The following is a 57,822-nucleotide window of genomic DNA, read 5'->3' on the forward strand; positions in this document are numbered from 1 at the left end:
TTATCAGCTACAAATCTTATAACTGATATTTGACACACTTTTACCTGTCTAATTGATCTGAAATTTTGCACACTTGTGTGAAGTCAGAGGCAATGCATGAATCAATTAATAGAATAAATAATTTTGAAAAAAAATTTATATATTAAAAAAATTGCAAAATTAAGTTTTTTAATATTCGAAAAGTAAATGAGAAATTAAAGGTAAATCTTTAAGATTGGAGACACTGGATTCTTTGGAAGTGTTGCCTTTAAAAAGTAATTTTTAAACGTATATTATGATCCTAATTTCAGTTGGTTCGTTGTGCACCAGTCAAGAGGTCATTCCTTGATTTTTTCTTATTTCCCTTCTTCAGATTGTTGATCCTTGATCATCGATTACCATGTCGTGAATTCCCTTTATGAGCCTGTATTCAGACATGAGAATTGATGGCGATAAATCATGTAAAATATAATTGTAAATTTATTTTTAGCTACATTATTACAAACTTCATTTGATTGCCGTGTGCTTTTGGTCACCAACATTCATTGGTTGATTTTTCATGTATTTATTCCCGATTGATAACAAAAAAATTTATTCCGACAGATTTTTTATACATGCAAGTTCATTTTGCGTACTGCTCCTCAGACTTAGTTACTTATTTTCATTGTCTCCGATCTCAATATATCCGCTTGTCCAGAATCTTATAATATTTAAAATTTGTCCCCTGCTGTCTTCATAATTCCTCCAACTCCTAACATAGGACCATGTTTAACATGATGACTCACTCTCTCAGCTCACTCTCCCATGGGGTATCACTGATCACAGTACCGCAGCGTCAATTTGCTATAAAGATTATTGGTGATAACAATGTAGTACATAGACTACAATTTAGGATATTCATTTGTTTTTAATTTTGCTGTAAGGTCACCTTTAACATGACCTAGACCTAGAATATCATTTATTTCCATATGACATTGCGTTTCGTGATGCTATCAAAATCGTAGGCTCTTCTAGTATAAACTTGGTTGAAACAGTACCAATCAAGACTATAGTAGAATATAAGTTGAGACTAAGGGTACCATTAGTGATAAATTTAGGTTGTTTAAACGCATTCTCTTTTTCTGATAGAAAATGGATGAGCCGTAGAGAAATAGGTGCCATTTCCGGGGTCATTTGAGACTTAGCGATACGATATTCATCGTAATTCATTACTTGAAGGATCAACGACAGCGCAACTATTTTATGATCCTGCCCAAGACATACTGTAGCTGTGGACCATGCACAGCCGTCACACATTTCGTAGACTATTGCATTAAATAAAATCCTGCTTACAAATTATAATGTTTGTACGCCTTCCTGTCACAATGTCCCATAACGGTAAAAGCGTGCTCTTTAGCATGCGTCTCATGTTGTGTTATTATAGGTGTTGCGGCCATCTATAGAAACTTAAATTCTTCATTTATAATCTTCGATAGGCTAACATTTACTTTGCAACGATATAAGATTTTATTAAACGCCTACAGAAGGGAAATTCGGTCGTTGGAGAAATAACAAACGGTGACTGGATTGAACTTGACCGATATATCCGGGTAAAGAAATCTGACGTAATTTGAAGTCAATAGTTCCAGATTAGATGAACAATTCAGAACCTGTATCGCCACTTGGTGAATGTCGAAAATTAATCCATTTATTGTTCTTGACTCGTATATGTTAATTAGTTCCATCGAAGTAATATACGTAGGTTTAACGCGTTGCATGAAGTTCATTAGACTAACCAAACCTTCAGTGTCGTAAAGGCCCGTTTACACTACGGGACTGATTTGGAAGGATCGAGACTGGACTGAGACATTGCAAAGCAAAGTAAATTAACAGGTAATTGTGTGTATATAGGGTAGGAGCGACAGCAACGCACAACCTACACATACGGCAGTCAAAGCGACACTCCCGAGATGAGCGCCCTTGAGCGGCTCATCAAGAGATGAGCAGCTCAAAAGAATGAACACTGCTTCATTCGCCGATGAGCCCGTGTCGATGGTTCGGACTGCCTCAGTCTGGACTGAAAAAGCCAGTTTTTCAGTCGTCAGTCGCGCAGAGTCTCATAGTGTGAACGAGCCTTTAATGAAGTAACGCACGTTTTTCCAGGAACGATTGCAGACGGATTGTAGGAACAAGTGTGCAGGCAGTCAAGATGACCTAAATGTGTTTCATTCATTTTATCTTTGGAAAAATTTGCTTCGTTAATAATCTAATCAATAAAACAAGGGTTCCACGCAGTTATGAAATGAAAAAAAATTAGAATATTTTCGTGGTTCCCGAAACATTTTCGGTACATTTTGGGTTCGCCGAGGAGACTTCAAGAGAAAAATTTCTCGTCACAATAATGGAACAACAGGTGTGGCGATTATATTAAATGCATGAAATATAGCATACAATTTTTAAACATGCATTAAATTATGTGTTAGCGCCTTATCGCTGTAAATCCAAACAAGTCATGTGGACCAGACGGCTTCCAGGTTGCTCAGTGCCCGGGGTGCAACAGGGTGCTGTCGGTCGCCAATATGGCGAGGCACCAGAGGGCGTGCCTGGTGTGGGACCCTGGGGGGGGGGCAAGTCCCTGACGGGGATCGACGGCCCGAAAACGGAAACGGTTAATGATTAAAATCAGTCTCACCATCGGTAAGAATCACCACCAGAATATCGATCGGCCGCAGTTGTCGTTCACGTATTCTGGCCAGAATTTCGGTCCTTCTGTTCTCCTAATTTTAAAAATAGATTCGAGTTCACAATTGTGCGTTTAAAGACTGCATTTGATAGAAAACAATCTATACTAAAGCCTGGTAAAATTATTGCGGCGTATGTTAAGTGGAAGGCACCTAAAAAGTACTTTAAAAAACTTAAGGGCAGAAATCGTTGCACCCGTGGTTCTAGCGTGACGCTTCAACCCGTTGCGAATAGGGTTAATAGGATTGATTTATTGGAAGAAAACTTTCTGTTTTATGATCATCAGAAATTTTAAGTGTCAGATTATTATATTCTCTTTCATTCCCTCTATTTTTTCGTCTCGAATTAGGATATGGAATTGCTAATGAAAGAGTCCACATTCATTAACGAGTCGGCCTTTAATCGCTTTAGTGTTTCAAATAAAGTTTTTTGTTTCGTTATTCATCACACCGTAAAAATATAGCAACAATTTTGGTGTCGCTAGGAATTGTTCAGACTTGAACATTCCGTGGCGTTTGATTGCTGGAAAAGTAACGTGTGAACAAAGTCCATTTCCGCTCCCCGAGAATATCATTTCCCCAGCTGACACGGTTAAGAAAGCCATGTGAACAATTTCAGATTTGTGAAGTTTCACTATTTGCTTCACCGTGAAACTAAAACTATAGAACCAGGTTTGTTAGTATTTCGACCTTAAATGGTGAGGTCTGTTCTTTGTAAACTACCCAGCTGCAGAGACGACAGTGAAATTTTGTTGCGCTTAATGCCGGCACGAATGTGTAACGTCGCAACGAATGCTTAACGTTGCTACGAGCTCCTAACGCCGCTACAAATGCTGAACGCTGATACGAATGCTTGACGCTGCAACGAATGTTTAACGCTGCAACGAATGCTTAACGCTGCTACGAATGCGTTACGCCGCTACAAATGCTTAACGCTGCTACGAATGCTTGAACAGTGTCCAGTCGTACACGTGCGCGTTCCTGACGTCAAAAACCCACGTTTCTTCGAATGGCTTGGATCTTGCCGCTACAGACAGTGATTTTCTCCCACTTGGGGCACACTATTGGCACCGTGCCTGTTCTCTCAACCTTAAAGCTACGGTCTTCCAATTACTGAGATGGTATTGCTGCAAGGAATTGGTTTTCACTTTCCAGAGCAATGTAACATTACACAGTATACGGTAATTAGCGGTATAGGCCACTTTTGAGCAGGAGTAATAGGAGTACAGTAATATTTCTCGCGCCGCTCTATCTTTCCCGTTACATCACAGCAGCTTAGAGCGTAGGGTACAGGCAGAATTCAGGCCTCCATAGTTACAGTTGACGAGCTGTTAACTCGAGGGTGCTTCAACCTGACTGGACAATGCTACTTCGCGACCACCATGTACTGCTTCCCAGTTTTCAGAGCAGTCACTCCATGCCGTCTTGTACAGTTTTCTCTATTGGATCAATAATGTTCCCACGCCTGAGTAGCTAATAGTGACTTCCAATTGTGGGTTGAGACTGGAATGAGATTTGAATTGTGGTTCCAATCTCTTTGACAGACGTCGTGAGCATTACGAAATGTGAAACTTCCGGTTACGAACACTTAGCTGTAGGCTTGGTCGAGAAAGACGCACCTGGCGACTGAATCAGCTCTGAGATCCGTCTAAATTCTGGTTCGCGAGTACTCGTCTACAAATAGTCTTTCGGTACTTCGAGGGCGGTCATTAGGAGTGCTTATACACGAGGCGACTAGTTGCGTCGATTTGTGTCGACTAGTCTACTCAACTAGTATTTGTGATGATTGAAGCTTTCAGAGGCGACCAGCTGTAGCATAGCACGCAAAGCAGCTCAAGTTCTTTGAAGCCAGTCTTGTCACTACTCATAGTCACTAGTGGGCCCAGTACCGCCTCGGCTTTCGTAGTGGGTATAAGTGTGTTGCTCTCTCTTGCTCGTCTCTTAGCCGCTTTAGTACGCAAACCTGTGGAGTTCTCGCTTGCTTCACCATGTCAATCAGTAAGAGCTGAAGTGGCACTGGTATTCTCGCTCATGTAGTCTCTCATTCTTGCCAGAAAATATACACATGCACAGTTTCAATGTAACGGACCGGAAAGATCTCAGCAAAGGCGAGTAGAAGGGTAGGGTAGCAAAGTAGATCGTTAATTAGGTAATCACTGTCCAGTTGCTTTATCGCGTCAGTTGATTGATCAACGACCAGTTGTTGCTTAGTGTCAAGTTACTGATGAAAGTCCAATTGTTACAGCGCGTTAGTTAAGCGATCAAAGTTCAGTTGCTTCATCGCGTCCATCAACTGATCACATATGAGTTGTTTTAGCGCGTCAATTAACTGATGAAAGTTCAATTATTTAAGCGCATCAATTAACTTACGAAAGTCCAGTAATTCTAAAGGCCCGTTCACATTAGGGGCAACACACGAGAATCAAGTGCCTCAAAGCGCATGCAGAGGCGCTTTGCAGCCTCTGCATGCGCTTCTTGACCGATTGACGAGCTAGCGATTGACAGGGGCCATGCCTCATGCAACACAAGCGCGGCGCTTAGTAGATAGCTATTAAAGAATTGATATCACTTGTATGCTTAAATCGCATATTAACTAAGAATTTAAATTAAATTAAAAATCTAAATCAAATTAAAAGTCTAAATTAAGTAATTAAAGAAATTCAATTCGTTCTATGGTTTCAATGTATTAATTTGTGACTTCTGATTTGTGATTCTAGATTCTACGAACTGACGATGGAGCTGGTCTCCGAAACGTTTTCTATAAAGATATGAATTATTTTTTTAAATTCTTAAGTTAGTAAATAGCTGTCTGTGGTCTAGTAAGGTTGATTGTGTACGCTGGTCCGGCACACCAAATGTCGACTAATAAAACACCACTCTCGTTTGGAGTCACTCTCTAGTAGAGAGCTTAATTGATCTTTATAGAGAACACGAATGCCTATGGAATGTTCGATCGAAAGACTACAAAAATCGAAATGCAAATGATGTAAGTTATTTTTACATGACGTGTTTAGTTTATGTGATTGTAGCACTCCTGACAATTTATGCATTACCGTTTAGCGATTTCAAAGGATGATATAATATCGGTAAGAATATTGAAACTTTTTATTTAAGAATAGACTATATTTTTATAAACTATCTTTTTGAATGTGCTAGTTCTCTAATTATGATGCCTATGCTAAATTCTCGTTTACAACTGGCATAGTGCGAAGAATGACGGACCGCAGCACACCCGCGAACAATGGCCCACAGCTCAAATTCGGTTACATCCATCCTCATTGACGTCTAGGTGGCAACTGGCAACTAGTGTTCAAAGCGCGCGCCGCGCGGTCTCAAACTACAGAGTACAAAAGTAGTGTGAACGGTTGTGCGCGGTGAGGCACTGCAGCAAACGACTCAAAGCGCATGTCGTTGCCACTAGTGTAAACGGGCCTTAATGTGTCACCTAACTGATCAAAGTCCAAATGTTACAGCACGTCAATTGACTGATCACTGTTCAGTTTTTCTAGTACTCCAATTAACTGATCAGAATCCAGTTTTTCTAGTGCTTCAATTATCTGATCTGAGTCAGAGATTGATTGATCCAGCGCGTCAATCAATTCATCAGGTTCCAGGTTTTTTAGTGCGTCAATTAAGTGATCAGAGTCCAGTTGTACAAGTGCCTCAATTAACTGATCAGAGTACAGGTCAGTCTGCACATCAAAATTTTCCAAGTCCATTGACATTCTGATCAATTATTTTTTATTATTTGTGCTAGGTTGGAAATGAAATCACAAGTTGGTCACTTGTTAACACTCTCCAATAAATGGTTAACTACGTTAAAATAATTTAACGGACGATGAATGGCCTGAAAATTATCTGCCATCTGAATGACAGATTCCAAATCGCGTTGGAATATGTTGCGCTCCTTCAAGTATTCAGCCAAAAGACGCTTCGCAGCTCGTAGAATTTGGTCTTTCAGTAGAAGCTTCTCCAGTTTCTTCGCATCACTGCCAACTTCAGCGATCTGACACATTTTACTCAAGTTCTTTCTAAGATACAGGACAAACTGCCTGAACGAACCGGTCTTCTGTTTCGCATTCCGGAATATAGATTGATAATCATAAATAGTGAAACCGAAGGTCTTGGCAATTTGAAGTTTCATCTCCCCGTACAACTCCGTAGGTAAGGTGCTGAGGAAGTGGCTGACCTTTGTATTTACAAAACCATTCAGCAAGGCTGTGACTGCAATGCTGTCGCTTGGCTGGTTTGCTTCCTTCACCTTTTCAAACGTGTTGAGATAAATAGACACATCCTCTCCCTCCTTATAGGCGGTAAACTTGATGAATGACTAATTTGCAACGGGGCCGGTGGGAGCAGAGTTGGCTTGCAATCTAGCAAGCTCCAGCTGTGTTTCACGTGAACTAATCTCATCTTCGAGCTTCAGCTTCTCTAGTTCAAGCGCTCGGAGTTCACGTTCATGTGCCCGCTTCTCCCTCTCAACCTCCTGCTCTGCTCTCTCTCGTTAACTCCAACCTCCGCGCTTCGCGTTCCTCCTCCGATCTACGATATTCTGCCTTTCGTTCACCAATATAGTTGCGCAAATCCTGACCTTCATATCCCAAGTTTTTCCCATCGGTAATGAAAGTTGAATCTAGGGAAATTATAACTCAAAGTGATACTTACTTTAAACTATTGGCATTGGATACCCCCGTCCGTGACAAAATTGATATTACCAACAGTATTTAACAGTAGCACAAAATACAGATCACCTAGGCGACTGTCAGGTATTCCCCTAAGCGAGGCACCAGTACGCAAACCGGGAATGACACTACTATACTACCAGCCTCGGCCTACATCAGCGCCGGTATACTTCATCTCTGCGGTCTGAATGCAAGTAGGGAATTTGCAGCCTACATACAACATTAGTGTGACAGAGAGCGCATTTCAAAAATTAAATCAGTTCACTGCAGTGAGTACTGATCTAATTTTTTTTCGCCTTTCGCTGGCGTTGGCAAACTGAAATAGTGCTGGATGTTTGCGTTGTCCTGCAAAGCCACGACACTGATCGACTGGCGATAGCTGAAGCCCTTACCATAAGAAATAAATCTCCGTCTTTCAATTTCCAAACCATGACTTTGCAATTGTGTTCGTAGTGATTTTGAATTTTAATTCTCCTAGCAGTATCCTATTTACCTATTTCGTGTACTTCTGTTGATCAAAATCTCACAATTAAAATCTTTTGTAACTTAATAATCAATGTTATCACATTCAAATGGTCATTAATTTATAAAATATGTATTTCGAATTCCTTCTTTCCGATACAGCGATGAAAGCAAAAAATACCGTTTGACTGATTGCAGAAACGACCCAGAACATTGCCGATAAAATGCATTCTTTGGTTTTCACTCGAACTAGTGTATCGGAACGCATTTGGTTATGCTATATCAATAAAAATTAGACTCTAGGTGAAGAGCAAGCCGGGTGATCTTAATACATAACATAGTAATCTCGGCGCTGAAGTGTAGGTAGGCCTGATGTGGCCTGTCGCCATTCTTTTCCTTTTCGTGCCTTGTTCACAGATCTAAAATCGCGTCATTTGACCGGATCTTTTCATGACTGACGATAGTTTGAAATAGCTACTCAACTTCCACCGGGTTCGACATGGTGGTAGGCATTTCAAATCTGAACATATATTTTTTCATAGTTTTATCTAGTCTGTTCGTGAACGCGTTCATACTTGGAGCGCCAACGATGTCATCGGGGAGGCTGTTCCACATGTCGGTGATTCGAAGCGAGAAGAAATGTTGGCGCGTGGAGAAGTTGCAGCGCAGTTTTTTAGTTTATAGCCGTGGCCCCTGGTGTTGGTTCTTGTTTCAAATTCTAGTAATCCTTCGGGGACCTTGTATAAACCATGAGTATACTCATAGTTTATACAAGGTAAACACGTACGGGCGTCCTCGATCACGGCCAGAACTCAACTCTCCGACCACTTAAACTCCCAATTTGAATGAAAAATTTCTGGAACTCCGTATATTCATAGTCATACTTCCAGAAGGAAAGAGTGATGCAGATTTTCTGAAATTCCCTTAAATTTAACCTACTTTTTGTGTTAATGCCGGCTCATTCCTCAACACAAAAATAACAAAGAAAACACGTCAGCAGGGAAACGTAGAGCTCTACAAACATCTCGACTAAATTTGCATGTTAATCCCGTGTGGGAAATGCGTTGCTAAAAACCATGGCCCACAGGGCATGCCGCAAGAAGAGTGGCCAAGAGTGCATGCCGCACCCTTGCCCACCTCGTGCTTGCCCGCTCAACATTCTGTAATAATCATAATCGTTATACTTGAATACGTACTCCAATGGATCAGAGATTTTCTAGTAGGTAAATGACAACGTGTTAGTATTAACGAACCCGTGTCAGACTGAGCATCAATGCGCAGTGACGTGCCACAAGGAAGCGTTCTTGGGCCTATTTTGTTAGTTGCTTTTATAAACGATCTGCCAGAAGCAGTCTCCAGTGTGTGCGCCATGTATGCCGACGACACAAAAGTTTATAACTCAGTGAATGATGCGTCAAATAAAGCGCAATTGCAAGATGATCTTGACAGTTTAGTTAACTGGGCTGATACATGGCAGCTGCGGTTTAATGCTGACAAGCGTAAGGGTACGCTCACAGTGAAAGCAGGTTGCCAGCGTGCTGGTTACCTGCTCAGGCTGGCGCATGAAACTATAGAATACAGAAGCCTATTCGTACAGGTTTTCACTGTGAACACTTACATTATTATCCTATGTTCATTCTTGTGGCAGGTTGGAGCAGGTTGCCCGCGCGGGCAAACCTGCTTTCACTGTGTGCGTACCCTAAAGTACTTCACCTCGGGAAGAACAATGAACAGCAAGATTACAGTATGAGAAGACATGGTTGCAACGAGAGAGTAATGATTGAAAATTCTAGTGTGGAAAAAGATCTCGGAGTTGTCGACTAGGAGCTGAAATTTTCTAATCATGATGAAACGCAAGCTAACACATCCAACAAACTTCTAGGACTTATCAGACGCTCATACGAGTTCCTATATGCAGAAGCGATGAAGCAGTTGTTTGTTGCTGTCGTGCGCCCGAATCTAGAGTTTGGAAACGTTGTGTGGTCACCGAGATTTGAAAAGGACACAAATTTAATAGAGAATGTTCAAAGGCGTGCAACAAGGATAATTCCAGGCTTGAAGAGCAAGTCCTATGAAGAAAAATTAAAGATTATGAAGCTTCCAAGCCTCAGTTATCGACGTCTGCGTGGGGACCTCATTGTAGTTTACAAGTATACTCATGGTTTATACAAGGTCCTCGAAGGATTACTAGAATTTGAAACAAGAACCAACGCCAGGGGCGTTGGGGCAGAACAGTGACAGCCCTTGTTATCTACAAGACTTTTGTCCCTTGTTACCCTAGATTGCAGCCCCGGCTTGTCTTGCTGACCCCTGCTCTGCACCATCAACTGCTCCTCATCAAGCTCCAATGTTTTGCTGCAACTGTAAGGACTTCGGCTGTGGATGACAAAACTTTAATGGAAAGTATACTTATAAACTTATATTGAAACTATTGAATTGAAAGTATTAAACAACCTTTACAATTAGGGCTCCAAGGTTGTGATGAAGTTCAAGTTTTCTAGGGATAACTTAAATTAGTTATTGTAGATTGACTGATTAAGCAGGCCGTTCCTCATCGGACGTTAACCATCAACCGCAGAGCTGCAAGAAAACCGAAGGGGCGATCAGCAAAAGAAGTTGAGACTGACGAGCGGCGTGAAGGAACTGGCTTACAGTAAGAAAGAGTTCAGTCACCCTCCAAATAAAAAGCGAAAGCCTTTTATTTGTGATATTTATAGCCACCAATGTTTACAAAAATAAATAATCCTTACTTCAACCTTGAATGCCTTCTATAATTCTCCTTGTCAGCAGTAAGTAACATGGATCAGTGGCAATGAATTAAAATCACGAAGATCAGACCCTCAAAATAGTAATAAACTGAATTTTTGTTTAAATTCTAATTACAAAAACGGGATAAAATAGTTTATTTGTCATCACTTCTTTTCTAGTCGTAATCGGGCAGAATTAGAATAGATCATTATGCTCATATTCCCACTAAAAGCTCTTTACGTTCGCCGTCAGTATTGCAATTGCATAGTTAGAGCACGAAATTTAGGTCAACCATTAATTCACATTGGCGAAACGACAGCAGGGAACACTGGATATAGTCCATTGGATTTCCAAGTATGAAATAATGGTTGCGTAAGTTTGAAGTTGAACGACTCCTCTTTTAGGGTAACTACTTTCTTCACCAGTATGAATATCTCAGATCTTCGTCAGGAGAGATATATCTTTGTCATCATATCTTCATACGTGATCCAGCACATTTTGATTGAATGTACATGCTATATGACTATTAATCAGTTAAGGAAGTTGACTAATAATTATTCATCTGGAGTCATTTATCGTAACAAGGGACTTACAGCATATCAAAGGTAACCTAAAGCCTCACACGGGCCTGGGTCACGCGGGATAGGGGCACTACTGCCTCATGACGGTCAATGAACGGACCAAAATGTTAGTTCCATTACGTCGGCCAGTTCAACCTCGTGTATATCCAAAAGAACAACGTAGCTCCATTCCTGACGTTATTGCCTTGAGCGTGGTATAAGGCTGTGCCACCATAGCGATTCGAGAAATTATGATATAAGCAAATAGGATATCCCACAAGGCCTCAGCGGCATTCCTGAATGGTGAATCAAATCATGAGGCTCAGGAGCTAGGAATGGCAAATTCGAAGCCTCTGATTGGTCAGTTAGTTGGATGGTTTCGATAATACCTTTTCAGATGAGTCTTGCGTAAGACAGTTTTGTTAATGCCAAATTTTAACTGACTTAGGCAATACGTAACTTTTTGAACGTAAGTAAGAAAAGTTACGTGTACTTAGCGAAGTTTCGTTAATCTCTGCCCTGATCTAAAATTTCCATACCAGACACCTTCTAAAAATACCAGATTTGTGAAATCTGGTATAGAAATATACCATCCGGCAATGCTGATTCTTTGTCGCTAGCTAGCCGTGCGGTTTGGCTGACAACAGTTCGTAACTACACATAAATATTGGAGTCACGTACAGGAGTGATTTGGAATTCTAATTTATTACACGAGGTGCAATTTCGTATTCTAACATCCTAAAATTGTACCACAACGTTGCATAATTTAGGCCCTTTAGCATAACATAAGGTTCATCCCTCATCATCAGTCCTGCTTACCAGAACAGCCCACTGAATCTACCAATGCTGGTCGAATGACGCACACACCTTAGCAACCTGGATCACCGCACACACGAGTATACGAACGACAACACAGGATCGAAAGAGAGCGAATTCCACAGCCCATTAGCTCTAATCATTCTCTTTACCATTAGAAACTTTCACCACAGGTTATCGCCACTCGTTTGCACATGTGAGCAAAAGGGTGAGGACGCCCACCAGAGCAAGTACCTTGCCGCAGATCAGCTATACTGAGAGAAACTTCGGGTGGAACCAGCTACTAGATAGTTCGATAGGTCTTTCGCCCCCTATGCCAACTGACGCCATGGATTTGCACATCACAACGGCTACGGGCCTACACCCCAGTTTCCTGGGGCTTCACCCTCGCCAGGCATAGTTCACTATCTTTCGAATCATAGCATATGTGCTCCGCGGTCTCACCGTCTAGCCCGCAACTCCCGCGAAGGAGAAGCTTGCCTAAACAAACAATCGTGAGCCCGGAGCTTGCGCCTATCCCCAGCATGGGAAAGCAGGATCAGCTCGAAACTAGCAACCTTTTTGACATGACTGACGGCGCAGCAATGCGCCACCACACCTTTCCTTACACTTCGCCCTGAGGTTTTGTGAGATCCTTAAGGCCCGTTTACACTAGTGGCAACGACATGCGCTTTGAGTCGTTTGCTGCAGTGCCTCACAGCGCACAACCGTTCACACTACTTTTGTACTCGGTAGTTTGAGACCGCGCGCTTTGAACAGTAGTTGCCACCTAGACGTAAATGGGGATGGATGTAACCGAATTTGAGCTGTGGGCCATTGTTCTCGGGTGTGCTGCGGTCCGTCATTCTTCGCACTATGCCAGTTATAAACGAGAATTTAACATAGGCATCATAATAAGAGAACTAGCACATTAAAAAAGATACAGTTTATAAAAAATATAGTCTATTCTTAAATAAAAAGTTCCAATATTCGTACCGATATTATATCATCCTTTGAAATCGCTAAACGGTAATGCATAAATTGTCAGGAGTTGCTAAAATCACATAAACTAAACACGTCATGTAAAAATAACTTACATCATTTGCGTTTCGATTTTTGTACTCCTTTGACCGAACACTCCATAGGCATTCATTTTCTCTATAAAGATCAATAAGGCTCTCCACTAGAGAGTGACTCCAAACGAGAGTGGTGTTAGTCGACATTTAGTGTGCCGGACCAGCGTACACAATCAACCGTACTAGACCACAGACAGCTATCTATTAACTAAGAATTTAAAAGCAAAGAATAGTCCACAAAAATTCATATCTTTATAGAAAACGTTTCGGAGACCAGCTCCATCGTCAGTTCGTAGAATCACAAATCAGAAGTCACAAATTAATATATTGAAACCATAGAACGAATTGAATTTCTTTAATTAATTTAGATTTTTAATTTGATTTAAATTTTTAATTTAATTTAAATTCTTAGTTTATTTGCGATTTAAGCATACAAGTGATATCAATTCTTTAATAGCTATCTACTAAGCGCCGCCTTGTGTTGCATGAGGCATGGCCCCTGTCAATCGCTAGCTCGTCAATCGGTCAAGAGCGAAGCGCATGCAGAGGCTGCAAAGCGCCTCTGCATGCGCTTTGAGGCACTTGATTCTCGTGTGTTGACCCTAGTGTGAACGGGCCTTTAGACTTCACACATGCTATACTCCTCAGTCCTCGGCCCGTGTTTAGAGACGTGACCGATGGTCGCCCTGAACATCAATCAGACCAGCATTCCAGGCTGAGCGTATAGGTGCTTATACACGGGGCTATAGGTTGCGTCTACTACAGTTTTGCAGGCTGCGAGCCTATACACGAGTATAGTGTTTTCGGTACACTGCGCCCGCGTCAGTGCGACGTTGGGAGTTGTCGAGTAAGGGTGGGCACGGTGGAGTCATGCGAGTGCAAGACAGCAGTGCGCGCTACAGTGGGCTAGAGAGAGAGAGAGCGACGCAGCTATGCTCGGTAGGACGGCCAAGCGGCTACTGAGCGCAATAGAGAATAGACAGTTATAGACTGCTTCAAAACAGCTCTAGGTGCTCTGCCAGCAAGTTGCCTCTGAACACGTCAAGTATCAAATTTTAGTAGCCTCTCCAAGTTGACGCAACTTATATACGCAAATAATAGCCCCGTGTATAAGCACCTTAAGCTTCTCATGTGCGCAAGCAGCCTGCCTGCAGGTACCCACCCGTCGGCTCATGGGGAGGTGAATTGGGAGCTGTATTTGTGTGGCCAAAATGCCAATTGCCGTTTCGTCGCAAAATGGATCACACCACGTCCACAAGGCGGCAGTCAGAGCCAGATTTCACAAGCGTGACGCGAGCCATAACCCACGCATGGACAAGCCACACGTGCGGGATTTTGCCCATCCGCGCGTCAACTTCAATAGCCTGGAAACTGGATAAAAGATCCTGCACATCAAGACTCAGCGAGTGACCAAGCAACGAGCTGTGGTGGGCAATGACCGTGTGATGCTTCGAGAGGTTCGCCCAGCACGAAACCGCCAGAGGAGCGATGCAAGGCCGCATGCCTGTGAAGAAAGCCCAAGAACGATCTCGCCTGCATCAGGTATGAGCAACACTTAGCAGGCACTGCCTCCCCAACTAACATTCCAAGCATTTCGGGCAGCGCCAGCCGAAGCCAACGCCACTGTGCCACAGGTTGCCTTCCAGCGCCATCGGTTTGTACTCTGAGCGGTTTCACGGTCTTTTTTGATCAAGTTTACAACCTGCAAATGGTAACATTCGCATTTACGAACGGATCACTTTGAAACTTGGTAAACATGTGTAAAACAGAAATCTAAGACTTTTTTGTTTGTGTAAATATTTCGAAAAAATGAAAGAGAGCGTGAAATTTATAGAAAACGGCAAAAAATGGGGTACTGTAAAAAGCTATCTCCTAGGATTTTCAAGCTACAACCTTGAGACACACATCTTTCGAAGCGTAAAAACCAAATCTAGCAATCCGTCGTAGTTTTTCTCGAATTTCTCATTTCTGTGGTGGGGAGGGATTTTTCTCCCATTTTTTATTCACCACCCCCCCCCCACCCGCCTCCTCGCCGCTTTTGCAAAATATAACTATAACGAAATTACAAAAGAGCTACAACCGTTCTCTAGATATTTTCTTTGCGAATCGAATGGTATATCTCAATGCTGGAGCTTGAAAACTGTAGGAGGAGATAGGTTTGCAGTGAGAGCAGGTGCAAGTGTTCAGCAGATACGATAGATCGCCCACCGTTCGCTAAATATATGCAGTTATCCTAGCTAGGATTCTAAAGTTTGGCGTTATTTCATTATAAAGTAGATACATGATAGCTCGAGCGTGACTGAAGCTTCGCCCCGGCCGACAGAGCGCACATAAATGTGAACGGAGCTAATTTTGCCTCATAGGCAACTGTTAAAGGCTCTGCGCAACGTAACATTTTCGCGATCTGTCGTGGGCGCATAAATCAACGTACAGAGATGATTTTGGTACCGTTGGATGTGTCAGAATTGCAGCTATAAGACGAGCATAAAAACCGGAAAAGCCAGAATTTTCCTTTTTTACCCAGGTGCTCCTAGAGCTGCATGTGCAAGCGACGCGACTCACAGGGAGAAAGGCCTGACGCTCTCACAGTAAATCGCATGCGTCCACACTGGACTGTCAGTGTCACCTCCACGGAGCCACAACCACTCCTTTCTTCGGGAACGCCACTCGTGGCAGGATTTAGCGATCGCGTAGCTGTGGGGTTTTGAAACGACCTCTCCCTTAACGCAACATTACGCCGAAGGCTGAGGCCGTTGGGCCCGGAAGGTTCTGCGCTGGGCTCTTCCTTGTTCATTCGCCCTTACTAAGTGAATTCCTGTTGGTTTCTTTTCCTCTGCTTACTGATATGTTCTTTGATTGAAGTAGCATCGGAACGTATAAACTCTCGGGAAATGTCTCTTACTAATCCATAAAAGCTGTATCGTACTAGGGGATTTTCTCTTCCTGGCAATCTGCATGTCTACGAAATCTCACAATTCAGTTCATTTTCGCACAGAACAGCTGAAGGCTTACCAGCTCAGTCAAGAGCAGAATATGTACGGATCTGGATCCTAGGAATCATTCAGCAGCTGAAATCCTGCGTGCTACATCTGCAACTTCTGTCAGTAATATACCTGTCTGTGATTCTTACGAAGATTCGCCAGACGACGCTAGTTCTAGCGTCGGAAAAGAATCTCCTGAGGCAGTTTCTAGTATTTTGATGCTGAAATATTTGCAAGTCACCCTCATCAACTCGTTGTTAACTTACACGCTTCTTTAAATGCTCCAATTGAGGTCTCCTCCAAAAATTTACGTGGTGACAATCTTGTCACAGTGCACAATAAATTAAGGAGGATTGCGGATTTTTTTCACTATACTTCAAACTTTAATTGTTCCATTCCTTCGCATTCAAAACTCTGTATCTTCCATTCCCTTACATGCAGAACAGCATATTTAATGACTGCATGTTATCAAATCAAGATGAATTAAAAAAAAAATGTTAATTCGATGGAGTGTTTTTTCACAGTTTTATTTGAGGAACTGGATGAATTATATTTCACTCTTATATGAGGGCGCTGAAATAACCTGGAAAATCTCTATTGTTGTTTGCTTGTGTAAAATGGAACATCTTTTTTCATAAAATTTATTTGTCAGTCGATTTAAATAGTTAATCGAGTTTGTTGTACATCGGTTCAAGGAATTAAGTTACAGATTTACTAATCAGTCTCACGTAATCTTTTCCTAAAGCTTTTATTCAATTATAATAATAATTTTTTCTAATTTAACTGAATCTTCAAGACTCAGGTCAGGTGTGGACACCAGGAAGTGAGCGCGATTCTTCATCGCCCACCATGGCCTCTGAGCTCCAACCCAAGCGCCGTAAGAAGTGGAGGAAGTCCAACAATCAGGAAGACAAGCTCATCCTCCAGTTCTTTGTTGGAACGAATCATCAGAGAGAGGTGACGGTGAGAGGTGAGTCACCACAGTCACCAATCCCCTCCACAGTAACCATATCCCCTCCATAGTCACCATATCGCCTCCACAGACATCCTGTCGTGCATTCCCAACAAATAATCTCTTTGTGCATTAATGGAAATAAAATTACGAACCGTTTTCTCTCACTTATTTTCTCTTTGGTTGTTATACAAAATATTCCCAATATTGTGGACGAATTTTTGGGAACGATTTCGAGGCGAAGAAGACCGCGAATAAAATTTTTTTAGATGTTTAATTTTTGCGTGAAAATTGCGGAACGACAAAAATCTTCCTTCTACGTAGAATAACTGCTCAGTGCAACGCCTATGAATCATAATGAAAGCAATCACTTCTGATCAATTCCAGCCAGGACATTTTTGTTAAACACTTTCTAAGTTCGAAGCACAAAATTGAGTATTCGAAGCACAAATGAAGTAAAGCAGAAATTATCAGTTGGATGAAATTCTGTCCGCTATGTTAAGCTTCGTTACGAAAGACGTTAGAGGCACTAGATTCAAACAGATTTCAATTTGATAATTGAATTATGTCGTCCATCTTAAACACGGTAATAAAAGCGCTCAAATATTTTTTCGTGTCAATTTACATATATTATTTTTCTACTTATAGTTATGTTGAAGTAAAATACCTTTTTTTCTCGCTGTAAAGTCCTTTATTTTGCACTGACAAAAACAAAAGCAGATAATTTTTATTAATTACATGTGCCTCGTCTTGATGCTACTCCACTCCAACTCAATAGGAAATAAACATATCAGTAAACTTGTAAGCTCACTGGACCAATCAACGTTACTTTTCATCAATTCTTCTTTTTGTTAATCCGAAATATTGACTTCCAAAGTCAGTTTTGTAAATAAACTAGTTAATGGATTGAGATAAAACATGTAGTCAAAACTAATTAAAATTATTTATTAAACTGTTGATAAGACTGTCAGGAAAACCCGGAGAGATGACAGGTAGGAAAACTTGCATCCATAAATAGATATTCAAGCCTAAAGTCAAAATCGATGGATAAAACGGTCCGACGTTACAGATGGAAGAACCTGCATGTTGACTAAACTAAAGCTCAACTCTTATGTGGAACTGTTTGAAAATGAAGGTACAGGACCGGTAACATGCGTGATATCAAATACTGAGTTTGGCAAATGTGATGAAACAGACGAGCGGCCGCAGAGGCGAACTGATCTATCTCCTAGTCTTCAACCACTCATCCTCCATGATCTGCATGTAGACAAACGTTGGCCAGTAGATAAAGTTGAAGATGATGAATATAGCTGGGAACAAGAGGCGGCTGATGCGGTCCACGAGCAGCGCGTAGAACATGTACGTCTCGCCCTCACCCTGACGCTGCAAAAAATAATCGTTGAGCTCATTTAGGTTGAGCAGTTTGATCATAATTGTAGTGAGTAATGATTAATATTTTAAATGACCTCGAATTATTCTCTCGCCAACGACTGCAGTTATGCTTTAGCGGTTATCTTACGGGTTCAATGTCATCATTAATTCACAGAATTTATTCATGCTCTTAAATCAAGGTACTAAATAATATTGAAGCACGCGCGTAGAATTCGACCGTTCAGCATGCCTAAAAATACGTTTTTTCTTTATTCAATATTTAAAAAGAATGGCTAATGACAAAATCTGTCAGTATTCATTGGATGAAGAAAATATCCTCAAATTGGGGAACGAACTTAAAAAATAAATAACAATACCGCATGGAATTTAGTCCATGAGGACAGCACCTAAAAGACAACGTTTGCTGATCCGCGTTCCTGGAAAAAGTTCCTACCAGCAGGGCTGCAAAAAAACGTGTTTTTTTCCAAATTGCTCAATCTACCCGGGTTTCCTAAAAAAAACTCAGGGTTCTATTGAAAAAACGGGTGAAATAAGTAAAATGTTTTTTTTTTCGCTCAATACATTCATAGTTTGCTCAAAATCATTTTCAGTTATGTCGATTACTACAAATTTCATGCTGAACAGTATCGATCAAGTATCAACCATTATCACATGTGCCATAGCTTTTATTCGAACAAATTGTAAATTTTTGTGCATTATATCCTTGAAAACAGTGCATACATGGACGGTGTGATCTTCCTTTTCATTGCCAGTCTTTTTTGTGAAAAATTTTAAGATATGAATATCTTAAAGAGCCAAATTATCGGGTGTTTTTTTTGTAAATACATGACAAAGCCGACAAAAGCCTATTGACTTCGCTTCACACATTTCACACACTTGACTATGGGCTTTTCGTAATGCATAATTTTTTTAATTGTTTCAAGGACTTTTGAGTTGGTTAGAAAAATAATATCAAACATGAATTAATAGTCTAAAAAAAGCATAGTGTATCTAAATATCATCGAGAAAAAATTATTCTTAGGACTTATGTGGGTGTATTTCTATTTCAAATTGAGAAGCTACTCTATTTAAATTAAATTAACACCAATGTTGAAGTGTATATTAAACTTATAGTTCAGGTAGGGCAAACATAAAATAGTTAGAGGGGATAAAAATGATAAAAAACAGAAAAACGCCAAGAAAAGAAAATCGACGAAGAAAATCTAAAATCGGGGCTCTAGAGCCGCTAGATAATCTTGTTAAAAATTGAATGATATGTGTCTCGATGTTATAGCTTGAAAATCCTAGGAGGCGATAGATTTTTACAGTACCCCCTATTCGGCCGTTTTCCAGGAATTTCGTGTTTTCTTTTTTTTTTCGAAAAATTCACACGAACTAAAAAATTACTAATTTCTGTTTTACATATGTGTACAAAGTTTCAAAGCGATTCGTCCGTAAATAAAAAAGTTTTTTGGGAGGGTATACGATCCCCTTAACGCGTTGAGGGCGGCACGAGCCGCCAGGGTCACCAGATGGCCGAAAAACGGCCAAAGTGCGCGGACAAAAAGGCCTATAATTCAATATTTAAGAGAAAATTTGTAGGTTCCGGTGCAAAAACTAAATTTCCATTCTTTTCGTACTTTCTTAAATATAATAAGGAAGTACCGACATCATAAATTTTTGCCGGACAATGATATCAAAAAAACTAAATCGCGGAATTTGTCCGGAAATAATATGCGTTTAAAAATTACTTTTTAAAGACAACACTTCCAGAGAATCCAGTGTCTCCAATCTTAAAGATGTACCATGAATTTCTCATTTAATTTTCGAAAATTAAAAAAATTAATTTTTCAATTTTTTTAATATATAAATTTTTTTGAAATTTAAATTTTTTCAAAATTATTTATTCTATTAATTGATTCATGCATTGCCTCTGACTTCACACAAGTGTACAAAATTTCAGATCAATTAGACAGGTAAAAGTGTGTCAAATATCAGTTATAAGATTTGTAGCTGGCAAAATTATTTTTTCAATTTTTTTAATATTGAAAAAATTTTTTTTTTAATTTCTAAAATCATTTATTTCGACATTTGATTCATGCATTGTCTCCAACTTTACACAAGTGGGCAAAATTTCAGATCGATAGGATAAGTAGAAGTGTATTAAATTTCGATCACAAGATTTGTAGCAGACAGACAGACAAACAAGAAGTGAAGTTAAAGAGAAGTGTTGTAAAAAAGACCCTTTAACCTGCCGTTGAGTCGTGCCGTACTCAACATGTTAATAAGTATTCCCTTTTTAGCTTCTATCTTGTATTATTGTTTTTAAAGTTCAAACGTTCGATTTGTTGCATTCTTAAGTTTTCTTTAAAACCCACATTTAACTCTACGTTTTTTTAGCCGTGTTTTTTTTACGTTAAAAAGCCCAGCCTGGGAGGATAGGTGAGCAACTCCCCGGGCAGGCGCCCAGTGCAACCCTGGTTCTAACCTTGCGGGTTGTATTGCCGGTCTTAGGCTGCCCTCCTGCGCGGTTGCTGTAGCCCACGTCTCCCTCCGCCGCCACCGTCTGCACCCTCAGCAGCTCAATTGGCCCCGCGTCCTGTCAGAGTGTAATTCTTAATTAATTTCAGATTTAACATCCTTTATCCTGTTGATGTTTCCCTTCATTATGCTTCTTTCCTTCACTGGTTGTTGTTCATTGATGTGTATCAATCAGAGGTTGTTCATTGATCTGTATCAATGAGATATTCTATTCCACGATTGCATATATTTTTCGGACAACTGTTTTTTTTTCAAAAATATGTTAATGCACTCCCAACTTTGCGTTAAAAATAATGAATTGGATGTGATTTGTATTTAAATTGTGAAAAATCTTTGATAAACGAATTTTAGTTTGAGCATAATTATTTCTATTTATAATGTAATCGCTGAAAAAAATTACTTAAAATTTTAATGAGAACGTCGCGGAGACCAGTACTCCAGTCCCGTGGTGCTATATATACAGCCTGAGTTCAAACAAGGAACTTTGGGTAAAAATTTAAATAGTCTATATAAAGACTAATTTTGAGTAGATTAATAGCAGGGAAAATAAGCAGGCAAATATATAAATTAACAACTTCCTCGTAATGAGATTCGATGCGTAATTAGAAGTAGCTTTTTGTTAGAAATTCCAGATTCTCAGTTCGGAAGCATCTCAAATGAAAGTTGTGAGTTTCGTGAATTAATACGCAAATGCTATTTTTCGTGTTTATTTAAAATTTTATTTTAACTTATTATGTTTAATTCATGTTTAAATTCTATACTAGTAAATTTCTATGCATACCTGCTGTTGAACTTTTAAAGTGAGAGAAATGCCGATATTCGAAACTTTTTCAGTGGAATATGATGAATTTTCCTACTAATTTTTATCATATTCAACCGTTTTTAGTTTGCGATTAAAACAGTTAAGTTATCTTAATCGTAATTTTTAAGATGTTTTAATAAATTCTGTATACATTCAGCTTTGATAATGATGAAAATGAAGTCAGCATAAACTAACCTTTTTCTTGCGGTTTTCCTGAGATTGCTGCTTCTCTGAGTGTCCGGCGAGCTGTGTTCAGTGCAGTCAGTTTTAATTTATTAATAAGAAAACAGTTGGATGCGACATAAGATATTTTACGACCATGCAATAGGAAACACGAGTTGAAGCGGTTCCCCACTTGACCGTATTTCATTTGCTGTAAAACGAAGTGATGTTCAAAGCTCTCATTTTGTACAACTTCACAGCCTTGAAATATAGGACATTTAACCCTGTGTAAGCTAACAATATCTAAGGAGATCACTTTGAATCGACAATCAAAGAACATTATCTTAACGTGCCCAACGCGTTTATAGAAATAATCGTAACTAATTACCCTGCCCACTATTATAAAGTAGATATCGCCTAAGATTATGTCGTAGAGATGTGGGTGCACGCAATTTTCTTACCTAATATTTTAACGAATTAATCACAAAAGATTAACTTATAGTGATGCAGGTACCCGCCTTACCCACTAATCGAAAGAAGCAATAGAACAAGGTACATGAGAAGCATTAACCCACCCACGAGGGTATGTAGATTGTGCCAGGTAGTCTGGAGTTGACCATCTTCTTGTTGGCGAGGTAGTTGGCGAAGGTAAACTCGAGCAATGCTCCAAAGACCATGCACATGCACATGCCCACCCAGATGTCGATTGCCTTGACGTGATTAATTCATAAACATGTAACAATATGAGACAAAAAAAATTACATGGTTTTGGTGGATTCAAAATATGGTTTACACTGGAAGTCAATTAGAAATGACCGCATGATACAGATATGGCTCATTTTCTATGTATGCCTCAATGATGCTTATTATTAATATAAATTATTATATTAAGTTTTTTAGTACGATTCAAAGCCACAATACCATAAAAAGTCATGAGCCTAAAGATTAGTAAAAAAAACTTTTATTCCCACTGAAAAACCTAAATTTGCCGGGATGTTAGGAAATTCATGGTAAAATAATCAAATGCAGACTTAGCACGGAAAGAAACTCGTTCAGGCATCAAAAAATATCCAAGTTCGGGCGACAAACATGCCTAAACTTGAGTGAATTACTCAAACTTAAATGAATGTCACAGCAACTAATAACAAGAAGTTACCATAATAATCCTCAGTTACAGCGGAAGAAATCTAATGCTACAAATACGTTTAACGGTTTAGGTAACGCTTTATTTCGGCTGAAAAACGTTAAACCTAAATGACGCGCTGTTCCTATGTAGACAAGCACTTCAATGTATAGGTAAATTTACACCTGAAAAGTTAGTCATGAGAAGTTCTTTACTTGAACGGAAGGTTATTCGATTTACAATGCAAAAACGTTTCCCTCAATTCATTCCTATTGGATTCGGGCGTAGCTATTTAGAGTTTCTTATTCATGTTTCGTTTCTTACCATTTTCACCCTAACATATGAGATTGGAGGCAAGGTTTGCCGAGTCCTAGCAGCTTTTTCACCTCAACATATGAGAATGGAGGCAGGGTTTGCCGAGTCATCAGCGATTCACCTTCACATATGAGACTGGAGGCAGGGTTTGCCGAGTCATCAGCGATTCACCTTCACATATGAGACTGGAGGCAGGGTTTGTCGGACCGCAGCAGACAAGGTAGTTAGAGTGAGCAGAGTTGTAACCCCTAAAGTAACCCTGCCAGGTACAGCGTTAGGGTCGAGCCAGAAGGACACCCAGGATATGGCGACGATCATGATGGTGGGAATGTAGGTCTGTAGGATGTGGTAGCCATTCTGGCGCCGCAGCGTAAAGCTCGCAGTCAGGCCGCTGTAGCTGCCCACGAATAGACCTGTGGGTGAGGAATAGTCTTGGGTGAGGATGTTTCGGTATTAAAGAAAATGTAAGATTACTTCAGAGTTCAGATTGTGTAACTTAGACAGTAACACCATCTGAAAACGATTGCAATAAAAGTGAAACACCAAATAATACGTAAATGAATCGGTATGCTACTCACTAAATTCATTCACCATAATATTCAGTTGTTCATAAAAAATCATGAAAGTTACTACGCATCTAAGTTTAGTTCTGAATTTCTTTTGGAATTTCTTACGGCACATAAGGGTACGTATATTGGATCTAAGGGCTGATCCAATGAGGATCGTTTCACCTTCAGGCACATTATATGAAATATGTGCAATATAAGTGCTGGTTTAGTAAGGATCATCTCACCTTTGGTTAAGGTTGAGTTGTGCTCGTATGTAGAGTTTGCGACGAGGTCGAATTCAGCAATTTCTATGTCGCCCGAAATAACGATGGGCTGCTCAGCGAACCATTTGTATCGAACCACGGAAATCTCGTTCGAATCTAACGAAATTTCCAGCAGTTGAAATAAGAAGTATTCAAATTCTGCGTTCAATCGTAAAGCACAATAATCAGACAAGGCATTATAATAGCGGTTTCAGCGTTTATTAGGCCGTTGGCCTGTCGCCGATTCTTAAAATCACAGAACATTCACAGCTCGATGCGGTCTCGAACACGCAACTCACTGCTTCAATTTTTTTTACTTAACCGCCCGGCCTCCTCGCCGATTCTGACCAGAAACTGGCGCACAGAGCTGGGATCGAACCCGCGCCTCTCTGCGCCAATCATGGCGCTCTGAACCAGGGTTGCCAGATGGCTTAAAAAATGGTGAAGTCCGAGGACAGAAAAGGCCTATAACTCAATTTATACTATTAATTTATAGGTTCCGTTTTAAGAATTACATTTTCCTTTATTTTCGAACTTTTTGAATTTAATAAGGAAATACCGCCATCATAAATTTTAGAATCGGGATCGTTTTCTTGGTCGTATAAAGAACATTTAAAGTAACATTTTCCTGAAAGAATATGATATAATATATACTCAAAGACCGAATTGCAATCAATGATAGAATAATGACAAAAATCCCCGTTGCAAATATATCGTAGAGAAGTAAACTCACACGATGATAGTTTGACGTAGCATTTCTGGGCATCGAACGGGTACAACTCGAGCTCCAAGTGGCAAGACAGTCTCAGCGTAACTCTAGAAATAATAAGGAATTAGTAATGGAAGAAAGCAAGAACGAAATTGAATCATAAATAAAAGTAATTGATTTATGTATGCCATTTAAATATCTGCTGCTATTTCAACAAAAAACGGACAAACAAAATAGCGCACCTTTACAGCGTTTACCTTCGCTCACGTTCGATGCACAATACAATATAGTACAACAGAGAAGCAAACTTTTCAGGTGCTGCAGTTCAGTGGTACAGTACTGGCGCGCAGTGTATAGCAGTACACTGCTGCAGTTCAGTGGTACAGTACTGGGACGCAGTGTACAGCAGTATACTGCTGCAGTTCAGAGGTACAGTATTGAGCCAGTAAACTGTTCTGCACTCTAGTACCGAGATTAAAATCGCCGTTCTCATAGACCCTCAGGAGCTGCTTAGGCTATTCACTTCACGCTATATATGACGTCACCGTTCTCATAGACCCTCAGGAGCTGGTTAGGCTATTCACCTCACGCTATATATGACGTCGCCGTTCTCATAGACCCTCAGGAGCTGGTTAGGCATGGTCACGCTGTGGATGTGAGCCTCCTTGACGTTCTCAAAGTACGTGTCAGGCTTCCAGATCTTCTTGTGCAACTGGATAATAGATTATTTAATACAAACGTTAATTTACATGAAGACTGAGAGGGAGAACAAGATTCGTAAATATTCCGTAGTTTACGTTTTTATATTTTCTAGGAGCTAATTATAGCTCAAGATCATAATTAACATTTTTAATACAATCTAAGAATGTCTGTAGGCGTTCTTACTTAAATGACACAATACAGTATGGTGAGCGCGCTTCATAACATCACATCAGGGTCTATTAGTGAAGTGCTCACCTCGAGGTCCATGATAGTGAAGTGCTCACCTCGGGGTCCATAATAGTGAAGTGCTCACCTCGGGGTCCATTATAGTGAAGTGCTCACCTCGGGGTCCATGATAGTGAAGTGCTCACCTCGGGGTCCATGATAGTGAAGTGCTCACCTCGGGGTCCATGATAGAGAAGTACTCACCTCGGGGTCCATGATAGTGAAGTGTTCAGCCTCGGCTGAGTGACGAAGGCGAGGATCGTTCCAGCGCTGTCGCAGAAACACGTCGATTTTATAGTCCTGAAATAATAAGAATTTTTATGAAATTTCTGCTGCTGCATCATTGTACTGATTATATGAATGGTTAATATGATAATCCAATATACTTCTACAACGGGCTTTACGCTTTAAACAGGAAGAATTTCTATTAGACCCAATGTTCTAGAAACTGCGTTTTATGGAAAAGTGATAGATGACAATGTTTTGGAAAATATTCATTTTTAAATATCAGAGGTTATCTGAATCAATGCGGTTTTTAATAAATTATTTTCATGAACAGGTTAACGAGTCTGAGAATTTTTGTATCGATTTTTACTGTAACCTGCGACTTGACTACATCACTGACCATATAAGTCATGACATCACTGACCATATAAGTCATGACACCACTGACCATATAAGTCATGACATCACTGACCATATAAGTCCTGTCTCTTATACACATCTAGATGTGTATAAGAGACAGCACAAACACACTGCATACACACAAACACACTGCATACACACAACACACTGCATACACACAAACACACTGCATACACACAAACACACTGCATACACACAAGACACACACACAAATACCCTACATACACACAACACACATACAAACCAACACAACACCATTAGGCATCACAGATGTGCAAACATCTTGTCTTGCTTCACAGCCAGAGCACTTGTGCCAGCCCTGCTGCCCTCCATACATCGACGTACAGACACTTCCATCCAACTTACAGGCTGCCACACCCATGCACTTTACGGACACTGACTTCCATCCAACATACAGGCCACCACATCCATGCACTTTACAGACACTCACTTCCACCCAACTTACAGGCCACCGCATCCATGCACTTTACAGACACTGACTTCCATCCAACATACAGGCCACCACATCCGTGCACTTTACAGACACTCTCTTCCATCCAACTTGCAGGCTGCCACATCCGTGCACTTTGCAGACACTGACGCATTGGTGGCTGTTAAGCCACTACCTGTTTTCAAGTTTATATTAATAGATTTCAATGAAGTTGATATTTTGGAAAAAAATCCTGGTTGTTCAAGAAAGGAAACCTTCAATACAGACTATTCACAATTCTAAGTCTGAGCTTTAATAAATATATTAGATTGAGTAATGGTACTTTTAAGCCCGTATTCCTGTGACTATATAGGAGACGAAATTTAATGTTCCTTCAATTATCAAGTTACCTTCCATTAAATTAAGCGCAGTCTTTTGGCAAAGTCGCTGTATATCTCATTTTAAATTACTACCGGGTATTTCGAAGGCTATTGCTCACCGAAGCTGTAGCGCCAGGTCACATTAACAGCCTAAGGGGTTAAAAACTCACCTACTAACATATACACTTTGGCGTTAAGTAGCCGTAATTATGTAAAAAAATAAAGACTAAGTAGCCTCCTACTTATGCTACCAGCCATAATGGCTAACTACTCCTACTTGTGCCACCTGCCCTAAAAGCTAAGTAGCCTCCTATTTGCATCAACAGACCTACAGGCTAAGTAGCGTTCTACTTATGACTCCAGACCTATAGGCTAGTAGTCTCCAATTTATGTCACCAGACCTAAAGGCTAAGTATCCTCCAACTTATGTTAGCAGGCCTAGAGGCTAAGTAGCCTCCTACTTATATCACCTGCCCTAAAGTCTAAGAAGCCTACTTAACATGACTCACCACAACAAGAGCGACGCCAGTCTGACGAGTGCAGCTCTGATACTCATGTTGCGGCCAGGATACGAGTTAGCTGTTAATTAAGTATATTATGTCATAGTCAATTTGTCTTAAAGTATTACTCATAAGCATTGCGCAGTTCAGAATTAAGCTCTATTCTTGACCTAACATTGATTACTTAGTAAAAGTCGCGTTATCTCAAATATTCCCAGTATTGACGTAACATTTAATGAATGCTAAAAATTTAAAAGCAAAAATAGTCCACAAAAATGCATATCTTTATAGAAAACGTTTCGGAGTCCAGCTGCATCGTCAGTTCGTAGAATCTAGAATTCATATAGGAAATTATAAATTAATACAATTTTTCATTTGTTTTAATTTGTCACTTACTATTTGAATTTTAGATTCTACGAACTGACAATGGAGCTGAACCCCAAAATGTTTTCAATAGAGATATGAATTTTTGTGTACTAGTCTTCACTTTTAAATTTTTAGTTTCCTTGCGAGTTGAACAAACAAGTGACATCAATCCTTTAATGAATGTTGCGTTGATCAGTAGCATTCACGGACGGCCAAACGAATTTCTAGCATTCAATGAATGCTGCATTCATCATAAATACATACAGTATCTGATAAACATTCACAAGCGTTGTTCATCATTAAATTTACATATATACTCTTTGTTTACCAAAATATTCTCTTTTCTTTCAAGTTATTTATTTTCATTCAAATGAAATTCATTGATTGATGAATGAACGAGACAGTCAAACACGAGTTGCTGTTGCCATGGTTCTTGCCTTATATGAGTTAGGAAATTTTCCTTTGAAACAATGCAAGTAATCCTAGTTATTCTGAAAACACTTTTATAATAAACAACAAATTTAGCTAAAAATATCAAACATTTCGAGGTGCTGGTGAATCTATTAAAGTTATTTACATTAGAGCTACAATGCCTCGACAGTTCAGGGCCCAAGCAAGTAATATAGTTTTCAGTTAAATAAGTTAGCATGAACATAGAAAACATATACGACATCCGTCCCCTCAGGAGCCTATACTGCTGTACAGAGCACAAGGCACGCTGCATACGTGAGCACCGCCACCGTGAAACTGGAACACGTGTCCCGGCACATCTGTCAGCCCACACCTCTTGGCCCACACCTGTTAGCCACATCTATTAACCCGCACCTGTTGGCCCACACCTTTTGGACCACACCTGTTAGCCCACACCTGTCAGCCCACACCTGTTAGCCCACACTTGTCAGCCCACACCTGTTAGCCCAAACCTGTAGGCCCGCACCTGTTTACCTCAAAATTTATCAACGATGTCATAACATCATAAACTTGTCGGCAAAACACGCTTGAGTGCGCAGAAATACTTTAATTTTATTCACATTCACAGAGAAATTGATTGCAGGACGAATAAAGGTTTTCTGGACGCAAGACAATTGTCAGTAAACTAAATATTTTCGGTATTCAAGCAAAGACAGGGGATAACTCATTTTGTATTTCAAAAAGTAAAATCGAAAATAAAAAAGCAACATGAACCAAAAGATAGCACATATCAAAGAAAATTCTTCCGACGCAACTGCAATACCAAAATATCTCAGTGACGACGATATTATAATTACATTTATAGAGCTAAAGTTTTCCCAAATATTTTTCGTTACTATTAAAATTAATATGATTTTATTCGAAATCTTTCATGAATGTGACAATGTGAGTTGCAGGGCGTTCGCTGTAACATGTCACGGTTCAGTGTCACGTCACACAAATAGCGGTAACCTAGATACTGCGACTGTAAGTAAGTGGTCTGGTGCAACAAATCGGGCGGCAACAAAGAAATATGTACGATACAATCAAAGAAAATGATTTTATTGTTTTTTTATTTTTTATGATATTGGATTAGAGATTTTGTTTATGAAATATTTACCGAATATAAATTTGCATGTTTTGCTGGTAAATAATTTCAAAATTGGTTATTTCTTCAGGTATAAGGCCCCTGCCCGGATGATGTAAAACCTAGTCTTTTAGTACAGTTGTGCGCGCTGCGCATCTGCGTACGTTGGAATGACGTCGCATATCTTCTACATCTGAGTTTCTGAACACCGCGGCAGGAGCTATCGTCTTATCGTCCATGCTGAACAGTGCGACGTGTCTGTATCGTAGAGTGATTTCAGGATACTTGGTTCCACTTCTGGCTGCTCGGATTCGAGAATTTTGGAGGCTCTACATATCATCAAACGAAAACCGTGTCTCAATAATGCGTTTAGTTCATATCCTATTGAAATATTGAATCGCTAGGCTTCTATGTTTTAGTGTTTTTTCTTAAGTTTGATTCTTTTTGTTACCCCTATGACTAAGTTAGTATAGTTTAGTATAGTAGGGTAACATGGGGCAGCGAGCCCATTGCGGGTCATGGGCCCATAGCGAGTTTCTCGCTAAGTATGGCAGATATTGGTCCGTGTTCTCTACCACCGGTCGACAGTTTCAGTGGGATGGAGTGTACGGATTTACGTCTTGCTAAGTGTTTGCGTTATTAAAGTTATTTGTGAATAACTGTTTTATTATTATTATTATTATTCCACGAAGAGATTGTCGTGGCGTCTCGTTCGGATCGAACTTCGAGGGCACGTTACAAGTGGCTAAAAAAGACACGAGAGGATAAAAACAGATGACGTCTATGCAAAAACAGAGGACATATGCCAAGACTAGCGACGTCTATGCTAGGACAAACAACACCTATGCTAAACCAGTAATATACATAATAGATTAGATGACGGCTAGGTCTAAGATTCAAAGGCTCTACGGAAAAGTTCTGTTTTTAGGCTTCGACGAAACAACGGCAGCGAAGAAGCAGATGTCACCGATGCTGGCAGACCATTCCATGTTCTGGCCGCAGCGACCGGGAACGCCCTGTCGCCGACTGTGGACAGACGTTAGGACGGGAGCCCAGATAAAATTTTTTTTGCTGCTAAATAAAACTGTTTTCGATTACTGTACATGAAGCTTTTGAAATAACTATGAATTATATTTTGAAAGCAATATATATAGGGATAATTTTGAGATCAAGTTTAGACCATTAGCTATTAAAAAAAATGTTGATACGATATAAATTGAAATGATACCTAGTGGGGCAACGGGCCCACGCGTGTCACGGGGCAAAGGGCCCATGGTGAAGTCTTGTGTTATACATTATTAGATTTGTCTCAATGACCTTCTCAAAACTATGACTAGCTTTTTGAATTACAAATTACACTTCATATTGCATGATTTTTTTGATTTGCCGTCTCAAGGCAGCAGATTCAGTTTTTAGTTATGCGTATTTATGACCTCTTATCGAGTTATTGACTCTTACCTTGCCAAAAGTTGATTTCAGTCAACACAAATGAGCCAAAAGTTGATTAGTTTTTATGGTGTTGGCTGAAATCACGATTAGGTACGAATTCTCTGCACATAATATCTGGATTATGGACGAAACTGGAACGAAGTTTTTTCTGATCAACTAAATATATTTTTTCTAGTCATGGATACATTTCATGTCAAGGACGAATTTTTTATCGCAAGGATATATTTTGCAAGTCAAGGATATATATTTTTATGTCAATGAAATATTTTTCTTTACGTCAGTGATAGATTTTTTAAGCCAAAAGTATATTTTTTCAAGTTAATTAGTATAAGATAGCAGAATAAGTTTGTTTAAACACGAGTGGTTAATGACCAGAGAAATCATCGATTTAAATTTTCAGGATCGAACAATATTCTTCAGCTGACGTTGGTTGATAAAAATTCAGGTTCAAGGAAGTAAATTAATTTATTAACGACGTTTCGAATGTGACATCATTCATTTTCAAGTTATTGGAAGCATTGAATACTGAAATTTAGGCGGAAATAAGTACATGATACACGGACTACATTGGAGGATACACGGACTACATTGGAGTAATTGGAGTAACTTCAACGACATTGAGCAGCTGTTTTTCCTGCCACCTGAGACAATTTCGCAACCAGACCAGGTCTCAAAAATAACTTGAAAATGAATGATGTCACATTCGAAACGTCGTTAATAAATTAATTTACTTCCTTGAATCTGAATTTTTATCAACCAACGTCAGCTGAAGAATATTGTTCGATCCTGAAAATTTAAATCGATGATTTCTCTGGTCATTAACCACTCGTGTTTTTCAAGTTAAGGATATGATTTTTTGAGTTGTTAATAAATGAATGAATGTCATATTTTTTATTACATTTTTCTTATTTTTAACTGTAAAGTGTTGTTTTATCATTTTTAAACGAAAAACATGCAATTGTGGTAAAGGGACCAAGAGTGGGCGCCTTGCCCCAAGCCCATGGGCCCAGTGCCCCAAGGGTGGGGCAATGGGCCCATTTTGACACTTTCTACAAAATAGTGTTTCATTAAAAATTGAATAACTCTATAGGCGTCTAATTCACATCATACATTCATCATTAGTTGTACCTGGCTTTAAACAAAACAAAGAACCACCTCGTATCAATTAAAACTTCCTCAGAAATTTAGTTTAAAAAAAGGGGGGGCGCGCTGCCCCACGTTGCCCTATCTTCGGCATTGAAGAATAGGCCTGGACAGGCCTGTTGCCGATTCTGGTACTTTTCTTGACTATAGGCTTTTTGATCAAATCTTTTCAACTGACGCTAGATTTAAAATCGCTTCTAGATTTCAGTTGTGCCGTAGGATACGAGGCATTTCAAGACTAAACATATGCTCCTGCATGGCCTTGTCTAGTCTGTTCTTGAACGCGTTCATACTCGGAGCGTCAACAATATCTTCAGGGAGGCTGTTCCACATGTCGGTGACTCGAAGCGAGAAGAAATGTCGTCACGTGGATAAGTTGCACAAAAAAATTGATACATGTCAAAAAATCGACCAACGAGGTGTGAGAAAATTGGTTCAATTGAGTGACCGCATCGCAAATTGTGTAATAGTGCGACCCAAAGATCAAATCTAAAAATCTGTATATTTCGCGCTGTCAGCCGACAACGCTATAAGGTTGCTCATTCAGTTGCTCCTCGATAATGCCATGGAATGTTTCATTGTACAGAGAAATTTACTGTTTTCAAACTGATAAACTGTGATGGGGAATTATCACTGTTTTTCGGTTTCTTCCGCTCGAATCTTGAAACTTAGGTATCAATTAATCTAATTCGCAAAAAAAATCTATTCTAAAAAGCAGCTTTTTCCAGTATCCGGCATGTTCGGGTTTACATGTAATGAAATGCCAGATATGTCACTGCTTGATATCCTCTGCAGCAGCGTCTCACTCATGACCAGGGAAGGAATATCTAAAGGATACACAAAGATAGGTTCTGCTTAATATTTAAATTTAAAGCTTCGAAAAAGGTAAGAAGTAATTGCATGAGCCAACATACAAATTTTACGACTTGATAACAGAAACAAGTTAAATAATTCACTGCCGAAAGTAATGTTATGAAAATACACATGCTTATCAATGAAGGCCTCTACGCCGTTAAAATTATTCGCTCTCAAAGGATATTCATTATTTAGGAACCTCATGCTAATTAAAATCTAAATGTAAAATGAAAATTTCTAGTTGTGGTTGATTATGTCTTCTAGTCTAACCCTAACTTTGGATAGAGATATTATATCCATTGCAGAATATTGATGGTTGACAACTCGATGCAGTCCGCAGCAGCGTGAACATCCCTACAAGCTGCCGTGAGGTGCGCGGCGTTAGGCTCGTGGTACAACACCCGAATATTTGGTATCTTCTGAAACAGCTGACGAGCGCCTACGGCAGAGAGATGATCTCTCGGGAGGACAAGCTCCACACTGGAATGGTATATAACAATTAACAAAACAATATTTATTTCGAATTACAAGGAAAGTTCAGTCGTGATTTTATTTTGCACAATATTGTGTACGAATGAATCGTCATAAATAGAGTTTAAGTAATATTGGATAAAATGGACCAGCCGCCTACTTTACATATTAGATAAGGGCAGCAAAAAAGATGAGAAATGTAACATATTTGCTTATATTGTCACTTTGTGGCTAGTGCTATTTCGTTGCAACGTAAATAAAATAACCGGTTAGTATGAATCAGATACTTGACTTATGCTTAGGTTGGTAACTGTCAAAGGGTGAATTTCGTATTTCAAGAATACAAAAAAAAAGCGGTTGGTACGTGACAAAAATGTGATTTTCCTCAGGAGTATTTGCTGAACTTTTCCCTGCTGCAGCTTCGCCCAAAAAACGTCACAATTAAAGGGACTGTCGAATACTAGCAAGCATTCTATCATCTGGGCGATACGGGCAGCTCTGCATAAGGCGAATTGAACTTTATATTGAGTTTTTATGCATTCAATTCAATCGAGTCTCGATGAACTCAATTGCATTGAGTCGTTTACATCAGAGCACTTTTGGAGCATCAATAAGTGCATTTCAGCGCAAGTTAGTGTAGGCATTGCAACAACAAAATATTACAAAACATTCTGGTTAACTTGCATGTTTAGGTGTTCGATATTGTCTCGCTGCGGAATACGGTTGACAACCAGTAACATTTACGAACATGTCTGGAATAATAATAATCACCTTATCACTTACCAGCGGTAGGGTTAGAATGCAACTCATGTAGATATTAAAACCGAACTGCACGACACATACCCTTCATGGCTGTTACAGGAGGAGGATAGGATGAATGACACTTGGCATCGGAAGGGCAAGCATGCAACTCATGTACATATATTGTACATGTGCCAATCCTACTGTGAAACACATACTTTTGATGACGGTTGTCGGAATATGATGACAGGATGTGTGACAACCAGTCCACGTCCTGATCATTGAGGTCGGGAAAGTGCCAGCGGTTGACCTCAAACCCGCCTTCCTTTAAGGTAGTGCCAACGTTGTTCGGGACGCCCTTGGCGCAGCACACACTTGCTGTTGACCAAATTACATCAACATTAAAATTGTACGCTATTATTCTTATTATTCATCAGTCACATTAGTATTAAAGCTTTTATAATTCTCGTTATTTGCAGCTTGATACCAGTTCTTTCCATTGCTAAATAGCCTGCTATTTTCGTTTGAATTCAACTAGAATTATTCTTCAGGAATAGCAACTTTTAACTAACATGAAAAGTTCTGGACACTTCCTATCAGTTTCAATCTGCATCAATACTGGAGATCAATAATTAGTATGGAATAAAAATAAAAACGTGTATAATTTCTTCCTCATCGAACGCTTTCGTCTATTTTAACGTCTGATGTTGGCCATGTTTGTTTAAGATGGCAATGATTGAAAAAATTCCATACGGCTTCAACAATACAGTCGTTTGAAAGGCTAAAAAATTATTAGAAAACAATATGCATATATGTATGAATATACATAAAAACAATTAAATACTCACTGATAGTATCTCTAGCATAGTTAGCAAAATGCCGTACATCGGCTGGGCAGTCGAGACGAATGTTGCAGTTTTTGAGGTAGACGAAGCCACCCGATCGGGCTATGAAGGGGTGGCCGTACAAGGCAGTCAGCTTTCCACTGGCATAAAATGAATATAAGATATAAACATACAACATAGAAAGATATAACATTGGCAAACCATGAGATTTCTTCATGGTAAAGGGTAATCAGATTTCGAGGAGATTTCATGAGAAGTGTGTGAGAAATTTCTTTGAAGCTGATTTTTCTCAAGCATTTCGGGACTTTTTGACTTTGAAAATGTTTTCACGTATGTGACATTTAATGTTTACGAATTTAATTAAACAGGGTGACTTTAGTAGGAACATGGAATAGGAATATATTAAATTTTCTACAGGATTGTTTGTTGGCATCTGTCACGGACATGACTGAAGTGCTGCAAGCAGCACGAAGTGTGAACTGTATTCGGGGGCTAAAACAATGCGGTCACTTATGAGAGTCCACGACCCACCGTAAATTATAGACGATATTCCCCATGCCTCCATCCGACTGTCCTGCCGGCCTCCAGAAGTAGTCCAGGGGCAGCAGGCTGATTTTGCCGCTGTGGCGGGCGGCGAGGCGGGACAGCAGCTCCCCCAGCCCCGGGATGGGGCGGGTGTGGGTGGACAGCACCACGAGGCGACTGGGCTGCCTGTTACTGGCCAGGCTTGCGAGGGCTCGCTCTCCTTCATCGCTGCTGGAGATGATCCAAGGTTTGCCAATCGGCATGAGCTCGCACGTCTTTAACTGTAGAGCAGGGAATATTCCAATCGGATTAATTCTCAGAATTTAGAAACATTATTACATTCACATTCCTACTGATAGGACTTTTTAATGTTCTTTCACACCTGAGAATGATTTCAAGTAATTGTAGTTTTGCTGAGTCTTGACTCATTGCACAAGTTGACTGGTAGGGCTGTATTATTGACCTGGCCAATATTATAACTATGGTTAAGAAAAAAGTACTTAAATTTGGATTAATGAGAAAAAAGTACTTAAATGTGGTTTAAGAAGAAAAAAGTACTTAAATGTGGTGTGATAGCTAGATAGGAAGCGTGACCGTACGTAATACTGTAATTTGTATATTTTATTCCGAACGAAATTTTCAAAATGCTATTTTGCATCCTATATTACATGGAGATTAGTAACTTTATTGCTGAACAGAAACTTCCCAAAGGTAGGAAACAGAAAACGTCCAATTTTTACGCTAAATATCCGTTTTTAGACAAAATATTTATATATTCGGTTTGTTCATCGTAGATCACAAAATAAGGTTTAGGCTTTATTTGATAATTGATTTGATCAATAATAATTAAGTTGATTAATTAACAGAAGTAAATGTTCTATATACTGTTAGGAAAAATTTCCCTCACCGCGGCGTTAGATGAGTCAGTCTGAATACACGATCGAACAATATTTTCATGTGCCAAGCTAAAAAATTTAAACTCAAACAAAAGAATTCGGCTTATTCTCAGCGAAACGCTCTACGAACAAGACGCGATCAAATGCGTTCTTTTAAACAATGTTATTCGTCGTAATAGATATCATACAAACATTGGCATTTAAATTTTGCTCTTTCAGGGCAAGGATGCCTTCATAGCAATCCCATGCATGAACCAAAAATATTCATCACAAATATCCTTGTATTATATCAAATATTTCACTCGCCTCTAACGAAGCACTTGTTTTAGCGGCAGCATCCAGTAATGCCTTGATTTCAGGTAGTTTTCCATTTTCTCCAAAGTTCAATTTCAGACGGCTGAGAATTTCCTTGCAATCGAGTCTCATGTTTACATCCAGGCTGGTGCCCGAGGCCTCCCAAGCCTGAAGGTCCTGCTCGGTGGAAACTTTCTGTGCCAACAGCAAATCCTTCCAGCCATCAAAATCAGGCTTCAGTTTGATGATGTCATCAATAAAGCCCGATAAACTATCAGATAACGTGACGACCGAACTAACGCTATCGAGTTTGTTCTGCAACGTGGGCCGTATTTTCGCCCAGACGTCATCAGTGTCTTCGTTATCCTGAAGCAGGTCGTCTATCATCTCAATTTTGTGCGTAGCGTGTGTGCCCCTGCTGCACGGGAAGCACACGGACTCCACGCAGTCCACGCAGAGGTAATCCAGCGCCTTCTGGTGCTGGGGGCAAAGCGCTTTTGACTGTGAACCCACCGCACTTGGAAGTGATATCTTATTGGTAGGAATCAATGCGAAGTTAACTGGTAACTGATCAGCATCTTGGGAAATTGGTTCCCTGCATTTCGGACAGTTTTTTGTCTCGGGAACATCGCATAACCGTATAATGCAAGAGAAGCAAAACGTGTGGCCGCAGGTCAGGCAAAGCGGCTTGTGGTTGCCCGAGTCGAATTTCTCGTTACAAACGTCGCACTCTATCGTCGCACTTGCCATCTTGTGAAGAGTTTAAAAGTTTCATGTAACTATTATTGAAGGATGTCCAACAAAATTATAGGTACACTTCACATAAACCTTCTGAAAGATAGTGATCCAGCATCTGTTGGTCTAATACGCTTGTTTGGTCGACATCTTTCCTCGACAATAAAGCAACTCGTTTTACTCTAATTAACTTGGAAGTTATAATGCTACTGCGCAAATAAAGTTTATTTTTGCCTTCCTTAATCCTAAATCAGGCGAGAGACGAAGGCGCTTAAATAAACCCGTACTTTGTTTGAAACTTGCACGTTAACAATGAAACGTGGTGCTTCATAGATGTAATTCTCGTATAAACTACTGAAACTTGTACTGTCTACAAGCCAAATTTCCTGTACTTCGTTCATGTACAATAACACTAATTTTTCATGCCATAAAATTGAGATTGAAATTAAAAAATTAGCAACAATCATTGATAACGCGTGAAAAAATGGTAGTATGGGGAGGTGAAGCACAGATTCTATTCAGACATTATCATGCACCTTCCCACTAATTCATTTTTCCAATTAGTTACATAAGAGAGGTTTCTTCCCAGCGTTCCAGTATTCATTTAACAGCAAATAAATATTTTAGTCATGAAAGTCACTGAAGGCGCATATATTCATGCCGGCGCTATGAGCGCTGATTCTTCTCCGTGCATTTCCTCGACAAATTACGTAAAGAATTTCGTGTTTACATTTTGAATTCCAAAATCGAGTGGCAGATAAACGCTGATAAAGTATATCATCATAAACAATTTACATTGCTGTTATTAGTGTTATTTGCGGATTTTAACAGGAAGAAATTTAGTTACCATTCTTTATATTAAGATTGAATGTACTGCCTTGCCTGTCTGACTTGCGTCTGACATGCAAGTAACAGATGTTACTTGTGAGGTGACGTTATCTTGAGGACATTATCGGGAACACTCAGAGAAATCGACAGACTTTGTCCAAATAGTGACGCACTTATTGCCCTTGTGTGGGCCTTCTTGACTCAGTTTTCTCGGCAAAAGGACGTATCAGTGCTACCTGCAGAAAGTGTGTCAGTTTTTGAACAATATGACCCATTCATTTGAATGAGTGAACTCTGATATTTTTCCGCTTGTAAGCGACAGCGCCCAATAACTGATAAAATGGTGCCTTATGAAATGAGGGTTGTAGAAAATGGCAACTTGCCTTACTGCCTGTGAATATGTTAAATATGAATGTATGACGAAGTAAAAATACAATAAATTACCATTTATGGAGATTTTAAATTGACAATATAGAATTTTCGATCACTAAAATAATACGAACTTGGCACACCTTAATATAATTCTTTATTTCCATTTTTTATTGTTTTATCAAGAATACATTAACACAATGAAAATTTCTCTGGCAATGGAAAGAATAATAAAAGATAATGTACGTAATAAAAAGATAATGAAAGGATTCGGTGGTTGGAAACTGCTGCTCAAGATATATGAAAAAAGTTTTTTTTTTTGTTTTGGCGATGCGTTCTTTAGAAGCGAAAGTTCGATTGACGAGTAATAATGGCCAAGGCTTTTTGTCACTGTACTTTCCGTCTCTGCATTACTTATTAGGATGGGAAGACTTGGGACAAACTCGGGTCTTGAGTCTTAACTCAACGTCTTAACACCCGACCGATCCAACAGCAGAAGCATTATAATAATTAACTCTTATTATTTATTGAATTTTAATATGTTGATAATAAATATTGTGATATTATTTTATGTATATTTCTTATCATATATAATTGTAATAACAACTTAAGAAGAATTCATTATAGTCAATAATTGAGCACAACAAGAATTCGAGGCAACGAAAAGTGAACTGGTCAAAAACTTTTGGATATTTGTATACTCGATTTGATATTACTAATTTTTTTTTTCTCTCCGATATTCAGGAAACTCTTACAGCTTTAAACTTTCCATCAAACGCCACCGTCGCCATGCATGCACATGTCTGCTGGCTGCTGCCAGCGACAGCGAGCACCGCAATGAATAGCTGCTGCAGCGCTGTCAGGCCGCTGAGATCGCAATGAATAGCTGCTGCAGCGCTGTCAGGCCGCTGAGATCTTAGCGCTGGAGTGAAAATCATCAGTAATTCTGGTACCAGTATCAGACCGTCTTGATCAGAGTTTATTCACCCGTTTCTTCTGGTAACAGGTTCAGATAACCATGCTCTGAGTAGACTGGGCTGGAACACTAACCTCAATGCCAGTCTAGTCGCCACAGCACTTGTGCCGCAGACCTTCTATAGATAAGATTCATTTAATTAAAAAAGATTAGCAAGTTTTTCAACGATTCGCACAGTATATATGTGCATGTGGGTCTATTATACTCCCTATGGGTTAGCATGAAGCAAGAGTCAAATTTCAAACGGCCCAGTGTGCGCAACATTCACCACCGCTACCGAGATTAAACTGACGACGTGCGGCGGGTGCACGTGCACCGGTTCAGCTAAGCTGCGGATGATGCAGAAAAATTTCTGGTTGTGGGCAAGAATAATTACTGTAGTCATTGAAATACAACTCCTTATTATAAAATACTAGTTTCGTTGAGCAAAAAATGCACTGTTTTATTGTTATACTTAATCACACAAGACATATCTACTAATTTTTTCTGACATAACTGTGTTTTATCTGGCAATCAGAAAGTTCTTTGTTTGTACAGAAATTTCTGCGCATCTGGCAACACCGCTGCAGCGAAGCCATCACAAGCAGGCAACGCCTGACGTTCAAGGACGTCGACGGAACCCGTAACGAACACGTTTCGTGGACGACTACGATCGCACGACGCCTGTAGAAAACCTTTAAATGATTTTTTATCTTAATTAATTTAACTTTTAAATTGTGAGAAAAATAAATTGTAAAGCAATCTTTGACCCTAAATACACCGTAGCAAAATAACAGTAATCTTAAGTCGGGTATTAACGTATTATATGTAATAGATGTTTTTAAGAGTTTTATTTTCAGTGAAGAATGTGTAGCACTTCTAATTATTTCAGGAAATCACTATTGGTCAACATTAGTTTGAGGGACCGCTCCGGCGATTCTCGAGGCATTTTGAGGATAACGCAAAAGAGAATTCCACTGGAATGTTGTTTATTGCTTGAAATTAACCCAGAAAAACATGGCCAACAACAGGATTTGTGTCTCGCAAATCAACCTTCACAGAAAATAACAATATGATGATTACTTCATCTTCCTATTCATCCTGAAAGAGATCTGTCCCGCTTCGATTCCTCACAAAAGTACTTGAAAAAATCTCTTGCACAATGTCTTTTACTGGTCAATCACATACTTCCAGATGTACGTACCCTTCTGGTTGCACACATTGAAGTTAAATAAATTCATTCACATTCGCAGCATAAATAAATTTGAATATCTATTCAGAATGAGAAGATAGAACCATCATATTGATATTTTCTGTCGGCTAAAGTGGAAGGCTAAATGTAAGCAGCAATCGTAGTGTAGTTCATAAAATTTCCAAACTGCGTATTGACAGTTCCCCATTGAATTGAACAAAGTTTATCCCGTATAATTCATTCGCAAGGTTGATTACAGGCTGTAAACTGACTTCAATGAAGGCACCTACTTTCCTCTAATACCGGAACACTTTTGAAGATGTCGCAATCGCAGCACGAAACATCAATGGTTAGCTTAGAATTATATTTCACAATATTAGCCCCTTGGCTACGACGAATGAAAATATTGCATAGTTAACCCTCTACTTCTTCAAGAGAATGGACAATTTTCTAACAGAAAACTACATGTGTGTCCGTACTCTAGCTGAATGAAAACATTGCACAATACCGTAGCTCAAAAGCGTAGAAATAATATGCGAATGAGGCGCGAAGAATCTCTTACTTACAATTGTCTTGTGTCGTATTTTGTTTAGTGATTTATTCTTGATAAATATATATTCATTAACCAGTATCATTTCAAGAATCTGGGTAAGCCACAGCTGAAATACAGGATGACATCGACAAGCTCCAGCGGTGGCCTGACGACTGGCTTCTGAGGTTTCATCCGCAAAAATGCAGTGAGCCCAAGCTTGGTGCCAAAAGTCTGATGCGAACTATTATATGAAGTCCAAGGATGCCAACGGCGATGACTGCATCTTCAGCTGGCAGAGAACGAGGCAGAGAAGGATCTGGGTGTCACGACAGACAATAAGCTCTCATTCAAACAACATGTGGTTCAAGCAACATCGAAAGCTGACAGAATTGTGGGCATCATTCGCCGCTCATTCACTTGCCTGACGGAAAAGACATTTGTAACACTCGACAAGAGCCTAGTACGAAAAGACATTTGTAACACTCCCCGACCCTTGAGTACGGTCATTCAGTGTATAACCCCCAAACGAAACAACTCTACTGTGAGCTAGAGGATGTCCAGAGACGTGCCACTATACTACTGGCTTCACTGAAGGACAAGTCTTATGAAGAGAGACTGAGAACCCTGGGTTTACCCAGCCTTGAGCACCGTCGATGCCGAGGCGACATGATTGAGGTCTACATATATGATATATTGTACCCAGCGACCTCGCTTCGAACATCCCCCAGCCAACTACGGACTGAGAGGCTCCGCCCTGAAGTTACAGAAAAACAGGTTCAGACTCAACAGCCGAGGCCACTTCTTCACCAACAGGGTAACAACAACCTGGAATAGTCTACCCCAGAGTGTCGTTGACGCCCCATCAGTCAACGACTTCAAAAACAAGCTGGATAATCACTGGGAGTCCCTGCCCTCTCTCTCTATGACCCATCCTGCTACCACGAGTGACTTGGTGCCACCACGCGCACATGCAAGTGCCATGATGCTAGCAGCACAACGAGCGACGAACATGGCCCATGAGGGCCTCAAACGTCGGTTCAGTTCAAGTTCAAGTAAACTTTCGAACTATAAATAATTGCTTTAAAATTCACCGTCACGTTTTTACAATTTTCAGTTGCCTTGTGTCTACTCTAGACATTTTTTGCAGGTGAAATATTTTGAAGGGGATTCATTTGGCAGGCCTCCACGTAAAAAAATCGCAGTTGAGTAGCGATTTTCCAAAATGATTGGTTTTCGCCCCCACCGATTTGTGTATATCACTATTCACTATCATTCCTAACCGTTATTTACATATAAAATCGGCACTGAAAGAGAGTAATTTATCTCAGTTAATGTTTGAAAAAAGGGTGCGGCAAATAAGAAATTAAGTTATTGAAGCGGAATGAACAATATTTAAAGAATCCGAAACCGCGGCGCAAGAAGTGAGGGTAATAATTTTCACGTGAATGCCTGTCCGTCAATATTCTGGACCCAGGAGAGCTTGCTCTCCTCCCTAGAAGGCATGAGCCGCTACCCTGCCTGTGCTGTTGGTCAGTGACTGATTTTTGAAGAGCCTTGAGATCGATGCCAAGTTCCTTAATATAAATATAAATGAAAAGAAGTTCTCATTCACGGTTAGTTGAAATTTAATTTTTATCGAATTATTCAAAAATTGTTGCTTTATTGACAAATTCATTCTCCCTGATGAAGAATATTTCGGTCAGGTCCCAAAATCATTCATCCATTTCAGAACTGAGCCTTACGCGATCACCATGCTTTCCTATGTATAAATTTAAATTCATTTCCGACGGTATGATATCTTTTGACATGTTTAACTGCGTCCACTTAATTTCACCAAATAGATGTTAACCCGCAGCCTTGAGGTTTTCAGCCCTATAGCAGCCATCAAAACGCTAGTCCAGCAATAGCCACCACCGGATGACGACCACCTCTCTACCTTCTATTTCATTGTGTACGGATCCTTCCGTATCGCCCAGTGGACCACAGGATGAAGGCCAAGAGCGGCCAAGAAGGGCCAAGAGCGGCCCGTTGGTCGACCTCGTCAGGAAGAGGCCATCCGTGGAGTCGTGGCACCCACGACGAGCAGCAGACCGGATACGTCGCCTGCTGTCATCTCTGCGTCGTCGGTGGAACTTTACAGAAGCCTACTGAAGCAGNCTGCTGACCTCTCTGCGTCGTCGGTGGAACTTTACAGAAGCCTGCTGAAGCAGAGGTGGGTCGCAGTGCGCTGAGATGGAGTGTCGTGCTGGTCGGCCCTTTGCTTTCAGTTTAATAAGTAGACACCTAAACATTGCGATCACTTACGCTTCTGCCACTCGTGAACTTTAAAAAAGAATGTCGCATTATATTACTCAATCATTTAACTACATTTATAGCTTATAGAACTTTGATTCTAACACCATCATCAAATATTAGATGCATCCCATTTACTAAGATCTAGTCTGCAACATTGCAGACGTTCACTTCTGTTAAGCGCGTGCGGTGCAGCGGCAGCACTCCAGCAATCCCGACGTTCTCGGGACGCTTGCCGCTGCTGCGGTGCACGCGAGGCTGCGCGGCTCCAAGCTTTCGTATATTAATTACTTGCATTTCTGAGCCGTGTTTACTTGCACCTCCACTCGTTTGCGTTTTCAAGAGATTCTGTTAGCTGATAACGGCTAATTTAAAAATTTTAAACACATTCTAAATTTTGTCAAGTATTTTACCCAGCAAAATTGATGCACTTTATGTTTTCAGGAAAGTATCAACTAAAATTCACAGATTTGTGCGAAAACAATGATTTTAAAACTCTTAGTTAATTCAATTAATTAGTTTAATGCGTTGCACGGAGGCAACAATGTCCATTAAACAATTGCAATTTGAAAATAAAACGGTTTCATTCAGAAGGCAACTCCTCTCAAGCTAAACGTCCGTTAGTAAACGGACAAGTGAGAGATAAATGAAAATCAAACAATATTTAGCAACATGTGAGCGCTACGATTTTTAATGAAAATCATTATCATTCTATTTTCTATAGGTACATTGAACATTTGACTAGCATTCTGTACGTACAGGGGAGTTTACTTCCGGTACTTACTCCAAAATAAAATATAACTCGGTACTCACTACAGTGAGTGGCAGAGCGCATTTTCTCGTCGACGAAAACGTAAAGTCACGGACGGACGGACGGACATGGCGAGCACAATAGTGCATTTTTTCCATAAATGAGAAAATGAGCTAAAATTTCTGATGAAAGGATACAAAATGTTTAATCAATGATGAAATATGGGGTAAATTGGAACAAACCAATGCCCGAGCAAAAAACTCATCAAGCTTACGGAATAAAGTCTCTTAAAATAATGCAGACCTTAAAAATAAACAGCATGAAATGCTCACGGATGCGCCCTGATCCCACACTTCGCCCTCCTTGCCTACGGACGCGTCGATTTATTCATGATTATTTCAGTTTATTGCGGTGCACTAATTAAATGCGCAGTAAAATATTCAAAATTGTTTAACGCGTGATGGAGTTTTGAGCAGCTGCTGCCGCGTAACAAGCAGCAATTGGACTGCTGCTGCCACGTAACAAGCAGCAGTTCAGAAGCTCAGGTCGGCCAAGAGTTCAGAGAAAGACTCGTTGAACTGCTGCTCCTTATCATCAAACTCATCCTTGCTTGCGTCGCCGTGAGCCTCCAACCAAATCTCTGCTTCATCGCACACTTTCTTGATTTTCTCGTAGCCTTTTTGAGATATTTTCCTGAGGCTCTTTTTACGTTCAAGAAGATCCTTCTTCTTCACGATCGTTTCCTCCAAAGAGGCAGAAGCGTCCATCAAGGCACGGTGTTGATCCTCCTTTTCTTCGATATCCTTCATCTCGACCATCATCCTCTCGATGTCCTCCTTCATAAGACGACCTTTATTCACTGAGATGGTCACGTGGCCTCCGCCTCCTGTTTTCGTGTCCACGGCGGTTGCGTTTAAAATCCCGTTTTTGTCAAACGAAAAGGTAATGTCAATTTTGGGGACACCAACGGGTGCTAATTCGATTCCTTCAACCCTGAACTCTCCCAACAAATTGTTCTTTGATGCAATGGAGTTCTCACCCTCATAAACAGGGAATTCTATGTATTCTTGATAATCAAAGTCGGCAGTCGTGTAATTCTTTCTCGTTATCGTAGCAGGTACTTTAGTATTTTTTTCGATGATGGTGCTCATTATATCTTCTATAAGACCTACTCCCAAAGACAGAGGAGCTACCTCCAACAGCTGAATGTCTTCAACACTCCGGTCGTTGTTGAGCATGGCTGCCTGAACAGCAGCGCCGTACGCGACAGCTTCTGCCGGGTTGATGGTCATTTTAATTTCTTTCGTTGGGAATTTATCTTTGAGCATCTTTTGGAGTTTGGGGATCCTGGCCGAGCCGCCGACCAAGACCACTTCGTGAATTTCATCGGTTGTCATCCCGGCGTTGGCAATCGCAGTGTCGACGCACTGCAAGGTTTCGTCGAAAATGTCGGCGCAGAGCAACTCTAACCTGTTACGGGTCAAACCCAAGTCCAAATCTTGGCCTTGACTCAAGCACTCGATTTGAATTCGGTCCCTCACCTGAGATGACAAATTGATCTTGACTTTTTCGGCAGCTTTTGTGATCTTTGCTAGAGCTGTCGTGTCCTTAGATACGTCCAGCCCAGTTTTTTTCTTAAATTCTTCGATTATAAATCGAGCAACACGAGAATCCAAGTCCCCTCCTCCAAGCTGGCTGTTTCCTTCAACAGATTTCACTTCGTAATTGCCTTTCTTCATTATCAGGATTGACACGTCGAAAGTCCCGCCGCCGAAGTCGAAGATCAGAATGTTGGTCTCCTTGGAGACCCTGGTGTCTTCCCCGTACGCAATGGCGGCAGCCGTTGGTTCGTTGATGATTTTCAGTACCTGGAGACCAGCGATGGTACCGGCATCGATGGTTGCTTGCCGTTGTGAGTCACTGAAGTACGCAGGCACCGTAATAACAGCTTTCCTCACTTCACATCCCAAATAAGTCTCCGCAATCTCCTTCATTTTGGCCAACACCATCGCAGAAATCTCTTCGGGAGTAAAAATCTTTTCCGTCCTTCGGTAATGTACGCAGATTTTGGGGTTGCCGTTGTCGTTAACGACGCGGTACGGCCAGCGGGGAACTTTATTCTGCACTGCTTCATCGCTGAACTTGCGTCCTATGAGTGTCTTCACTTCGTATACTGTGTTGACAGGATTTATGGAGCGTTGGTACTTGGCCGACTCACCAATAAGTCGTTCCTCGTCCGTGAAAGCCACAAACGACGGCGTGAGGCGGTCGCCCTGTTCGTTTGCGATGATGACCACTTGTCCGTTCTTGACGACACCCACGCACGAGTTGCTCGTGCCCAAGTCGATGCCGATCGCGTAGTCTTGCTTCGCCGCCATCTCGGGATATCAGCAGCTCGAAAATCGAATTGATCTGCAATTATGAAGAAAACATTAGTTTCGGGTGATTTGTAATTCAGATTTTGCATACATGTGACATTTGTCAGGGCGTTAAGTTCGTAAGGGGTGGTATCACTTGCGTCAGCGCTATTGGCGCACAGCAGCCGAACATCGGAATAGACAACCATTTATTTCATCAATTTCAGACGATTTTAATATTCTGACCATTTAAACGCTTCAAAATACTTGCAATTTCAATAGAATCGTCAAATAATCATAATATATTGTATGAGTAAATGGGACAGAGATATTTGAAACTTAGAAGAACTTTAGCTAATTCTGTATATCGAGAGAAAAGTTTAAAGTTAATCGTTGTGTAGGTATGAATCATGACAATGCATTCAAGGTTAGAATACAATATAGCTTAAATGGGGCGCAGTTATTGGTCAGAAGATAAAGTGATAAGGCAGAAGTGTTTTTTACGGAATTTCTCTGTAATCTCATTGATTTTGAGCCGAGAAATCTCTTCCAATAATTGTGGTTGGCGTGAAATTAACTTGCTTCTCTTATAATCTTATTATTGTTAACAATTTTCACGTAAAGCAGATGTTTGAACCACTATAGGCTGGACTGTATCCATTCCAGATGAATGAATCATGAATAGAAAAGATGGAATCCACCTCAAATTTTAACACATCACAATTAAAATATCACCATTCTGAATTAACAAAAGATTTAGAATTTTTTTAAGTTAAATACATCTGAATTAAACAACAAGAGTAATATGAAAGAGATATTTATAAATAAGCTCTAATTCATTATACATAAATATCAATCACTCCTTTGTTAGAGCCCAACCTTCGAGGCAGCACATCTAACGAAATTATTCATCCCATATGCACGAAGATCGATTTATCGTCACCGTCGTGAAAAAGATGATGTATTCTTAGGGATGTTTTCTCAATGGCAATTCAATTATAGATGGTCCAATAAGAGGGCAAATAATATCACAAACCTGAGCTCGCACGTGACGCACCTTCCCTTCGTATAACCTCACCTGAATGACGTGACCATGGTTGAATTAATACATGGACGTGACTACTGACAAGCAGTGCCACTGCCTAAGTTCTTATCTAGATAATTGTAATCTATGCAAAGTGATGTACGGTTTACAGTTTAGTGGCTGATATTTATTGAGCATTATAAAGAAACTTTAATAATCTTCCTTTATATATAGATTGGATTAAATGCAGTGAACTTATACAGATCACAGTCACTCATGTTTGAATTAAAAACGCAATGCAGTCTCCATTGATGATGGCGTATGGCGGTACCTGGCAGCACGCTCGTTCAATGCTGTTACGAACGAGTTACGGACCGAGCTCGTGCTCATTTATCTCTATTTAAATTATTTACGTCAGTTTTATGACTCAAAGGTAGATGTATTCTTTTGCTATCTCGAAGTGATGAATTTGTTTGTTGTAATTCTTTCTATTTTCATCATCGCCAGCGAATCTGTTACAATGATTTCTTTGTAACGATTTGCTTGTCCGTGACGTGTTACAGTCTCAGGAGCGTGGAATAACTGTGCCGTAGCTCACTCGGTTGCCGCTAGGTCAACTTTGTATCGCAATAATTCATCGTTGTTAATTTTCCTCCGGGTAATGGTGCTGTGAATATGAATTTGTACTCATATTTGACCATATGAGCATCGAATCCCACGCTCGGCGACACTCGGCAATTATAATTTGTTCGGTTGCAGTTCGCTGCACTGCCGCGGCCGCTTGCCGAATCAATGCACAGTACAGCAAGCCAGTGTTGGTGGAGTAGCTACTGGGTGCGATAAATAGGCTTTTAAATATCATGGTTTAGGATCTGTTATTACTTATGAGTGCAAAGAACGCTATTTCATGATATGTGAGTTATTTATTATAGTTTAAAAACCCTATAGCCATCCAAAACACGAGTTAAACGATCCTTTCTCTTTGCTTGCAGACCTGCGCGATCTTGGCCACAGAGTTCACTTCAAGTGACTTGAAGTCTACCCTTTACGTGCTCTCATACATCGAACTTAAGGTATGTTATCCCATAGTGAATGGGATTTTACTGATTCAGTACAGTTATTATTGATTGTAAGATCTAGTGAGTTGTATTTGTACTTGCAATCGATACCTATTTGTTCAAGTTCGATATCAAACTCGCAGTATATCGAGTAATTTGGGTGCACACGAATATTATGCAGAGCAACTGATAACAAAATAAAAATTAATATTTTCTATTGCGTATTGGACGTATTGATTCAAATATATCATGTTGATTTGGCTGACTCTAGCACCTAAATAAGGTATGAAGCCGTCTACAATAAATACAAGACGTATTTAAATATTCAGCAAAACCTGTATAGTGTGTGACCTCTTCGTTGCCTGCGCGGCTGCGCCCTCGGCTCAGCGCTCGCTTGTCTGTAAACGAACGAATATCGCCACGGAATTAAGTGCAGTTTAGGCTACGTGGAAGTTAGGCCATCATTCTTCCGTAACAGGTTCATGCCTGCTCAAGCTGCACAACCTTGCCAATTTCGACAGTAATTTTCATAGCTAGTTGCGGGTTTTGACTTTCTAGCCTGTAACTCGCTGACCCAATCTTGGTGATTTTAACCACAAGTTTCACAACACCCATTTGCTATTCCAACTATAGACTCTACAATTTACTCCGTTAAATAAAGCCAAAATATCGTTTAGTCTGCTCACGAAATAGTAATAATTGGGTCAGGCTTTCGTGCGTTAATTTTTTGCAAATGTATATTTTCCTACGAATAGAAAACTACAGTCTCTTCGGTAGTTTCCGTTCAATATTCACCTACAATCGATATGTTATATAAATATGAATTTCATGCTCGATTGTTTACTCATTGTTATTATTCAACTTATTCCTATAACTGCTTATTCGCCAAGTTATTCCTGACTACTTAATTTAGCAGATTTCAACGAAATAAGCAAAACCCACACGATGACAATTATGTATATTTATTTCATTTTATTTTATAATTATGTACATTTATTTTTTTATTTATTTCCCTGACGCAAATTATAATATGAGGGTTTGAGATGTGTGTAGATTATAGTGCCAGGCATTTATTTGTATACGCTTCTTTTTTATTGCTTCTTTTTCTTCATCGGGAAAAGTGTTTTTAAATGGCAGCCTAGCTGTGCTGGGAGGTAGCACAAAATTCTGTCTGAATATTTTGTGCAATTGTGCAGCATCCTAATCTGTTAACCCTTGTCCTACACTTTTTGGCGCTGTCCTGTACGGAAATGGAAAGTATTTAATGTGGATAATATTCGTGAAAATATGCTGCTGGAATAAATGCAATTTCTTGTAAATATAATGAAGAACGAGGCAAAGCTGTTCGAACTCCTTGATCAGTCATCAAATAACGTATGAAGTCGCAGCTTATTATGTTTCTTAGGAAAATGTGATATGGTTTCATGCAATTATATATGCTTGAAGTAAAATAACAAGCCTAATAATCGTATGCTACTGTTGCAGAATTGTTTGATTGGTAAGTAATCGGCACTTCTTATAATTTCTTCCATTTTAAAGAGCACAGCCAAAGTTTAAAGAATACAGGCAGGTGCGCTGGTGCTGCTCAGGGCTGCAGGTCGCAGGAATACAGACAGGTGCGCTGGTGCTGCTCATGGCTGCAGGTCGCAGGAATACAGACAGGTGCGCTGGTGCTGCTCATGGCATTTCGTTCTTTCTTCTTTGCTGTAGCGAATCATGATGAAAATTTAAGGCTTGATAATTAAACTCAAATTTAGCAAGCTATACAGGATAATGACGTAACTATGATACAATATTACCATAAAAATGTTCTTTTAAATAAAACAAGTTTCAACTTCATAACGTTCTTAGTTTCTTATTTATTAACTAATTAAAAGGGTCAGTTAATTCTGGTTCACCCTGTATTATTGCACCTGAAAGGTTCTCACCTGCTCTCGGGCAGATGCTGGAGGAGGTCGTCATAGAGGGAGGCAGGCTCACTCAAGTTGCCAAGCACAAGCTCTGCACTGCCCGCTTTCTCCAAGAACTCCACCCACTGGGCCTCCTTCTGAGCAAAGTCCTTCATTTCCACCTCCAGTTCCTGAAGAGTAATCACCGCAATCGCTGCCGCTACGTCTTGATCTGCGACAGTCGCCAAGGGTGAATTAACTCGATACATAATAATAAAATGTAACATATGATAATAACAACAAACACCACTGGGTGAGTAACAACAAACACCACTCGCCCCAACAAACTCCACTCGCCCAACACCGTCACAGGTTTTGCTGTTACACAACTTTGACCTATGTTGCTGTTACACAACTTTGACCTATGTTGCTGTCACACAACTTTGACCTATGTTGCTGTCACACAACTCATCTCAGTCATGAAAGCTTCTCTTGAGCATATTAATGTTCATCAAAGATATATATATAATCAAACAATATAGTAGAATGGTACTTAATGAACAATAGGAGTAAATCTATAACAGATAAATTAAGCCTCTCACCTAGAAGCTGGTGTGACATGATCGCTGATTAAATACTTTGAATGGCACGAGGTGGTTTATATAATATGTTAATATTTTTCAAAAAAATTCTAACAAAACTGAAAGAAAAGAAGTCAATAACACTTAAATAAAATATCATAAACCAATTAACTATTGTGTCCATGCTAGAATCTTTCTATTGTTATCACATATGGTAAATTCTTTTAAAAAAAATCATCAATATTTCTTAGAAAACATTCAAAATTCAATAAAACAACATGAATCAAATTCATAACTAAATACACTAAGAAGAGAAAAACCTAAATGAACAAGTTCAAATCATTACATTATAAATTCATGGACAAATTATTTTGAATTATTCACATGAGCATGTAAAGCAGTTATTGTTTGGCGTATAGGTTCATTACCAAGAAGAATTGAAGATTTACTACCTCTAAAAAACCCCTGAAAAAAGTGTGAAGTGAGATTTTGGAAAAGTATCTCTGCTAAGGTCTGTAGCAAAAAAATATTCACTGTATTAAAATTTTTTACTTATATAATTTTATTAAGCCTCATAATTCCACAGAAAAAAATTAATTTCCAAACCAAATAAGCAGTCACCAGTTTTTTATTTTAAACTATGAGCTTATAGCAAATGTGATGATCAGCCACACATGAACATGGTTGTTTAGACCACACTTAATTTGATAATGACAGAGCATGTATTACATTTTGTAAAATAAATCATAGTTTAGGTTAATTACTTTTCATTCTATGTTGCCCAGTGCACAATTCTATCTACGACATTCTATGCACAATTTTGTGATGACCGATGATGCATCAATTTTTGGTCAAGTGAAATTTTTTTAGCTGAGCAAGGTATATGTAATAAAATTATTTGTTGTCAATTAATTTTGACATTAACTGGAGCCTTTAATAACCAAGGTTCTAAACTTCTACTGTAAATGCATTTTTATGGGTGTCCCTTATTTATGGGTGTCCCATATTAAATTTGGTGTTCCTTATTGCCTGGTTGAGTGGAAATGAGCACCATATTATTTGGAATGAGCTACGCAAATTCCATCAATTATGTTTTCAAGCCAACTTTTTAATATGACAGATATTTTATAGCTACAGGCCCCAGATGACCTTAGCAGAGGTACTCTTCCAAAATCTCACTTTTTACACTTTGTTTCAGGGATTTTTTAGAGGTAGTAAATGCATGATTTCTATACTTGCAAATTTGCTATATGCTACATAGATAGGATTAAAGTTGAACTTTTTGTCATTATGTTTAGTTTTGCAATATTTCAATTAGTTTAGTTGCTACAACATTTCTACAAAATGTCAGAGGACTGTCTCAATATACCCCGCCTGTCCCTTATTGCCTATTTTACAGTATGGTTCATCCACTAGCTGCACTGTGCAGACTGCAGAGTTGAGAGTGCCGCAGTGGCATGGGTTGGAAGTTTTATGATTGCTAAATTGGCCAGATTTGAAGCACTATTCAACCAAATTTGGTTCCTAAAAAGTGAACACAGGCCACAGCTGGAGCCTGGACATTTATCATTGCCAGTCACCTTGAGTCCTCAACCTCCAACCAGAAAGGCCCTCACTTGACAGTGAGTTTACTTGCTCTTTTCCAGATCTCTGCATTTTTTACCAAACTTTGAGCCTCCACAGGGGCAACATTATCATACACAAGACATTGGTTTTACATTTAAATCTTGAGTAAATGAGGAAATTACAAATGAACTGATTTTAAATAATCTCTCATTTGCCAGATTGCCACTATGTATGTTGGGCAAGCTAAAACCCGAGTCAGCAAGAGCTGCAAGGAAGCTGGTCTTCCCCTTGTTAGACTAACATCAGCAGAGCAGCTTGTCAAAGAAAGAAAACAAAAAATTTTTGAGCAAATCAGACAAGCAAACCTCTGAGGGAGAGGGCCCAGACTGCCAGTCGAGTTCAACTTTATGAAAGAACAAACTCAAGAGTCAAGACTATATTTATTAGGAGTACAGTATAATGGGGTAACTTAAACTACCTAATGTCAGCCATGACATGGTAATATTGAGCGGCTTGAAAATTAAGTTAAAATTACCATATATAAGACTGTAGAGTCTGAAACAATAATAAAAACATAATAGGTTGAAAAAACATTAATAGGTGTATCAAACATAAAATATGTTATATACCTATGGTAATTTTAAATTTATTTCCAAGCCGGTCTATGCAGAGGTGGGCAGTAGTGTGCTAAATGTAGCGCACTACATGTAGCAGCCGCTAAATTTTTTTCAGTAGCGGTAGCGGCACTACATTTAAGCAATTGTAGCGGTAGTGCCCACTACATATTTAAGTAGCGATACGAGGTTTTGCCGCTACAGCGCTACCACTACATTTATAGATAAAGCCTTTAGATTTTACTTCATAGTATTAAATATTATTTAAAAACCAGCATGATACATACATAATATAAATTACAGAATAAAACTGTACAAAAGATTTTGGTGTATTGTTGTCAACTTCAGCCTGTTACTAGACTAGCTACTAGTGTCAACATGTTAGTTGTTCCTTGTTAAGTGGTTACCACTTGTTTTTGTTCCATGCCAGCTGCCACCACATGTCCATGAGTCACGACCACATCACGATCATGGACATCAGCCACCTAACTTCAGTTTGCTTACAGTTATTTTTACAGTTATTTTTATGTTTCACCTTCCCTACATGGATGTCTACTTTAATCTACCAACCTCAAAAATTATCCACATATGTTATCCACACAATAAAAGACTAATTTTTTATATGTATATGTGGATAATTTTTGAGATTGATAGATTAAAGTAGACATCCATGTAGAGAAGGTAAACCATCAAAATAACTAACTTTTATTTACTGTATCTAACCCATACTATTTGGGTTAGATTAATTGCAATAAAGTTGCATTGATATGTTTTGAAAATGTTTTATTATCATTAAATGTTTATGAGTAAATCCCAATAGCAGAACAATAAATATTTAGAGATTTCCAATAATTTTGGCCATTGTATCGACTAGTAATGTAGCAGCGCTAAATTTTACTGTAGTGGTAGCAGTACTCACGCCCGCTACAATCTAGTTGGTGTAGCGGTAGTGCCCGCTGCATTTAGAGCATGTAGCGCCATCATCCATGGAAGTCAAAGTCATACTATTTCCTTGATCTTCAAAGAGCCTGACTTAGCTGACTCCAGAAGTTCTGAGACTTCCACTAAAGGTGGACCAATCACTCCGCTAACAGCCTATACCAATCACTCCGCTAACAGCCTATACAAGTCACTCACTCAAGTGTCAGCTGTCAGTACCAGGTTGAGAGCAAGTGAGCAACTGACCTGCCAGGTTAAACCTTTGTGACTTCAAGGAGAGTGCTCAGGTCTGAATTAGAAATTAATGTAAACTCTACCACCACCAAGTGTCTCCTCAAGTTAGCTAGTTCTCAACTTCTCACCTTAATATCAGAATATCTGCCATTATTAGTGCCATAGGATGATAGGCAGTGTCTTTAAGTCTAAGGCGGCGTAAGGCCTAGAGCCAGCTAAGGCCCAGCCGCCCAGCTTAACAGGATTTTGAAGAAATGTGCAAGCATTTAGACCAACTGGTTTGATTAGGACTGTAGGACCTTGACTAATTAGTGTTGCATTTGTGGAAATGCAAACATGATTTTTGTTTACAGGCACTTCACCACTCACCCCCACTGGGCCCCACACAACAAGGGTCAGTGCCATTTGCCAATGTGCCATGCCGCCATGGGCCCATCATCATGCCCATGGCAGCACAGCACACGCTCAGCCGCTCATGGGCGGAGAACGAAGAAAAAAAATAAGTAGCCAACACTGAATAAATTAGGAAAACTAATAGAACGTATGAATATGTAATTTGCTGCAAATAAGGCCCACACAAAAAACAATTATCGGATGTCAATTCTCTTCAAATTATAAGGGAAAACGAACGAATGGCGTAGAGTACTCTAACAACCGAACAGCTAAAGACACGTCTGTCCGATAGCAGGACCCATGACGGAATCTTCTAGAATCAAGACATTAGTTGAGCACTTCGAGGCACCGAGAATCGAGTAGCGTACGACAACAAAAACTAACATGATAGGGACACTAAAGTTTTTAAATACTTTTATTACAGCAAAAAATGAAAATAGTGCAATTTTTTTAGTAATATATTACAAATTCTTAACGTAAAAATGACGGTAACAATGTGTCTACCAAAAAAGTAATAAATATGATAGAACAAATTAATTCCGTAACTGTTGCCGTTGGTATTCCTTCATTATTCTTCCATAAGTAAATACATAGTTGAATAAACGACCATCAAACGAAACACTAAAACATGCCCTCTTGTCACTTGTGTTGTTCCAAAAATAGGAACCGAATGCAGAACAATCGCTCTCAGCCTCTCGCACTCGTCTTGTCTTGAAAAGCCCGCGCCCGCCCGTGCGCGACCCACTGTCAACCGGCAAATATTTTTTACGAAGTTACGTACTTGTGTTCATTGGAATTTAATAAAATTATCCAATTATATATTTACTACTTATTATTATTTTCTGAACTGTATTACAATTAACTGAAGCGTGCCGATAAAATGTTGAAATAGTTTTAACTAAAGCCATGGCGAGGCTGATCACGGGCTCTGTCTGTACGCGTTCGAGACGACATCGAACAAGTGAGTTGCCAGATACCGCCATGCTGAGCGACTTTGGCTGCGGTGCAAGCAGTTTACAACCATGGTTGAATTAATACATTCAACCATGGTTTACAACATTGCTCACTTAATTTCAAAGACTTCGTTCACTCACGATGCATCAAAAATAAATAATAAAAATGCAATGAAAATCAGATATTTTCAAACAATAAGTCAGAAAAATTAATTTAAATGATTTTTTATCTTAATTAATTTAATTTTTAAATTGTGAGAAAAATAAATTGTAAGGCAATCTTTGACCCTAAATACACCGTAGCAAAATAACAGTAATGTTAAGTCGGGTATTAACGTATTAAAATAGATGTTTTTAAGAGTTTTATTTTCAGTGAAGAATGTGTAGCACTTCTAATTATTTCAGGAAATCACTATTGGTCAACATTAGTTTGAGGGGCCGCTCCGGCGATTCTCGAGGCATTTTGAGGATAACGCAAAAGAGAATTCCACAGGAATGTTGTTTATTGCTTGAAATTAACCCAGAAAAACATGGCCAACAACAGTATTTGTGTCTCGCAAATCAACCTTCACAGAAAATATCAATATGATGATTACTTCACCTTCCTATTCATCCTGAAAGATATCTGTCCCGCTTCGATTCCTCACAAAAGTACTTGAAAAAATCTCTTGCACAATGTCTTTTACTGGTCAATCACATACTTCCAGATGTACGTACCCTTCTGGTTGCACACATTGAAGTTAAATAAATTCATTCACATTCGCAGCATAAATAAATTTGAATATCTATTCAGAATGAGAAGATAGAACCATCATTTTGATATTTTCTGTCGGCTAAAGTGGAAGGCTAAATGTAAGCAGCAATCCTAGTGTAGTTCATAAAATTTCCAAACTGCGTATTGACAGTTCCCCATTGAATTGAACAAAGTTTATCCCGTATAATTCATTCGCAAGGTTGATTACAGGCTGTAAGCTGACTTCAATGAAGGCACCTACTTTCCTCTAATACCGGAACACTTTTGAAGATGTCACAATCGCAGCACGAAACATCAATGGTTAGCTTAGAATTATATTTCACAATATAAGCCCCTTGGCTACGACGAATGAAAATATTGCATAGTTAACCCTCTACTTCTTCAAGAGAATGGACAATTGTCTAACAGAAAACTATTCCTTCAGCATAAACTATATCATATATGATGGTCCGTACTCGAGCTGAATGAAAACATTGCACAATACCGTAACTGTCAAGCGTAGAAATAATATGCGAATGAGGCGCGAAGAATCTCTTACTTACAACTGTCTTGTGTCGTATTTTGTTCATTGATTTATTCTTGATAAATATATATTCATTCACCAGTATCATTTCAAGAATCTGGGTAAGCCACATCTGAAATACAGGATGACATCGACAAGCTCCAGAGGTGGTCTGACGACTGGCTTCTGAGGTTTCATCCGCAAAAATGCAGTGAGCCCAAGCTTGGTGTCAAAAGTCTGATGCGAACTACTATATGAAGTCCAAGGATGCCAACGGCGACGACTGCATCTTCAGCTGGCAGAAAGCGAGGCAGAGAAGGATCTGGGTGTCACGACAGACAATAAGCTTTCATTAAAACAACATGTGGCTCAAGCAACATCGAAAGCTGACAGAATTGTGGGCATCATTCGCCGCTCATTCACTTGCCTGACGGAAAAGACATTTGTAACACTCTACAAGAGCCTAGTACGAAAAGACATTTGTAACACTCCCCGACCCTTGAGTACGGTC

The 57,822-nt window shown here is 39.6% G+C and overlaps 3 protein-coding genes across 3 annotated transcripts; all 3 read right to left on the bottom strand.

Annotated features, from left to right (window-relative positions):
• Positions 1-16,680: 16,680 nt before the first annotated feature.
• On the bottom strand, positions 16,681-26,377 carry LOC108669843 (glycine receptor subunit alphaZ1). The gene is made up of 10 exons (XM_047884365.1): positions 26,366-26,377; positions 25,921-26,016; positions 25,374-25,501; positions 24,814-24,896; positions 24,063-24,197; positions 23,441-23,682; positions 22,407-22,541; positions 21,865-21,915; positions 20,815-20,925; positions 16,681-18,338 (listed from the first exon to the last, which is right to left on the bottom strand). Exons 1-10 carry the CDS (start codon positions 26,375-26,377, stop codon positions 18,177-18,179), a joined length of 1,155 nt encoding a protein of 384 aa, XP_047740321.1. The 3' UTR covers positions 16,681-18,176.
• Positions 26,378-33,015: 6,638 nt separating this feature from the next.
• LOC108669842 lies at positions 33,016-38,515 on the bottom strand. The gene is made up of 5 exons (XM_018157269.2): positions 36,806-38,515; positions 35,610-35,884; positions 35,082-35,218; positions 34,452-34,611; positions 33,016-33,501 (listed from the first exon to the last, which is right to left on the bottom strand). Exons 1-5 carry the CDS (start codon positions 37,541-37,543, stop codon positions 33,312-33,314), a joined length of 1,500 nt encoding a protein of 499 aa, XP_018012758.1. The 5' UTR covers positions 37,544-38,515; the 3' UTR covers positions 33,016-33,311.
• A 6,069-nt stretch (positions 38,516-44,584) lies between these two features.
• LOC108669841 (heat shock 70 kDa protein 1) lies at positions 44,585-47,892 on the bottom strand. The gene is made up of 2 exons (XM_018157268.2): positions 47,841-47,892; positions 44,585-46,859 (listed from the first exon to the last, which is right to left on the bottom strand). The coding sequence occupies exon 2, from the start codon at positions 46,823-46,825 to the stop codon at positions 44,981-44,983; it is 1,845 nt and encodes a 614-aa protein (XP_018012757.1). The 5' UTR covers positions 46,826-46,859; positions 47,841-47,892; the 3' UTR covers positions 44,585-44,980.
• Positions 47,893-57,822: the final 9,930 nt, after the last annotated feature.

The sequence above is a fragment of the Hyalella azteca genome, unplaced genomic scaffold (assembly GCF_000764305.2).
Source record: "Hyalella azteca isolate HAZT.00-mixed unplaced genomic scaffold, Hazt_2.0.2 contig1896, whole genome shotgun sequence".
In the NCBI taxonomy this organism is placed as follows: domain Eukaryota; kingdom Metazoa; phylum Arthropoda; class Malacostraca; order Amphipoda; family Hyalellidae; genus Hyalella; species Hyalella azteca.

Coding starts and splice junctions, on each gene's coding strand:
- LOC108669843 (XM_047884365.1), bottom strand. Junction 24,897..25,373: donor GACGTCATATATAGCGTGAG/GTGAATAGCCTA, acceptor TATTATTTCTAG/AGTTACGCTGAGACTGTCTT. Junction 18,339..20,814: donor CCGGCAATACAACCCGCAAG/GTTAGAACCAGG, acceptor TATTTTTTGCAG/CGTCAGGGTGAGGGCGAGAC.
- LOC108669842 (XM_018157269.2), bottom strand. CDS start 37,543: ATGGCAAGTGCGACGATAGAGTGCGACGTTTGTAACGAGAAATTCGAC. Junction 35,885..36,805: donor AAACAAGTGCTTCGTTAGAG/GCGAGTGAAATA, acceptor CCTGCTCTACAG/TTAAAGACGTGCGAGCTCAT. Junction 34,612..35,081: donor CTATGCTAGAGATACTATCA/GTGAGTATTTAA, acceptor TTTGGTCAACAG/CAAGTGTGTGCTGCGCCAAG.
- LOC108669841 (XM_018157268.2), bottom strand. CDS start 46,825: ATGGCGGCGAAGCAAGACTACGCGATCGGCATCGACTTGGGCACGAGC.